The sequence below is a fragment of the Ziziphus jujuba genome, chromosome 3 (assembly GCF_031755915.1).
Source record: "Ziziphus jujuba cultivar Dongzao chromosome 3, ASM3175591v1".
NCBI classification, from domain to species: domain Eukaryota; kingdom Viridiplantae; phylum Streptophyta; class Magnoliopsida; order Rosales; family Rhamnaceae; genus Ziziphus; species Ziziphus jujuba.
Window position 1 is genome coordinate 9,299,223 of NC_083381.1, and position 72,089 is coordinate 9,371,311.

General features: G+C 33.6%; 1 protein-coding gene and 1 long non-coding RNA gene across 2 annotated transcripts; both read left to right on the plus strand.

Moving 5' to 3' along the window:
- Nucleotides 1–34,589: 34,589 nt before the first annotated feature.
- Nucleotides 34,590–36,240, plus strand: LOC107433484 (uncharacterized). The gene is made up of 2 exons (XR_001582803.4): nt 34,590–35,018; nt 35,758–36,240. It is a non-coding gene; the product is annotated as an uncharacterized LOC107433484 (long non-coding RNA).
- A 5,559-nt stretch (nt 36,241–41,799) lies between these two features.
- Nucleotides 41,800–44,338, plus strand: LOC132803083 (leucine-rich repeat protein 1-like). The gene is made up of 2 exons (XM_060815321.1): nt 41,800–42,001; nt 44,166–44,338. The coding sequence occupies exons 1-2, from the start codon at nt 41,800–41,802 to the stop codon at nt 44,336–44,338; spliced, it is 375 nt and encodes a 124-aa protein (XP_060671304.1).
- The last annotated feature ends 27,751 nt before the right edge of the window (nt 44,339–72,089 follow it).

Here is a 72,089-nt window from a genome sequence, read left to right on the forward strand (position 1 = left end):
TTTGCAATCAAATCTCATTGCTATCCTTCTGTTCATAATCATACTATTTATTTTTCAGCAGATAGTGAATTGAAAATTGCTTTCTTGGAAGTTAAAATGGTGGGGCATCGGAATTTTCTTTGGTACTTAATATTTATAAAAGGAACACTTTCAAATAAAGTTAGAGGGTTGATAAGAATTTGAAAGTTGCTATGAAAAAGAAAATCGGCCAAGCCAACTAGTTTATTGCACATGGTATGACTAAGTGAAGCAATAATGCAATTTTAAGAAGATGCTTCGAAACTGATCAAGCCTAGTAATTCTTTATAACAGAGAAAAAAGTTAGTCTAGCCAATTAATCTTTCTTTAAAAAAAAAAAAAATGGACATATACCTTAGTAATCTTTCTTGCCTATATTTTTTTTATAGTATGGGTATTACTGGTTATAATCTCAGCTTTTTATTTTTTTAATTTTTTTAATATTTATTAATATCAGTTATAGCAATTTCCCTATCTTGGTGTCTCGCTTGAATCCATGATCTAGATGTGAGGATGAAAAATAATAAATAAAATTGATATCATTGGCTATTTAAATTGATAAACTTGCGACAAAATTTTTATGAGAAGCTTGTTCTGTCTATTATGACAAATGAGTTCTACCAAAAGGTCAGTTTACTTGTAGCTAATCATTAACTCAACCAAAAACATAAAAATTAAAAATTAAAATCTTATAAATAACTGTTAAGTTATGTGTGTTCTTTTACAAGTCAAATTACATGATTATTTTTTTCAATCAAATCTCATTTGCTATCCTTCCGCTCATGATCAACTACTTATTTTTTTAACAGATAGTGAATTGAAAATTGTTTCCTTGGAAGTTGAAATGATGGGGCATGTAATTCTCTTCGGTACTTAATGTTTATAAAAGGATAACACTTCCAATTAAAGTTAGAGGGTTAATTAGAATTTGAAAGCTGCTATCAAAAGGAAAAAAGGACAAGCCCACGAGTTCTTTGCACATGGTATGACTAAGTGAGCCAATAATGCAATTTTGGGAAGATGCTTCTAAACTGATACCTCAAGCCTGTAATTCTTTCCGACAGAGAAAAAAGTTAGTCTAGCCAATTCATCTAGGATTTTCTTAGTTAACTATGATTAAATTTGTACATTCAAAAGGGAGCTGCTCTTATAATTTTAATTACATCTAAAAAAAGAACATTTTTATCTGTCTTTCCTTATTGTGGCAAGTTTCTAAATTTTATAAAACCAATTGATCTCTCCTTGGCGACATAATTCGTGATTTTTTTTTTTTTTCTTTTGGCTATTGATTAAAGTTAGGTGTATATTATTTTACCCCAAATTACGTATTTTCTATATTGCACACGAAAACATTATTGTTGTATCAATTTACTCCGATTATGCAAATTTCTCAAACGAATCTGCGCAAATAAAGTTGGTAGCAGATTGGTTGTGTGATTTTATCAAATTTATCCATCCTAAATATTTGACTAGGAAAAAAAAAAATATATATATATATATATATCAAAATAAATATATATACATATTTATATATATAAAAGATATTAGGACCCATCCAGGATTTTTTATCGGAATCCTAGTTAAGTCTGATCCTAGGGGAAACTCTATTAGACCATTTTACAGAAAATCCGACAGTATCTCCCTTAAAGGTTGAGCATGCTTCAAAAATTCCCTACACTAAAACATACTCCTATCATACTACCTTATTCCTCCCACCTTACTACAAAATTTTCCACAAAAGACAGCACTTCAACAACAAAATATAAGAGTATATACCAGAAATAATTTAATAAACAAAGAACACCTTTAGATATTCATATTTGCCCACACCACCCACATAGTACAGTACTACATTTCTATATCGCATTTTGAACATACCAAATACATAAATGTAGATAAAAAGAGAATAAAACAACAATAATAATTGACAGGACCTACCCCGAGAACCCTCTTAGGATCTCCCGGGTGATCTTGCCTAATGAAGTCCCACTGGACAATCCTTAAAGGATATCCAATGGAACCTCAGTTAAAATGTGGACAAACGAATATAAGCATTATCAATAATACCTCAATATACAAATATAAAACCATAATAGCATAAAAGTCCACAGCTATGGTCCACAACTAGCCTATCGTACTACAGGCCATAACTACACATATATATAATATAAACTCTACTACGTTCAATATTTAGATCAGAGTATTCTAAAAGTATTTGTAAAGTTTAGCAGAACAAATAAATGATAAATAAGTCTGAAAACATAAGGATAAATAAAGAAAGATAGATACTACTGCTGTTGTGGAAAGAACGAAGTGACAAACAGTGTGCGAGATAGACTACCACTAACTGTCTAGACCTAGGGAAACAAATTTAAAACAAATAAAACCTATTTGTCTCAAGACCTCTCGTTCAAGATATGCCCCAATTCAATATCATAAAATCGATGCCCAAAAAGGTATAAAGTGAATGATCATTATAGTATTATAAAATGTCTTAATCAAGATATAAATATTGAGTATAAAATATTATAAACACAATTTCACAAAATAATTATGAAAGTGTAGTAACAACCACAATGTTAGAAAACTAACAATATACTCTGAACATATACAATGTACCATACGATATATCAAACCGTAAATTGTGGAATACACCCATCTCACGACCCTTAATGTACGAAAGGTATCGTGGAAATAATAAACTGTTGGAATGAACCCAACCTCAGCTCGTGGGCAATAACAAACCATTAGGATGAACCCAACCTCACGGCCCGTGGCAATAATAAACCTGTGTGATGAACCCAACCTCATGGCATCATGGCAAACCCGTGCGCTACAATATAATGCTGATCCAAAACATAGGTACTATATGGTATATCAATTAAAAATGAACAATACAGTATCTGTAAAACAATCTTATGAGATCATATTTTTCCAAATGATACTGTATCATAAATCATAATGTAATATCAAACTCAACCGCTTGTTTAAATATTTTAAAATTTTCAAATCATCCTTTCATGCTAAAACAAGACGTACCATTGTGAAATATATATTACCATAAACCAATTTTGAGCATATAAAATTGTAAACTACTTGAACATGCTTAAAATCATATATTTTCCAATTTGCATTCTCAAATCAATTAATTTCCAAAATGATTTAAAACCTCGATTCAAATACCAATATATTTAAATAACATGATCCACAAGTTCATTATGAACTCATCAGAGTTAGAAACCATTTAAAATCTTATCAAAATTCACATAAAATAATAACACATATATGTAAATGTTGATATTCATATATGCATAAAATAATCATTTAAATCAAATGATGTATATAAAAAATAACCGAACCATAAATATTATACTACATACCCAAAACATTTTAAAATGATATAACCACTCAATGTACTACAGATGCTCACTCCTACACCCTTGTAAGATCACCACCTAGCTCCCCTCGAGTGCCTGTAATATAATAAAGTAATTCTCAGGCTCCAATAACTAAACCAAAGACATTTGTGAACACCAAATGTCTTAAATTAATTTGTACAACTATAAAATTAAACAAATTTAACTTTGACAGGTCCAATTATACTGTGTACCCTTAGGATCCGATATCCAAAATTAGAGCTTTTCACCCAAAGGCTAATCTTTTAAATTGAACCTTTAAATGAGTACTAATAATATATAATTTCACTAATCTAACTTCAATTTTGTTCAATTTGACCAAATTTTGTCCAAACATAGTCCGACTTTATCTGGTATTAAACTAATTGACCAAAAAATGGAAAAATTATCAAACGACCTCCAAAATTCACAAACTTTAATCAAGGGAAAGCCCAAGAGATGAGGAATGCAATGGTTTACTCACCTCGGTCCAAAAGTGTCATCGGTGGCTGGCAAACTTGTTGCAATACTCAGCCAAACTCCACGTCGATGTATCTCTCAAACGGTGAGGAATCTTGGCAAACGGAGCACGGAATTGAGGACAAAGGGTCCCAAAATGGGTGGAAGGGTGTATGAGTTGGTCTGGAACAGTCGAAAAATGGCTAAACGGCCACGTACAGGCTTCAAACGACCGATTTTGGCATGTTGGGCGACAGTTTGGCCTAAAATTTGGCCCGCATGGTCATCTCGAGGTGGGCAACAAAGGTGGTTGGTGCTTGCATCAGGATGGTCGTCTCTGGTTTGGAGGATAAAATAGGTATTTTAGGACTTGTTTCCTGCTGGGCATGCTTCTCAACATTTATAAAGAGCTTTGGATCACTAATAGACAAAAGCTTGGGATTGGTTTGGACACTAATATAAAATAGATATTTGAAACTTTACAGAACCATACCTTTTTATCCATAACTTAGAATTTGGTGTGCTCCCTGTCTATGAACTCGTGTTTATGAACTCTACAAAATGGTACATCAGTCAAAACAAAATTTTAACCATAAAAAAGTTAACTTGGGACCCACATACAGTCTATTTGGTCAAGCCTAGTCAAACTTGTTCGACAGGGTTATTTTGGTACGGGTTGTTACAACATATGCCCCTTAAAGAAATTTCATCCACGAAATTCATACCTTTATTTTGGAAGAGGTGAGGATACTGACTCTGCATTTGATCCTCTCGCTCCCAAGTCGCCTCCTCGACTAGGTGATGATTAGAATTCGTCCATACCTGCACAATCGACAACCCATTGCGGTGCAGATCCAATACAGATGAAGACTAGGCCAACCACGAAGGCTTAAGCCAAGAGGTTTAAGGAAAAACTGGCTGGTTTCATATGAGGAGTTATCAATTCTCAAAAGGGCTGGTCCATACCCGAAGATTCAAAGCTTGTTTTAAGCATCCAAATGGTGGAGGCCGATAGGGCTCGGGTAGCTGTTTTAGTGCATTTTTGGACTCCGGGCAACAAGGAATGGATCCAACACCTCATGAATTCAATGCATATCACTAAGAGGTCATGGAATCAAGAAAAAGCATAATCAAATGCATCTAAAATGATGGTTTGCACATTGAAGGAGTTTTTGGCTGAAAATTCTATTTTTGTTGCTGACTTTACTGTATTTTATTGATTTGGCATTTTCTCTTTGATCCAACCAAGGGAAACGTATGGGGATCATAAATAATCCTATTTGGTATCCTTCATGGCTTATGGGAGCTGATTTGGAGTCTTTACATTCTAGGAATTGGTCAAGGATACCTTAGTGGTCAAACTAGTAAATTGGTTTCCTAATTTAAGTTCAACTTGTTGTTTTAGGAAATTAGTCTTTCATTTTGTTTTTTTATTTATTTATTTATTTTCTGGACAAATTAATTTCAGAAAGTTAGAATTTTATTATTTTGATTGTAAATTAATTAATTCCTTTTTCAAAATTAAGGAATTAATTAATACAAATTTGATTAGGAAAGGGAGTGAAATTAGGCAATTTCCTAATTTGATTCTATGTTGGCCGAAATTTCCTAATCCTTTTAGGGTTTCATTTTGTTCATTTGAAGCCTATTTAAAGGCTTATTTCCAATGAGAAATCACCTTTAATAATATTCAGAAATTATTTTGTGAGATAGAATTCTCTTTGTTCTCTTTGAACACCTAAAACACCATTAGAGAGTGTGTGTTTTAGTTTTAACTTATCAATAGGGCATCCATAACCTATTGTGGCATCTTCATTATACCAAGGTTTCTAATCACAAGTTGGTTAGGGGTTAAGGTTTTCTCATAAGAACTTGAACTTAATTGAGATCTGGACTAATATAATAGGGGTTTAGGCGTGAGTCGACCTAGGTTCATATCATTTGGTATCAGAGCCAAGATTTTGTTCAGGTTTGACCTATCTTATTTGTTTTACTTTGTTTTGTGTTAATATGCAATTTTACCATTAAGTTAAGGTTGCATCTGTTATACATGTTCTGCGTATTTAGAAAAAAAAAAATCACTCATAGCCGAAATTAGGTTCTTTGTTTTACCGTATTTTTGCTTCCTAGTTTATTGGTTGTCTTTCATTATTGTTCTTGATAATTTAGTTTATTGTTGATTTTTGTTTGCTGTTTTTGATCTTAATTATTTGCATTCACATATTCAAAAAAAAAAAAGAGGAGGATTTGCGGCAACAAATACAAATTCACAATAATTTACAAACTGTACTTTCCGGTCACGGGTTTGTTGGAATTGCAATTTTATTGTTGATTCTTACTACTAGAGTTGTCTTTAAAGTTCTACGAGTGAATTAAAAAAAGAAAAGCCAGATAAAAAGGAAAAAAATAAAAAAGAGGCCGGTTTGTTGAAGTTGGAGTTTGAAATTTGTTTGCTGGAAAAGTGTGATCTTTGGAGTTGCTGGAATTTTATATTGCTGCTGTGAATTTGTATTTTTGAGTGCTAAAATTATTTGGATTAAAATTAGTTAAATGATTTGATGCAAAAACTTGAATTACAAAAAACAACAACAAACAACTATCTTGTATTTTTGTTCAATTTGATTCTTATTTGTGTTTGAATTTCTTTCTTTATATTTTATCCTTGAATTATTGGTTTAATAATATTCTGGTCAGCTTTTTATTCATTCTAAAATTTTCTTGTTGATTTACCTTTTCGTTGCTTAGAAAAGACGAGAACTAGGTTTTATTAATTCACTCGGTATTGCTTGCTTTTTGCTACTACTTTGTTGATTAGTCTAATTAAAACATACTTGTGATCTAATTGCTGTTTTGTGGGTGTTTTAGTTAGAACTTTGAGATAATTCTTTGAGTGAAAAAGGGACAAGAGAGTGTTAACCTTAAAGACAGTAAAAGCCAAAACTAGTGTGCAAATACGAGTGTCGAGACATTATTTGAGTGAAACACATGAAGGAGTGAATTTTGTGAGGATTTATTTTATTTTTACAATATTTTTACTAATATGGCAAATTCAAGAATAAGAAAAGTGGATGGTTTATTAAGAATTAATGATGAGGAATTCGTAGGATTCAAAGCTGATTTATGAGCTACGGGGAGTGGAAGTGAACCTATAGACATGATGATGATTTTGGAGCAGTTACAGCGGATGAATGCTCGATTTGATCATATAGATCAAAGGATGGACAGGTTAGGGACTTCACAAGGTGGGCCAAATCCGAGGTTTGATGTACATGGAGGCCGCGGTTGAGGTCGAGGAGGCCGAGTGCGGCCTAGAGAAGAATTCGGGAAAGGTAACTTTTGAGATGATTTTGAATAGGAGGTTGATTATATTTTTGTACTCCAAGGAAGGACAACCAATGGGAGACCAGCATAGAATGAGGATGATGATTTTGGGAATATTAAGGTCTATATACCACCATTCATGGGAAAAAGTGATCCAGAGGTATACTTAGAGTGGAAGAAATGTATGGAGATGATCTTCGATTATCATAACTATTAGGAGGACAATAAGGTAAAATTGGCAGCTTTGGAGTTTAGTCATTATGAACTCCAATGGTGGACTAATGAGAAAAGTACCCAAAGGAGAGTTGGAGATGAACCTATCACTACTCGGCGACAAATGAAATGAGCCATGAGAAAGAGGTTTGTACCAAGTCATTACCATAGGTTGCTGCATCAAAGACTCCAATCATTATCACAAGGTATTAGGTCTATGGAGGATTATTACAAGGAGATGGAGATGCTCATGATGAGATTGAGCATGAATGAGGATGGAGAAGCAACCTTGGCATGGTTTCTAGGTGGGTTGAATCAAGAGATAGCCAATCAATTAGAATTGCAACAATGTGTGGAATTGGAAGAGATGTTACATGTGGCTATCAAACATGAGAATCAATTCAAGAGAATGGCTACAAGCTCACGGTTTGGAGGAGTATCAAATAGTGGGAGATCAAATCCAAGTGTTTGGAGAAGCAATCCCACATATGACAACAAGCTAAAACCGAAGCTAGGTGAGGAAAGCACCAATCGGCCAAAAAGGGAAGCCAAGGTCGAATATGTCCAAGCACCAAGAAATGAAGGTAAATTTGATCCTAAACCTTCTAAAACTCATGACATTGTTTGTTTTAGGTGCCAGGGTTGAGGACACGTTGCCAATCAATACCCGAATAGCAGTACCATGGTGCTGACAGGTAATGGTGAGTTAGAATCCAAAAGAGAAGGAAGTGAGGGTGAAACCGAGCAAGAGGAGGAAGAAATTGAAGATGAAGCTGAGACCTTAAATGCTTCAAATTCCAAATTAAGCTTGGTGACTAGGAGATTTTTGACCATGTACAAAGATGAGGACGAAATTCAAAGAGAGAACATCTTTCACACCCGATGTGAAATTCAAGTTAATATTTGTAGTATGATAATTGATAATGGAAATTGTACTAATGTAATTAGTAATTTGATAGTTGATAAATTAGGCTTAGCAACCATTAAACATCCAGAACCATATAGATTACAATGGCTTAATGATAGTGGAGAAATGAAAGGAAATAAACAAGCCAAAGTAAAATTCAGCATAGATAAATATGTGGATGTTGTTTTGTGTGATGTTATGCCTATGCATGCCAGACATATTTTATTACCAAGGAGGTATTTAGAGACCAACTTCAAATACAACAAAGGAGGGAGGCCGAAAAGCTCAAAGAAAGGGTAAATGTGGCACCTACAGCTTCAACACCCATGCAAGGGGGCAAGGCTAAACATGATCAACCAGGTAAGATTTCTAGAACTCAAATTAAGTGGAAAAACCAAGGCAAACCCGAGAGTGAGAAGAAACTTTTAAAAGCCGAGAGGACTAGTGAGAAACCCGAGAGTGAAGGAAAAAAAGCAATGGCCGTGAGAGATAAAGAAAAAGAGAGGAAAGAGAAGAAAAATAAAATTTTTTATCTTAGCTTTAAGGATGTTAACAAAGCCATTTTGAGTAGGAAACCATTGCTGGTCATGATTTATAAAGATGAATTTTTAAATGATCAAGCTAATCCCAAAGAACTTGAATTGCCAAGTTCTATCTCTTCTCTTTTACAGGAGTTTGAAGATGTCTTTCCGGAGGAGATTCCTAATGGTTTACCACCTATTCGAGGGATTGAACATAAAATTGATTTTGTGTTGGGAGCTGCAATTTCTAATAGGCCTGCATATAGGAGTAATCTTGAGGAGACAAAGGAGCTACAAAGATAGGTAAGTGAGTTGTTAGACAAATGTTATATTTGTAAGAGTATGAGTCAATGTGTTGTTCCTGTTTTCTTAGTACCTAAAAAAGATGGTTCATAGCGTATGTGTATGGATTGTAGGGCTATAAATAATATTACCATTAAATATAGACATCCAATTCTTATGTTAGATGATATGCTTGATGAATTATATGCTGCATGCAAGTTTTCTAAAATTGATAATGTATGACATTTTAGGTTAATTTTAGGAGTACTTAGGAAGGAAATATTGTTTGTTAATTTTAAAAAAGGTGATTTTTGCCAAGATGAGCTTGTATTTCTAAGATTTGTTGTGATAGTGTTTGACATAGGAGATTAGGTTTGGTTGCACCTAAAAAAAGAGAGATTTATGGAACAACTAAATTCAAAGATTATGCCTCAAGGGGATGGACATTTTCAAGTTTTGGAGAGGGATGATTTTGATTTGAGAGCAAATCCTTTTCAAAAGGAGGGGAATGATGAGAATCCGCCTATACCCGCACAATCGACAACCCACTAGGGTGCAGATCTAATACAAATGAAGACTGGGCCAATCACTAGGGCTCAAGTCAAGAGATTTAAGGATAACCTGGCTGGATTCATACAAGGAGTTATCAATTCTTAAAAGGGCTGGTCCATACCCAAAGATTTAAAGCCTTTTCTAAGCATCCAAGTGGTGGAGGCTAATATAGGTCTGGGTAGCTGTTTTAGTGCATTTTTGGACTTCGGGCAGAAAAGAATGGATCCAACACCTCATGAATTCAATGAATATTACTAAGAGATCATGGAATCAAGACAAGGCATAATCAAATGCATTTAAAATGGTGGTTTACACATAGAAGGAGTTTTTGGCTAAAAATGATGTTTTTGGTGCTGATTTTATTGTATTTTGTTGATTTAGCATTTTCTCTTTGATCCAATCAAGAAAAACGTATGGGGATCATAAATAATCCTATTTGGCATCCTACATGGTCTATGGGAGCCGATGTGGGGCCCATACAAGTTGAAAATTATTCAAACATACCTTAGTTGTCAGACTAGTTAACTAGTTTCCTAATTTGAGTTTTACTTTTTGTTTTAGGAAATTAGTATTTTATTTGGTTTTTTGGACAAATTACTTTGGGAAAGTTAGAATTTTATTATTTTGATTGTAAATAATTAATTCTTTTTTCAAAATTAAGGAATTAATTAATACAAATTAGATTAAGAAAGGGTGTGAAATTAGGCAATTTCCTAATTTGATTCTATGTTGGTCGAAATTTACTAATCCTTTTAGGGTTTTATTTTGTTCATTCAAAGCCTATTTAAATGCTTATTTTCAATGAGAAATCACTTATTAATATTCAAAAATTATTTTGTTAGATAGAATTTTTTTTGTTCTCTTTGAACACCTAAAACACCATTAGAGAGTGTGTGTTTTAGTTTTGACTTATCAATAGGGCATCCATAACCTATTGTGGCGGCTTCATTATACCAAGGTTTTCTAATCACAGGTTGGCTAAGGGTTAAGGTTTTCCCATAAGAATTTGAACTTAACTGAGATTCAGGCTAATATAATATGGGTTTAGGTGCGAGTCGACCTAGGTTCCTATAAGGTGATTTCTCCAATGAACCTTGACTAAGGGTATGGTCTTGTTAAGAAGCTTTTTCTCTTCCCTACTCGGAATCTATTCTAGCTGCTTCTCATAAGATAAGTCATCCCTTAACTCAATCTCTGGTGTCTCCAATACATGCGATAAGTCTGAGATATACTTGTGGAGCATGGAGATGTGGAACACATCATGGACTCGAGAAAGCTCCTCCAGCAAGTCTAACCTATAAACCACTAGACCTATTCTCTCAACTATCTTATATAGTCCAATGTAGCGAGGATTTAGCTTCCTTCACTTTCCAAAGTGTACTATGCTCTTTCAATGACGGTTTCAGGAATACCTGATCACTAACCTTGAACTCTAAATCCTTTTTATGCACGTTCGCGTAGCCTTTTTTTTATCGCTTAACTTATGCTATTTTCAACCTAGCGCGTATGATATTGACCTTGTCCACTGTAGCTTATATAATCTTGAGACCTAGAAGTTTCCTTTCACCCATCACATTCCAACATAATGGTTTCTGACATTGTTTCCCATACAATATCTCATAAAGTGACATTTGAATGCTCAAGTGACAGCTGTTGTTGTAGGTGAACTCTGACAAAGGTAGATACTCATTTCAATTTCCTTTAAACTGTAATACACATGAACTCAACATGTCCTCTAAGGTCTAAATAGTTCTCTTAGATTGTCCATCTATCTAAGGGAGAAAAGCGGTACTCAAAATTCAACTCGACACTTAGTTCATTCATGAACCTTTATCAAAACATCAAAGTGAACTGTGGATCTCTATCGGATACAATTGATAATGGCATCCCATGCAAGCTCACTATATGATTCATAAAGAGTTTCGCTAACTTTTGAAGAGAAAACCTATCCTAAATGGGTAGAAATGTGCAAACTTGGTGAGACAATCCGCTAACACCGAAATACCATTATGTCTCTGAATTGTGGGAGGAAGCTTGAATATAAAATCCAATGTAATGCACTCCCATTTCCATTATGGGATGTGTAAAAGCTGTAGAAGTTCAGAAGGCTTTTGTCTATCTACCTTCATTTGTTGGCAAATGAAACACTTGAATACATATTCAAAAATTTCTCTTTTCATCCCTGTCCACCGATAATACTTTTTCAGGGTATGGTACATCTTGGTACTACCAAGGTACATAGCATAGGCATAATTATGGGTTTCGTCCAGTATTTGCCTTTTTAGCTCTTCATTAGCTGGTAAAAAATGATCCTAAAGTATGCATCCACAAATTAACATCTAACTCTCTTAACTCAACCATCAAAGGAAGTTGCACTGTCTGCATATCAGCCAATGAGCCTGTAGACTTCCTACTTAATACATCAACCACCACTTTTACCTTGCCCATATGGTAGTAAATAGTGTAATCATAATCCTTAAACAACTACATCCATCTCCTTTGCCTTAAATTTGACTCCTTCTGAGTAAATAAATACTTAAAGCTCTTATAATCAGTAAAGATCTGACAAGCAACTCCATACAAGTAGTGCCTCCAGGCCTTCAATATAAAAATCGTTGCAGCAAGCCTTAAATCATGAGTCGGATAATTCAGCTCATGCTTCTTCAACTGCCCAGAAACATAAGTAACATCTCATAATTTTCTCAAAAATCTATCCATCAATTTAAAAAGAAAGTTCAAAACTTAAATCTAATTTCCTCAAACCAATACTAGTGTTCAAAATTTATAACTGAGGTTGTTCTTTTTGCCTCCGATTACATTCCTCGTACTTACAATTATAAGATCCATGTTGCACATTGATTACTCAATTTTCTTAACCTCTACAAACTTCTTTCTTTTAACCAATTTCATCAAAGTCATAAAACAAAAAAATTCTCATATTTATTCTAATTAAGGGCTTTAGATTGCTTATAAAGCCTAACAGAATCATCGAGATTGTCAACACCAAGGAATATGAAACCAAAAGATCAAATTTGAGTCCTCTCATCATCTTAAATATCATTCTCAAGGAAATCGCAAATTCTTCCAATTTCAAATAAACTCCAAGAATTTATACCTCAAGCAATAAAAAAATTTAAATCTTAACTTTAATATCACAACCAAATACTATAAACTAATTACTATATCCTTAAACCATAAGAAAACATTTATCACTTTCTTATGTTCTAGCTACGCCTAAAAAAATCATATTCCTTAGAATGTCAAGTTATCATCAAGATATCAACCTCCTTAGATCCATAAAACATCATCGACATAAAACCCTTAATCTTCAAGGAAACAAAATATCGAACCAAGATCTAAAATCATCACCAAAAGGCAGATGCCACAAAGCCAACTTATGAAATTTACAGCTTAGTCCTCAACAGGTTGTCCCACACAAGATTACCAAAATCCATCAACCAAACTTTGTCTGTACCAGATTCTAATATTAAGATCTTAATTTCCATGAAACAAAAATAACTACCCTTGAACATTTAACTAGGAAAAATGAACCCTCTTGTGGATATGGAAATTTCCTTGTGACATCTCAAAGGAACTGGAGTCATCCTAACTTGTGCAACATATTCATGTAAAACAAAAGAGCGGGTGGTCCTTGAGCAATTAAAATATGTTCATCACTACCAAGCATAGATAATGTATCTGTCACAACATCGAGGTGGCCTGTGCTTCCTAACTGATCATAGCATATACCTTGCCTTCGTAAGTGGTCATCTTTTCTGGCCTTCACCTCTGGCTGTGGATGTAGACCACTGTCTAGTGTTGGTAAAACCTTCTAATATCTAACCTGTATATGTATCTTGTACTTTATACCCACTAGTCTGTTGAAATTGTGCACCCGATCTTAAGGCTCTAGCCTGATCATGTCCTCGATAGAGGCAATCCTTTTTAAAATGTTTTGACTGCTTGTAATGAAAGCATGATCCATCCCATTGGCACTGCCCATCATGAAACTTGCCACAAAAACTACGTTGGACTACAGATCTCTAAAAATGATTGCTACCATTGCTTGCTGATCTAGATTCAAAACCTTGGGTACTTACCTGCCCTGACATTATGCTTACCCCCTCTGGATCCTCTACCACCCGAAGATCTTGAGCTGAAACTATCCCTCTTAGATGATCCCCAGCTGAGGCTCCTTGAAGATAATCCATCATATGATCGGTGCTTAGACTCAGAAACTCTCATGCTATCCTGAGTGAGCATCTTAAACTTTAGTCTCTTAGTCTTAACAAAGGCTAGAGAGCATAACTCAATATGAAAAATAGTATTGAGCTGTGCCCAAGTGTGACATTTGTTGGTCCTCTCACACATCTACCACTTTCTTGCATTACCCTCCAACATAAACCTAGCAATCCTAACTCTATTCTCATTTAGACATTGCATACCTTTATCTGATATATCTATATATATATTTTTCCATGTCAGCCAGACAAGATAAAGCTGCAATAGGGTCCATGGAGTTATCAAAACCCATTATTGCATGTTTTCAAGCCTGATTAACAGAATACCTAGTAAACCCACTCCTTTCGAGTGATTGAGCCAGACGTTCAACAAGATGCTCCAAATAAGTAGACATATCTACACTTTCACCTAACCTTGCTGGAAACTACGTCTACCTCCTTACAACATTAGGAAAATGAACTATTTCCAACAACAAAATAAATGAAATCAATTTCAAGAAATAGGCTAGGAAAGTATACAAAATACAGGATGAGCAATATAGGATGAGCAGCACAGCAGTGCACAACCCCGATGAATTTAGAACCTAAAGCTTTAATACCAAGCTGACAGGACTCATCACGGAAACCTTCCTAGGATTTCCTAGATGGTCTCGCTTAGTGAAGTCCCACTGGACAATCGTTAAACGATATGCAATGAAAGCTCACTTAAAACGTGGACAAACAAACATGAGCATTATCAATAATACCTTAATATATAAATATAAACCACAACAGCATAAAAGTCCACAACTATGGTCTACAACCAGCCTTTCGTACTACAGGCTATAACTACACATATATATAGTATGTACCCTATTGTGTTCAATATTTAGATCAGAGCATTCTAAGAAAATTTCAAAGTTTAGAAGAATAAATAAATAATAAATAAGTCCAGAAAGATAAGGATAAATAAAGAAAGATAAATATTGTTGTTGCTATGGAAAGAACGAAGTGACAAATGGTGCATGAGGTAGACTGCCACTAACTACCTAGACTTAGGGGAACGAATTTAAAACAAATAAAATATAAGATAAAGAAATCTCAGTGAGTGGCATAGTATAAATAGGAAAGTAAAAATTTATTTCCATAAAACTTCCTCTTAAGACCTCTCGCTCCACTCTTTTGAAAGGTTCCCCTTTTTAAAAATATATCACAAAACCTTAATTTATGCCCCAATTCAATATCATAAAACCGATACTCAAAAAGGTATAAAGTGAATGATCATTATAATATTGTAAAATGTCTCAATCAAGATATAAATATTGAGCGTAAAATATTTTAAACACAATTTTGCTAAATAATTTTGAAAGTGTAGTGATAACCATAGTATTGGAAAACTAACAATATACTCTGAACATATACAATTATAAAAGTGCAGTAATAACCACAATATTGGGAAACTAATAATATACTATGAACATATACAATGTAACATACGATATACCAAACCGTAAACTGTGGGATACACCCATCTCGCGACCCTTAATGTACGAAAGGTATTTTGGAAATAATAAACCATTGGGATATACCCAACCTCACGGCCCATGGCAATAATAAACCATTGGAATAAACCTAACCTCATGACTCATTGCAAAAATAAACTGTTGGGATGAACCCAACCTCATGGCCCGTGGCAATAATAAATCTGTGGGATGAACCCAACCTGACGGCACCATGGCAAACCCGCCCACTATAATATAATACTGATCCAAAACACTGGTACAATATGGTACATCAATTAAAAATAAACAATACAGTATCTGTAAAACAATCTTATGAGATCATACTTTTCCAAATGATAGCGTTTCATAAATCATAATTTAATATTCAAACTCAACTGCTTGTTTAAATATTTCAAATTTTCAAATCATCATTTCAGGCGAAAACCAAAAATACCATAGTGAAGCATATATCACCATAAATCAATTTTGAGCACATAAAATTGTAAAATACTCGAACATGCTTAAAATCATATAATTTTCAATCTGCTTTCAGGAATTAATTAATTTCCAAAATGATTTATAACCTCAATTCAAATACTAGCATATTTAAATAATGTAAATCATAAGTTCACTATGAACTCATCAGAGTTAGAAACCATTTAAAATCTTATCAAAATCCACATAAAATAATACACATATGTGAAAATGTTGATTGCATATATGCATAAAATAATCATTTAAATCAAATGATGTATACGTAAAATAACGGAACCATATATATTATACTACATGCCTAAAATATTTTAAAATGATATAACCACTCACTATACTGCAGATGCTCACTCCTGCTCCCTTGCAGGATCGCCTCTAGATTCAACTTGAGTGCCTGTTATATAATTAAATATTTCTCAGGCTCCAATGGCTAAACCAAAGACATTTGTGAACATCAAATGTCTTAAATTAATTTCTACAACTATAAAATTAAGCAAGTTGGACATTGACTGGTCCAATTACACTACATATCCTTAGGATCCGATATCCAAAATTCGAGCTTTTCATCCAAAAGCTAATTTTCCAAAATTAAACCTTCTAATGGGTCCTAATAATATCTAATTTCACTAATCCAACTTCAACGTTGTCTAATTTAACCAAATTTAATCTAAACACAGCCCAAATTTATCTGCTATTTAACTAATTGATCCGAAAATGGAAAAATTATCAAACGATCTCCAAAGTTGGTAAACTTTATATCAATGGAAAGCCCAAGAGATAAGGAATGCAATGGTGTACTCACCTCGGTCCAAAGGTGTGATTGGTGGCTAGAAAACTTGTCCCATGTTGATGTATCTCTTAAGCGATGAGGAATCTTGGCAAATGGAGCACTGAAATGAGTTCAAAGGGTCCAAATATGGGGGAAGGGTGTATGGGTCGGCCTGGAACGGTTGAAAAATGGCCAACCGATTGGAAAAGTCCAAATAGCCGTGCACCGGCTTCAAACAACCGATCATAGCCCATCGACCAGCAGTTTAGCCTGAAATTTGGCTGACGTGGTCGTTTCGAGGTGGGTAATAAGGGTGGCTGGCACGTGCATCAAGATGGTGGCATGATTTGGACAAAACAGAGATGACCCAATTGGGCTTAAAACGGGTTCGAGACGACCCAATTTGGATTCGTGGGTCTCGAGAGAAATTTTTTAGGTTTGGGGGATAAAATGGGTATTTTAGGACTGTTTCCTATAGGGCATGCTTCCCAACATTTATATAGAGCCTTGGGTCAGTAACAGACAAAAACATGGGATTGGTTTGGACACTGATATAAAATTGGTATTTGTAAGTTTATAGACCATAACGTTTTATTCGTAACTTAGAATTTGGCATGCTGTAAGTCTATGAACTTGTATTGACGAGCTCTACACAATGGTACATCAGGTAAACCAAAATTTTAACCATAGAAAAAGTCAACTTGGGACCCACATACAGTCCACTTGGTCAAACATTGTCAAAATTATTCAACAGGAGTATTTTGGTACAGGTTGTTATAATAATAGTAATATTAATAATAATAGTAATACAACTTTCATGAGGGCTACCATATTTTTTCAAAATGGTTATATTTGCTCAAAGGCCATCATATTTGTCTGAAGGCTGCGATACTTGCCTGAAGACTACGTATAATAATAATCGGAGATATCGGCAGCTATGCACCCCGAACTTTATTGGAGTTGACCTATTGCACCTTAAACTTTTTTTCCTGGCATTATGCATCCCAAACTTCCTTTTCCCTTGCACCATTGATTATTTTGTCCAAAATGCTTAACAGAATGATCACATGCTGCGCACGTGATCATCAAGCAAGGGTAGATCTGTCAAAAATGGTTTGAAAAAAAAAATCCACTTTCGAATGCTGTAAACAGACAGAGGATTTAATTCTTTTTCTGGGTTTTCGCTTACCAAGTTGAAGATCATATGGGTCTCTAGAATCCAAACCAATTGGGGTACCACAGGGTGAAAAATGTCCTCTTTCAACTTGTTGTTGTTGCTGTTTCATGGAAAATCAGAAGAGAAATAACAAAAAAAAAAGAAAAAGAAAAAGAAAAAAGAAATTAGCTTTTACAACAAAAAAGTTTACTATTTTACTAACAACATAAAAGCGAAAAATAGATCAAAAGCTTTCAAAATTTGCTTGTACTTGTCCTGGACTTTGCCTTTCTCTTTGTAAGGCTTAACGAGAACTCTAGCATCATAGTTTATGGGTAGACAAAAGTCACAAATCCAAACATTCTCTTTTATTGGTATGGGATTCTCACATCTTGAACTGGTCCATAAATGCTTCAATTGAAAAAAAAAATCAGCATATTGAATAATAATCCATTGAAGCAAAAAAGAAAAAAGAACCCACAATCCATTTTAAGATAATAGAACTTGAAATCATTTGAAACATCTTCCTCTCTGAAAGTGCTGTCAACTAGGAATGTCAAATAAATTTTCTTGGAAGCTAGATTCACCATTCTAGCACTACCATTCATCCAAAAATCCTAGTTTCCTCAGACTGGTTTCTGATCCCTAATCACACACACGAGTGGCATGTGATGAGGACAGTAAAATGACTTGATCTACCCTCGCCTGATGATTACGTGCGCAGCACGTGGTCATTCCGTTAAGCATTTTTAACAGAAGAACCAACGGTGCAAGGGAAAAGGAAGTTTAGGGTGCATAATACCAGAAAAAAAAATTTAGGATGTAATGTATCAACCCCGATAAAGTTCAGGGTGCATAGCTGTCAATACCCCTAATAATAGTAATAATACATGATTACAACAATAAAAATGATCATAATAAAATAATAATAATAATAATAATAAATACAATAATAATTTACAATAATGATAATAATAATAATATCAATAAGAATAATGAAAAGTAATAATGATAATAATAATAAATAAATAAATAATAATGATGACGATAATAATAATAATCACAGTAATCAATAATAACAACTATGATAATAATTAATAACAATATCAATGATAAGTAATAATAATACTAAAAATAGTAACAACAACAACAACAATAATAATAATAATAACAGTAACGATAAGAACAACAATAATAATGAGAAATAGTAATAATAATTAAAATAATAATAATAGTAAGTCATTAACGAAAAATAATAATAATCCCATAACAATTAATAATTTTAATAATAAAAATAACCAATAAGGATGATAATAGATAATTATAATCATGAATAGATAATAATAAACTAAAATAAAGTAAAATAAAATTTTAAAATTAATAATTATACTATAAAATATGCACACTTTGTAATGGAGATACATATAATACAATATAACATTTTAATATGCGATCTGATGTTATCAACTATTGCAGGTACACTGCTACTAATACGATATGTGGTGATTGCCTATAATGGCCGTCCAACCCCCTGGACTCGTAGGTAGCAGAGTTATGAGGCTAAATTATTCATGGGCCTAATCGAATCGTTGCCCTCGTTTGGTATAGTACATATAAACATAACATAATATATATATGTACTTATATATGAAAAAGATAATTGATGCACCATACGATATACCTACTCAGCGTCCTGAGCACTATCTGACAGGGAGGTTATAGAGAGAAACTTGCTATTGGTCACCTTGGCATCCCATGAAACCGATTGCCAATAACTTACTATGGCTAAAACAATCGTCTTTCGACCGAGGGGAGGGTGGTTGATACTCACTGTGCATTATACTTGTTGTGCTTTACACCCATGGCTCCCATAGGATGGCCATACATATATGCATACTAATCCGTAATGACAGTTATCCTATGGCCAATGGGGGAGACGATTGGTGGTCACTTTATATTACACTTGCCTACCTCTCTCAATACAACTCACAAGGATGACGATGAATACAACTTGCCTATTGATCAACAACTATAATAGACAACCGTCCTGTAGTCGAGGAGGGAGGTAGTTGATACTCACTGTGTAAAATACTTACCAACCCTCATATCCATGGCTCTCACTGGATAACCATAATATGATAATTAACCATCCAGTGGCCAAGAAAGGAGGTGACTGATGCTCACTATGTGAAAATGCTTGCCAAACCTCAGGTCAATGGCTCCTATAGGACAACCATATATGATTGTGCGCTAAACAACAAATACTGTACAAAACATTAATATTATATGGTGCATCTAAGAACCATCAAAATTTTACAATATTATAAATACTAAAATTTAATAAAATGCAATCTAGTTTCTACACTTTTATTAAATTTATCAAAATTTCCTTTTCCTTTTAAACTATCACATAAATCCAACGATTTAAATAAAACCAATTACTACACAAATAATTTCACTTTCATAAATATTCAAATACACAATAAATTTTATACACTAAAAATTATTATTCTTCTTAAATCCTTAAAATTTATTTATGCAAAACTATATATACAATTTACATACAACTTAATTCCACATAATATATTTTATTATCCAAGATAATTATAGCCGTAAAATTTAACAATAATTCTAACAATAAATAATCACACAAATAATTTATCCAAAACCATATAATAAATTTTATATAACAAATATGATTAAATCACATAAAAATAACACAATAAAATGAAATAACAATTTTCTTAAAATTTAAAACGTACATAACATTTTTCAAAATTTTGAATAACACAAAATATATATGTATGAAAACATTCATATACACAAGTATATATATTCACACACATATATATACAACCTTTTAGCAAGTATGTGCACATTCACATATGTATATATATATATAAGTATATTCACCTATGGATAGCCATACATATATTCACATATATACATTCATACATTTAAAATATTTACACACAAATCTTTAACAAACATATTTTTAACAATTATAAATGTTTACATATAGATATTTTCATATTTATATACAAAAGTTTTCAACAAAAATATATTTAAACAAATATATATACATGTATACATTCATACACCCAAAATATATATATATATATATATATTTTTTCACATACATATATATTTTCACATACATATATATATATATATATACACAAAACATATGTATTTGCAAACATACACACATATATACATGCGCATATACATCTAAACACATATGTGTATATTTAATTTCACACTAAATACAAAAATTCACTAAAAAATGGCAACCTTTCCAATAGAAGACCAAAATTCATAAATAGGGTATCGATAGGGCCTAATGCCATTGGCTTTGGCCAAAAAATGAAGGGAAAACTTTGGCCAAATTCCCCTTTAATGTTTCTCACAAACTATTTTGAAATTGGATGAATGTAGGCCATTTTTAAGATCAGAAGAACCAAAATAGGGGCATAGGGTGTGAAACTAGACTGGATCCACCACAGAATAACGGAATCATCAGAGAAAGAGAAACGGCCGCCACTGGCTTCCACAACCTAATTTGGCAGCTAGGCTTTTCGTCGACTGGGCTATGTCAATGGCTGGTGCATGTCACTAATGGGTGGCTAGAAATTCATCAATTTCGGCCAACCCGAGGGGGAGAGAGAGAGAGAGAGAAGGGAGAAAGAAAAAGAAATAATCTTTTATTAAGGATGACACATGTCCCTTTCTCATTGTGACATGTGGCATCTTTATAAACGTGATACGTGGCAATTTTCACTATCAGATAAAGTGATACGTGGCACTTTTCACTATTAGATAAAGTGATACGAACCTAGGACGATCTGCGCCTAAACCCGTATTATATTAGCACGGATCTAATTATGTTCAAGTTCTAATGGTCACCTTGACCCGTAACTAACATGATACGAACCTAGGACGACCTGCTCCTAAACCCATATTATATTAGCCCGGATCTTAATTAAGTTCAAGTTCTAATGGAATTGACCTCAACCCCTAACCAACCTATAGTTAGAAACCTTGGTATAATGTAGACGCCACAATAGGGGATGGAAAACCTATTGATAAGTCAAGCTAAAACAACCAATTCTCTAATGGTGTTTGAGGTGTTCTCAAAGAACAAAGAGATAATTAATCTCACAAGTATTTTCTCAATCAAATCAAAGTTGTATTCTTATTGAAAAATAAGCCTTTAAATAGGCATTGAAAGAAACAAAATAAACCCTAAAAACCCTAAGAAAAACCGACCACACAATGAAGAGTTCTATGGTAGCCAAAATTCTCACTCCTTTCCTAATCTAATTTGGATTAATTAATTCCTTTATTTTGGATTAGGAATTAATTAATTTACAATGAAAATAATAAAATAATAACTTTCCTAAAATTATTTTTCCAGAAAATAAATAAATAAAAACTAAAAAGTAATGGTAATTTCCTAAAACAAAAAGTAGAATCAAATTAGGAAACTATAATACTAGCTTTTTGACTAAGTTGACTTTGACAAATCTTAGACAATATTGACCTCCAAATTAGCTTCAATATGCTTTGTAGGAATATGAAGTCCCACACGTTTTCTATGCTTGGAAGAGGAAAAAAAAGCCAACTCAGCAAAATATAGTAAAGCCAGCACAAAATACAGTAAAAAAACAGGCCAAATTTAAAGCTGTCTGTACAACCCCTTTTTGAATGCCTTTGAAGCTGGTTTGACTTGATTCCATATCCTCTTAGACATATTTATTGAATCCATAAAGAGTTGAACCATTTCATGCTGCCTGTGGTCCATATTTGCACAAAAACTGCTACCTGGGTCCGTATCGGCTTCCACCACTTGGACGCTTAGAATAGACTTTGTATCTTCAAGTATGGACAAGCTCTGTTGAGAATTGATTACCCCCTGTATAAATGCTCCCAGGTTGTCCTTAAATATCTTAATTTAAGCTCTTGTGATTGGCCTGGTCTTCATCCGTGTCGGTTCAGCACCCAACGGGTTATCGGTTGAGCGAGCTCGGGCGGAATCACATCATAACCTGTGATTAGAAACCTTGTTATATAATGAAGACACCACAATAGGTGATGGAAGGCCTATTGATAAGTCAAACTAAAACACTCATTCACTAATGGTGTTTTAGGTGTTCAAAAGAACAAAGAGAATTCAATCTTACAAATAATTCTCTGTATAAAATTCAAGCTTGATTTCTCATTGAAAATAAGCCTTTAAATAGGCTTTGAATGAACAAAATAAAACCCTAAATGGATTAGGAAATTTCAGCCAACATAGAATCAAATTAGGAAATTGCATAATTTCACACATTTTTCTAATCTAATTTGGATTAATTAATTCCCTTATTTTGAATTAAGAATTATTTAAATTACAATGAAAATAATAAAATAATAAATTTTCTAAACTTATTTGTCCAGAAAATAAATAAATAAAACCCAAAAGTAAAGGTAATTTCCTAAAATAAAAAGTAGAAATCAAATGAGGAAACTAGAATACTAGCTTTTTGACTAAGTTGACTTTGATCAATCTTTGACCACTTTGAGCTCCAAATCAGCTTCTATATGCTTTGTAGGATGCCAAATAAGTAAAGCCAGCAAGTAATATAGCAATATTCGGCCAAATTTTGAAGTTGTCCGTACAAGTTGGTTTTACTTTTACCTTGACTTTTTTCCATGACCTCTTAGTGATATTTATTGAATCCATAAATAGTTGGAATTTTGGCTGCCCGAACTTTATAAATGCACCAAAACTGTTACCAAGGTCAGTATCGGCTTCCACCATTTGTATGCCCAAAATAGGTCTTGGATCTTCTGGTATGGACAAGTACTCTTGAGAATGAATTACCCCCTGGATAAAGGCAGAAAATTTATCCCTAAACCTCTTAGCTTGAGCCCTAGTAATTGGCCTGGTCTTCATCCGTATTGGGTTAGCAACCTAGCTTTTCAACAGTAGATCCATGTTAAGCTTGCCGATCAGTTTTAATTACATCTTGCTTTGACCATAACTTTCTATTATTAACTCCAATTTTGGCATACTATTAGTATATAAACTCGTGTCGATGAGTACTTTCCCATGATATCTCGGTTAACATAAAATTCCTCTCATAGTAAAAAGTTAATGGTGGAACCTATTTGGTCAAACCGGGTCAAAATTTCAAATTGGGGGTGTTTTCTTGGGTTGGGGTATTACATAAGCTGGGAGATAAAATGATATTAAGCCTCAATTTCCTACCTTCTTTCATATCTTTATCTTAGGTCTAGAAATGCATTCTCCTCAGTGATTCACTACTAGAAGGACTATGTGCTTTATCTTAAGACCTTGCCATTCAAAAAATTATTGTGAACAAATATGCAAATGAAGGAGCTATATAAAACCTAAGGATCAAATGTGAGTTCAACATCCATTGCTTTCTTGTTTCCATAAATATGAAATTGTGAGTACAATCTAGAGGTGGTCTTCTTGTTTTTTCTAATTATTGTGGTAGGTATCCTTTCGGGATTGTCTAAGGTTGGAGGATTATTTTTATTATGGATAATTGGGCCACTTGCAACTACATTGTCATCATTCGATGTATAGTGGTATTGGAGTTTTTAGAACTAGGAGTGGATTATTGATGTTGAAAGACATGTAGTATAGGCAGGCGAGATTGTAGGAAGTTCCACTAGCATTGGGCAGTATTCTATAGCTACTGCTAGAGGCGAACATCAAGAAAGACAATACATATGTATAGGTAGAGTGTTTGTGATGACCTAGCATCACACCCATAGAAGACTCCTTTTGGTTTAGATTGATGGTTAAGAGTAGTCCTTTATAAAGACTGAGGACAGGCATACTTAGATTTGATTTATGTTTTTACTGTGAAGCAAATGTCTCACATTAGAAACTGGGGGCAACCATTCTTATGGTTGCTATTGGTCGATAGTTTTCCATCTTTTAAGGTATTGTTCATATTGAGGATATAGAAAAACTGTAAAAGGTAAGATGTATACTAGTTGATGATCGAAGCTCAATGGTAAATTCTTGGAAAATTAGCCAAAAAACTTAATTGTTTTGAATCCTTCAAATGCATGGATTGCTTAAGTAATTAAGTGGAGTATCGCTCGATGAGGATTGGTTTGCCAAAGTATGATTTCCATCGTAGCTAAATACTAGATATATTCACTAGTTAATTTTATCTTGGAAGTTGAAAATCAAAACCAACTTAAAATAAAATTTAAACTAAATTGACAATTAAAATTCAAAATAAAAACAAGCAATACATAATTGTGTTTGAATTATATGAATAAAAGTTCTAGGACCTGGACTTCATTTGGACGAAACACACGAATACTTAATTAATTTGGATATTAATGACTAATTCCCTATCCAATTATCAATAAAAGGTTTTTAATTTAATTTACTTTCTTTTTAAGGTAAGGGAAATATATGGAAAATTAACTTAAATTAGAATCTCTTCGCAATGCTACCAATTAACTATTTAATTAATTCACCTTTCAATGACCCAAAACAAGTTGGTTCTCTCAAACTCAATTAAAGTCAATATTAAGGTTGCTTAAAACCTAAAAAGGCTCTCTCAAGCTTAGCTCTTAGATTGGGTTTACCTAGTTCTCAATTTACAAAATTAGGTTTACTCAAGCTCTAATTGTTCAATCTTGATAACACCTAACCAAATTATCATTTTAATTAGATTTATTCTTCAATTAATCAAAGGAAACACAAATAATTGGAGATAATTTATGCGATAAACAAACTAAATTAATTCATCATAATAAAGATCCAAGCCACATCAAAGCCCAAGATTAAAGATCTAGCTTTTTATAGAAACAAAACAATAAAAGTATAAATATAATTTTAATGATCGAAACATTGTCTTTACTAGTGATGAAAATATCGGTATCAACGGAAATATCGAAGGTATGATTTTATAAAAATATCGATGGAAATGTCGATAAAATTACGGAAACTATAAATATTTAATTTAGAATATAGATTTTTGTATATGAAATAATTAATATAATAAAATAATATAAAAAATACAATAATTAGACTACAATGATAATAAAATAGTTCATAAATATTAAAATTATTATAATTAAAGAAAACACAATGTTTGTTAGCATCAAAATATAGAAAATTTAACAAATAATACCAAGATACATGAAATTCTCAAATACAATTTATGATACATTATCAATACTAAAAAGAACTTCTTAGTGCTTCAAATTGATGATCATATCCAGATGTTTCGTGAGTATAACAATAGGCATTCTAACTCATCATATTAGAAAAAATTTCCATATAATTATGGATATGCCAAACATATCTATCTCTATCAATTCCAATCAATTGTCCAAAACGAGGATAATGTGGATAAGATATTATTTTTAAGCTTGTAGAGTAGATAGAGCAATAAATATGCAAACATTATTTTACAAAATATGTGGGAAAAAAAGTTAAAAAATTACATGTGAATGAAAGACAATGTAGAAAATAAAATCTTTTGACTGGAAAGAGAATCAAATTGAATCTCCTTTCAAATAGTCCCAAAAAAGAAAAAAAAACAAAAACAAAAAATCTTCCAAGGACAAACAAAATGATGGTTGGTATGTTTGAAACGATGGCAATGGGGAAGAAACTAGAGGATAAGTTTAAGAACCAAGAAAAAAATAAGAAGCTTTTATTGTAATAAATAAAATAATTAGAAAGACAAAAATAGGGAAAAAAAATGAAGTTGTGTTTGGTGAATGGGATGTGGGCCATGTGGCAAAACAAAATAACTTAAATGATAAAGAATTTTGTTAAAAAAATAATTAAACAAAATGAGGTACAGAAGGGGTTTCAACTGGGTCTGGTGTTTCACGTCCAACTGGGTGAAGAGGTTTTCAAGTATTGACTGGGTGAGGGTTCTATGTGGCTAGTCTTCATCGTCCACTGCTCTACAACGACAACCACATGGGAAAAAGATGGGTATGGGAAAGAGAAAGACTGAAAGAACTGAGAACAAGAGAGCTGAGATTGCCACCCAAGGACAACCGAAATTTCCATAAATATCCATCGAAAATCCGACATTTCCACCGATTTCAGTCGACAATGGTGATATTTTATGACAACAGTGAAATCTCGGTGACACTACAGACATATATTTCTTCCCCCCTTTGTTGGTACCGATGCTCACCGATACCCGATATTCGCGCCAAAATGTCGAGGATATTGCCAAGTTTTCTTCCATGGTCTTTACGAAATACCAATAATTCAATTACAATAACTAAAAAATTTAGAGAAGAGCTAAAGATGAAGAAAATTCTCTATAGGTGATGACTTTTGCAAGCAAACGCAAAAAAACATTTAGATAAAGAAGTCGCCAATATGAGTTCGTAAATTGGTAGCACACATAATTTTGAGTATGCTGAAAAAGTTATGAGTCTGAAGAATTTTAAGCATTTGCATCTTTATTTATGTTGAAACCAATATTTCTTTTGTTTGTTAGTGAACCAAAAATCTATATATAAATTGGGAAGTGTGCCCTAGCTTGAGCAAATCACAAAGTACCCAAAAAGTCCAAAAACCCAAGCAGACTTGCAAAACCAAATTAGACCTCCCCGACATGTTTGAACACCAAACTAAATTAGCTGGATTTGACCTATTTTCAATTTACCAATTATGTCATGCCTCCTCAAAGCCCACTGGATTCTTACCTAAACCCCCTAAAATCTTGGCTAATTAATTTAATACCAAGCAAAATTTGGATTGTATTTGGCCAACATAGGACAAAATTGAACTTGAGATTTTCTTATAGATGGCATTAGGACTCAATAAAAGGTTCAATTTTATAAAATTGTCCTTAGGATGAAAAGCTCTAATTTTGGGTACTAGGTGTAATGGCTTCAGAGTATAATAGGACCCTTTGATGTCCAATTTTTGTAGTCTTAAAGTTGTAAAAGTTATTCTGGAATATTTGATATGTACCAACACTTTTGGTTTAACTTGTAGAGCTTGAGAAATATTTTATTATATTTTAAGTATCAGGATTGCGACAGGAGGTGATCCATCAATGAATTAGGCTTGAGCTATGATTAGTGAATTAATTTTTACTTTTGAAAATGATTTGGAATTGTAAATATGACTTGATATCATTATATTTATATTCTGCAAACATGAATCTATATACATATATGTTTTTATAACTTCTGATTAATATTTTATATGATTTTATATTATATGATAAATGATTGTATGATTGTATATGGATACTCTAATATGTTGCATTTTCTAAAGAATCAAGGATATTCGATTATGTTGGTTTAAGAATTTGCGAAACGACTACATATACGTTTTCAATATACTTTTAAGTGTGAGAAAATAAATATGGATATTGATTTTGAGTTATGGATTATGGATTTGTATGTGTACCATTACTTTACTATGGACATTGATTTGGTGGATATTGATATGTGCACTATATTTCCATCCCCCATTGATCACGTGTTTCGTTGAGGCTGGATACTTTACGATGCCTTAGGACGCTAATGGCTGATAGATAGTTTTCCCTTTCCTCTGACTCTATGATATACTATGACACTAAATGTGGTCATATGATAGGTTTGATAATCGATATATTACATGAGTATATTATTTGGATTATGGCTATTGAAATATATTTTTTTTGCCTATGAGTTACCTATTGGAAAGATAAATCTTTTATCAAATTGTATATGTTATGATAGTTATTTTTATTATTTATATATTACATGAAATATGGGTTTTGTCATATTTAGGGAAATTCATGGGTTTTGGTTAAAATTCATTTTCTGAATTAAGGGACCTTATAACGAGTTAATGTAAGATCTTGAATGAAACATTTTTAGTTAAATGAAATTATTTTTCCAAGTTATATTATTATTCACTCACTAAGCTTGTCTTATAGATTTATATTTTTAAATTGTTCTCCTAGCCCTTAGTTGACAAGTTGCACACTATGTCTAGGCATTTTTCATCATCATCTTCGTGACTTCACCCTCTCTTATTTTTGTTATCGACATACTTCCTTTACTGATGTAACACCCCGACCCAATAAAATGCCCCAAGTTTGAATTTTTGATCAAGTTTGACGAAGATTGACCTAGTTAACCAACTGGGTCCCATGGTTGACTTTTCACTATGGGTGGAATTTAATGTTGAACGAGGTACCATGCTAAAGTATTCGTCGATATGAGTTCGTAGACTAGTAGTATGACAAAAATGGAACTACGGTTTAAACGTTATGAGCGAAACAAGATATGATCCGGATTAGTCAACAAGTTTGATGTTGACTTTTTATTTTCATAGGTTTTGGTGTTGATCCATGTATTATATGAAAGTGTTCGTCGATACGAGACTGTAGTGAGGTGGCATGCCTAATTTGGATATACAATTGAAGAGTTATAGATCTGTAAAGTTATATTTATTTTTCTCGAGACTGATTTTACTAGGTCATAAAATGTTTAAAAAAACCCTTGATTCATGCCACGTGCCACCAGTTAGGATGCACCATGTGTCACATTTATAAAGTGCCACATGCCATCCCTAATGAAATATTATTTTATCATTTTATTATATTATTATTTTATCATTTTATTTTATTTTTATTTTTAATTTTCATTTTTCTTTTCTTTCTTCTTCTTCCTCTCTCTCTCTCCCCTTCCTTCTCTCCTCCTCCCTCTCGGCCCCACCTCGACTACACCTTTTCTGGCCATCAGATGGCCACACGCACCAGATGATGTGATAGCCCATGGCTAGGCGAGCCCAGCCGTCAAATCTCTGGTAGGTTGGCTGATGGACTCACCAGATCTGTGCCCAATGCAGGTGGCTGGCGTCCTCCTTGTTGGTTGGTTTTCCGGCAGCTACCAGCTGTGTGACTAGTTGTTCCCCCCTATTTTGAGTCCCCTAATTTAAAAAATGGTCTCCATTTGTCGAAATTTCAAATGGATTGAAGGGAAGTTCGGTCGAGATTTCTTTATCATTTTCGATCACCGATGAGGAGATATGGAAGATTGAGTTAGCTATCCTTGATCATCATTCTTGAAGCTCTCATTTGACATATAGTTTGTAAATTTTGGATCGATATTTGAATTTTGCTATTTTGAGGAATTTTAAATATATATATATATATATAGATATGTGTATGTTTATATATTTTTAAATGCATAATTGCACAGATGTAAATATATGTATAGACATCCATGGGTAAATGTATGTATGTATGTATATATATATATATATATAGAATTGCACATGTATGCATATGCTTGTGTATGAAAATTCTATGGTGAGGACGGTCCACATGAGGACCGCAGTATTAGTGACGGTTTTTCATAGTATTAACGACGATTTTTTAGAAAATCGTCACCAATACTATAAAAAAACTGTCACCAATACTGTGGGCCGCATCATAGACGGACTGTGCTTGTGTATATATAAGAGTATATATATGTACACATGTGAAAGTGCACATAATTATTAGAAAGCTGTACATATACGTTTGGGTGAATACGTATATGTTAGTGTACATGAAGATGTTGTATATATATATATATACACATTGTGTGTTATTTTTATGTGATATAAATTATTGTGATATGAAAGTTATTCCGTGGTTTTAGTGAAATTTTTTGTATAAATTGATTTGAATGTTTGAGAAATTAATTATATTGATTATATTGAATTGTCGTGATCAAAAATATATTTATGTGTTTAATTATTTATTTATGCATGCATTTGGCATTATGGTGGTAGAAAGTGAAATATTCAATTTGATGCAATTGAGATGATGGATTACAAGATAATATGGAATTTTATGAAACTGGTAAAAGTGTACAATTTGTTTTTATTTTATTCAAATTTGATATTTTATGATATTATAAAATTTTATCAATTTTCGATGAACCATTCACATACTGGTGTTCTGTAGGTGTGGATGTGATTAGCACATGAGCGATGTGATGAGTGCACAAGTTGTAAGCTCTCCTGTGAGACGCTATGGACCTGAGGGTGGCAAGTTTCATATATTGGCCATAGCCGCCCCCTTCCATGGCTGGGATGGTAGCTATAAGGATCGATGCTGTTTGGATGCCATAGCTGCTGGATACAAGTTTCTCTTTTTAACCTCCCCGTCAGACTGTCCTTGGGACGCTAAGTACCATAGGACATCACTAGTATATTGTATAGTGCATCAAGTATCTTTTAATATATATATATATGGTATATTATATTATGTTTGTATGTATCACGCCGTACGGGGGTGACGATCCGATGTGGTCTATGAAGAGCTAGCCTCGTAACTATGCTGCTTACGAGTCCAGGGGATCGGACGGCCAATCTAGGCAACCATCCCTAACTGTATTGGTAGCAGGGAGTTGACGACAGCTGGAATCATGGATCACGTAGCATGTTGGAGGGTATCGTTTATACCTTCGATATGAGTGTACATTTCATAATATGTTTTGAATTTTAAAATATCATTTTACCTTTTATTATCTTATCTATTCATAATTTGATTTTCAAACATTATACTTAATTACTTATATTGTCATTACTATTATTAATATTATTCTTGTTATTGATTATTTATTATTATTTATCATGATTTCATTTACAATTATTTTCATTATTATTATTATTTATCATTGATATGGTCAATCATTATTATAGTCGCTATTAGTAATTGTCGTAATTACAATTATTGTTATTAATGTTGTTATTGTGAGTATTGATTTTTTTATTATCTATTCATTCATTATTATTATTATTATTATATGGTATCTTCAAACAAGTATCAGAACCTATGGGCAAGAAAGATAGCCATCGGGCAAGTATAATAGTCCTTAGACAAGTGGTAGCCTTTGGGCAAGTAAGATAGCCCTTGGGTAGGTGTGGTCATGTGATATCCCTTGAACAAGTGATCGCCTTCGGATAAGTATGATAGCTCTTGGGCATGTATGGTAATATGGTAGCCCTTGGACAAGTTATATTAATACTATTATTATCGTTAAAATGGTTGTTATTATTATTATTGTTAATGTGGTGGTTGTTTTACATTTTTATATTACGCATTGGTATGTTTGTAAAACAATATTTGAAATGTATTTGAGATGTATGACACTAAGTGGGTGGTGTGGGTGGACGTTAATGTTTAAAGGTATATTTTTATTCTTTACTTACTAGTTCATTTCTGTTGTGTATATGTTTTTATATAGTTTGATATTTAAGTGCTGCAAATTGTGGAAATTATTATAGTAAGGTGGGAGAGATAAGGTGGTACCATACATGAGTACATTTTCGTGCAGGTAAATTTTAAGGCATGTTCTATCCTTAGAGAAGATGTTGCCGAATTTTCCATAGGACGGTCCGGTAGGGTTTCCCTTGGATAGGGGATCGTCTAGGATTCCGGGAAGGGATCTTGGATGGGTTCTGACAACTGATGTATTATTCCTATATGCATACTTTTGCTCCACTTATTGTTTATTTGTTTTATTTGATCTTAAACTCCTACATTTCTTTGAGATTGCTCTAGTGGATTAATTTAATATGTATGACTATTATGTTATTTCTCTTTCTTTTGGCTTAGGACTGAAACCCTTGATGTTGATGTCGTTGATATGTGAAAATCTTTTAGAAGTGTTTATGATATTTTACTTATACTATCAATTGATATCTAATTTATAAGGAGGTTTTCCTAGATTTTCCTTAGAGAGTCCAATGGGGTCCTCCCTAGATGGGACTCCTTCAAATGTTTAGGAAGGACTCGAAAGCAATTTTGTCAACTCGGATGATTTACACTCTTAATCCTGAATGATAGCTACAATGCTCCTACATTTATTTTTCAAAATTTTAAGCATGTTTAAATGTTTTGAGTTTTAAGTGCTTAAAAATAATTTATAAGTTATACATTTCGCTTGTTGGTATTTATGCTATATACTCTTATACATGATTTTGATATGAAATAACAATTTGGAACTATTGAGATGTTTATACAGGAATTATCATTTATAAATTTGCAAGCTGAAATAATTAAATAACATGATTCGGTTCCTTGATGTTAATTTTTGGTTCATGGCATAATATTTGTTTTGAAAATGGAAAAGTATGGTTATGGATATCCTGGTTGTGAATATTGTACTATTGGGTTTTAATAGATGTACCATATAATACAAGTGTCTTTGTTATATTATTATTAAAATTATTAGCATGTAAGTTTCAATCATCCTATGAATAGTTACATGACATAAAAAAGAGATCATTGGGTACTGTGTCACTCTCTAATGACCATAGGATGGCAGATTTGCCACGATTCCTTTAGGACATTAAAGCATTGTGAGGTGGTTTCTTTCTTCTTCCTTATTGTTTCGTGGTGTTTAGGGACATTGCGCACCATGTGCTTGACAGCACTAGGTGTATAGTATCTTACATTATATGTTTTTGTGATCTATTTGTGATTTTACTGCCTTTTCATAATTAGTTTTTTAATATAATTATACTACTTATGCCTAGTACTAACCTTGTGTTTACTTTTGATTCATGATGCTTTAAATTGTTTATTATGAAGTATTTATTTAATAATATTCATTGTAGACACAAGTTGGGTTTTGTAAAATTGTTTTAAAAGGAGACCTTTCTAAAAGATTTGTAATGCAAGATCTTGAGAAAATGAATTTTCGAAAATAAGTTATTATTTTCTTATGGCACTAAACCGCTTATTGAAATATTTTTATTTTACTTTTATTGCTTTTAATGTATGTTTCTACGTTCAAGCAATTAACAAACAACTTACCTCGTGCATTGTCCCTTAAGCTCTTTCCCCACAACTGTAGTAATTCACTTTCCTTTCTCTCTATAATTTTTTTGTTTAGAAACATTCATATCGTCTGTATAACTTAAATTTATAAATTACTCTTAAAATGCTCTGATTTAAATTATGGACACTGTAATGGGCGTAGTTATGTATCTATGGTAACATAACCTTATATGACTATGTGGTGGTCGTTGTTATGAAACTGTAATAAAGGTATTTGTATGCTATTACGAAATATATATGTTACGAAATTTTTTATGTATCTGGAGTGTCATTTCATTTGCATATGTTTGAGATTATTGTTGGTTTTAAGTGAGAATTCATTGGAATTTTTTATTTTATTTATTTATTATTATTATTTTTTGTTTTGTTTTGTAAAGATGATTCGGTAGGACTCTTATAAAGATGGTTCAGTGGGACTTTAATAGACACGGCTATTTAGAATTATGGACAAAATCCTATAGCGAATCCTGTCTATGAGAAATGGAATTCTAAAGTACATGGTAAAAAGTAATCACTTTGTCACTAGATATTGAAATCATAATGAACGAACTCTTCTCCTCATCCATTAAAGAGAAATAAAAGTGATCAATACATGAAAAAATTTTAACAAAATCATTATATTTTTATAATATATAATTTTAATACACTCACATACTTTTCTCTTTTAATCCTTTTACCTTTTAATTAAAATGAAAAATTCATTATCAACAAAGGTAAACCACAAGCAAAACAAACAAATCAAATGATACCAGGTTGGGGTCCATTCGAAGACTGTCTCACCACCACATACCATTTTTTCTTTTTTTAATTTCTTTAAAATAAAGACCACATATACTTTCTAAAAGGATTGTCACATTCGTAATAATTCTCATATTATATGTTTACAAAATAAAAAGAATAAAAAAATCCATATTTGGCTAAAAGTGAAATAATAATACATTGTCATTTGTAAGGAGGGAAAAAAACAAAAAAACAAAAACAAAAATAAAAAAAAGACATTATCGATCAAATTTATTTTATTTTAGTTTTAGTCAAGCACTCTTGAGGTGTATAGTTTTGATTGGGCTAACCAAATTTGATTGAATCCAAGTTTGCTCTATAAATAATATCACATGGACTTTATTCCCTTCATTCATCCATGCCTTGTTTTTTTTTTTTTTATTTCCTTTTGGTGCTGAATCCTTCATTGATCTAAGTCGGGGGCTATAGGAAATAATTGCGATACTTTGTTTTATCTTCCTCCTTTGCATCAAAATGGCTTTCCCCAAGCTCTTTATTATCACAACGGCTATCATCTTGCTGATATTCTCCGCAGTTGCTACTGCCATGCTTCAAGATGCAAAACTCAATCTGAACCTCGGTTAGTACCATACCATTGTTTGGTAACAATTTTCTCTTCCTTTTTTTTTTTTTTTTTTTAATTCAATTCTTTCTGTTTGGAATATCGTTCAAAAATTTCTTTGTCTTCGTCAAGTAACTGGAGGAATTCACAATTTAATTATACAAACATTCTCAAATGCAAGCAGCATACTAGTTAAAATTAATACATCCATATCCATTTAAAAATATGCAGTTTAAGTAGGTTTGAACAAGATAAAGCATTTCATGCAGGGTATAATAGAAAATATAGTTTATTTGGTTAATTACGCCTGCAGTTTATCACCTTTGGTCCTTAAATTCAAAATGTTTTAGTTTCGGCTCTCAAGTTTTAATTTGTTGTATTTTGGTTAAATTGAAATTTTAGCAAACAGTGATTAACTCTTATGTCATTTTCAATAAATATTAAACACAATTTGCTGCAATATAAGTCCTTTGGTTTTTTTTATATAAAGAAAAAAAAGAGAAAATATCTTTTAATACACTCAAATCATTAACTGTTGTTTTTCAGGAATTTAATCAGACCAAAATGAATTGGAAGCCTAATTTTAAAGGTTTTAAATTTGAGAACCAAAAGTACACTTTTTCCTAATTGCAGATATGAAAGAGCAATTCATCTTAGTTAGCCGCTGAATTATTTATTTATCTGTTTATTAATTTTTTTTTTTTTTTTTTTTTTTTTTTTGTGTGTGAATATGAATGCTTGATATATGGTGGGGCAGGAAGAAGAGTTCTTAGTGTAGCTAACCAGCGTCCCCACCACCAACATGACTCTGACTTATACAGAGCACCACCCTATGATGGCACACCGGATCCACCATCCCCTGGCGGCTTCGTCCCACCAGCTGGGTAAGATACGCTTCCATCCCACGGCAAGTCCACCAGAAAAGAGTACTTGCTTAGCTAGCCACCGGAGAAGCAATATGGATGTTAGAGAAGGATCGATATGTTACCCTATTTAATGTGATTTATAATTGAAGATGAGTCTACGCTATAGATTTAACTGTGTTTGCATAAGTGCTAAGAGTATGTGTTTGATGCTACAACCCAGTATAATTTTAAGGATGGTGTGTTAATTACCATTGTATGCGGTATGTGCTCCAGTTTATTATTATAGCAGCTAGGTTTCAAAATTATAATATATTATAAACAGCTTGTTAATTAGGTAAAATTTTATAACGTCTCAGTTTTTTATTTTATTTCTACTTCCCTGTGCGTAGTTGCTTAATTTCAATGTTACTGTTAGTTGAACATTTCAAATTAACTGCAATTTATTTGAAAATTACAAATAACTTGAAATGGTTTTTAATTTAATATTTATGCTTTTTTTCTCTCTAAAATTATAGTTAATAGAAATATCTAACAAACTTTATGTACCATAAATGGACACTAATAAACATTTGAACTGCTCTCCTTTTATGACATCGAAATCCCTATAATGTGACTCCTCTTCCTATCCATGCAATAGATAAATAACACATTAATGGATGCATTAAAAATTAATAAGATCGTGATATTTAATGTCTTAATAATTTTGCTACCTACCTTCGTATACTTTTCCTTTTTTTTTTTTTTTTTAATTGATAATGAAAAATTCATTATCAATAAAAGGAAACCACAACAAAAAACAAACAAGTAGCTGGCCCACTTCCCAGAACAGGATAAAAGATTGGGGTCCGTTCCAGCCCTTGCTGCCATATATCTATGTATACTAAAAAAGCGACCACATACTGTTTTTTTTCCCTTTTTTTTTAATTTTTTTTTTTTTTAGGGGGATATCTAACGACCACATACTTGCTACAAGGATTATGACACCCTAATTAACAATTCTCTTGTCATTATCTCTTTACAAAAAGAAAAAAAATATATATATATGTGTGCCATGGTTAATGACGTAACTCCCAAATTCTAATCCTAACATGGGTTATTACCATGCTATCGTTTGTTCTCACATTCAGACAGTTTTGATAGCAATTTTCTTTCTTTCTGCTACCATCAATACTGTAGAAGTTTTTAACAATGTTCTGAAATTTTATTCCAGCAATCATAGTACTAAGAATATTAATGCAGCCATATATACCGGTCTCAAATCATACAGTTAAGCGAAGTTTCATCCATATAATTAATATAAGGATGTCACAGGGTGCAAGTGAATATATATATATATATACTCTATCTCCTGTAAAGTAATCCCTGATTTAATTAAATTCAAGATGCTCATATGGCTAATACTTACTAGCTAGTTGTATTATTAGTTGTTATTTAAATTCAAATTTTAAAATTTAAAGTGGGATGTGATAATACTTAGCACTTGCCAAGTTAAGGATTTTGTTGGTAATGTGTTTCCAACATAAAATGGGAATATGTTGATATATCAAATGCTAAGGGTGTCAACTTAATCAGTGATTTAACAATAAAATCCTAGTTAAGCTAGTAACAATACTTAGTATCGCTACATTTATAGGCGGCCATCATATAAATTTGTAGTAGAAAAATTTGATCTAAAAAGCAAAATTAAACTTTGTATATAATTTATAAAATTGTGATTAATTAAATCAATGAAATAATAAGAGAAATATTTTAATTAATCAAAAACCTCAATTTGAATAGGCAATAAAATACAATAAAATTCATGTTAAAATCTCAAATTGAAATAAATAATAAAAACATGAATAAATGCATTTTAAAACACCAAATTAAAATAAATAATAGAGAAGATAAAATTATGTTAAAATACATTTTAAATATTTGGTTTGAAAATCATATGGAGAAAACCACTTGATACACCACACTATATACCAGTGGTGTCAGGCGATACCCACTATCCTAAGTACCACTTTGATGGGGCGATTAAAGAGAGAACCTACAAACAGTTGCCTTGGTATCCCAATAGCATCGATGCTTGATCCTCGCAATGCCTTATATTTGCCAAACCTCAGGTTTGTAGCATCCCACTAGACGAACATACATACTTGCACGCTAACAAACAGATATAGTACAGAACACGAGTACTATATGGTGCATCTAAAACCACTGAATCATAATCTCATAAAATATAACGTGTTTAGAACATCATTTTTAAACCCATAAAATCTCACATTTCCTTTTAAAACCCCCGTTATAAATCTATCACTTTAAATTCCTCAAATTTTACCATCGTAAATCCAAATTCATAAATAATTAAATGCATAAACATATTCTCAACACAATAATTTGATACAAATATTTACCTCAAACTCTTAAAATTAATTTATACAAAATTACGTTAAGCCACATAAAATCCACAAATAATTTAAGTTGGCAAAAATACATTTTAAGATGCATAATAATTTTGTCAATAAATTTAACAATAACTTAGCGATAAGTTTAAAACGTAATTTCTTTAAAACCCAAATTATTAATTGATACAACATGTATATTTAAACCATCACAATTTGGCATCAGAAATTTAAATGACAAATTTTCTTAATTATTAAACATGCAACATTTTTTTTAGAAATTCAATTAAGGCTATACCATATTTAACAAACCCAAAATAACTTTGGAAAAGGATCACTCACCTTAAATGCGTGGATCACTTAAGATCCTTTAGGGGATCGGCCTCACGATTCACACGTGTACTTAAAATATCAACCACACATAATATTGATTAAAATAATATTTTAACTGTATTTAATATACACGGGTTACGTCGGGAAACTATTACAAACATTGTCCAAAATATACAAATTATATACCAAAACCAAGCTTGTAACACAAGGATTACAGATTGGTTCTTACCTCTCGGAGGTCGAACCGGTGGTGGTCGAGATCTAATGGGGAATGTTGGAACCAACTGTCACCGAATCTCCAAATTTGTTGAGATTTGGAGGAATTGGACCTCAGATTTAGGACTAGGGAGATCAAATTAGGATTAATATGTGGGTGGTGTCATTGAAAACTCATCGAAACTAAGAATTTCAGCCGTCGTGGTCACTGAAAAAGCCATCAGCAGCAGCACATCCAATGGCCACTAGTCGTTAAATTTAGTGGAGAGGTAGATCGGAGGGTGGGTAACATGGTGGTCTGGATAGTATCTAAAATGGATGGCTAGATTGAGAAAAATCAAACCGTCAAAATCAATGATGCCATCGCCGAAAATCTCCTTGATCCCCGCACATCGTCTGTGTTCTGGCCATGAAATTTAGTTGGCCAACCATTTTGAGGTGGCCAACCTGGTGGTTCGGCGCATGCACAACAATAGTGGCTATTGCACAATGGATCACAGTAGGCCAATTTTCTCTCTCCTCTCTTTTTTTTCTCTCTCCTCTTTCTCTTTCTCTATCTTCTTTCCTCATCCATGACTCACACATTTCCAGCAATAAAACACCATTGTGGGTGCCACTGTGCACTAACGGGATTGGTTGACAAGCGATACATGGTACAGTGTCAATGGACACTGTGCAGATGTTTTCCACACCCACACAATTGTGTACATGACAATACAATCTCATAAAAACTTCGTAGGTCCATAACTTTTTAACCAAATGTCCAAATTAAGTGTGTCGCTAGTATATGAATTCATATCAATGAGTACTTTACAACCATAGAAAAGTCAAAATCAAAATTCACAAGAATAATAAGTCAAACACTGCACTACTTGGTCAGTCCGGACTACAACTTGTTTCACTTATAACTTTCAAACCACAACTCTGTTTTTGACGTGTTGCTAGTCCATGAACTTTGGTTGACAGGTACTTCACAATGGTACCTTGGACAACATAAAACTCTATCTGAAACAAAAAGTCAACATAAACCCATTCAGTCAATGTGGATCAATGTGAGAAAAATTCCGGTGTACTTCGAGACAGGGTGTTACAACCAGCAATCCTTGTACTTCTATTGTGTCTAATCCTGCTATTCAAACTTTTGGAATGCTAAACCACCTATACTCAACAAAGCCTGGCAAGAACAACTTTCTCCAATGGAGGCAATAAGCGTTTACCGCTATCGAGGGAAATAAGATGCTACAATACATTCGCGATTGAGATGCCATGCTTACTAAATATCTAACCTAGGATGATAGGAAAAAAGGAGTCATCAACAATGAATATGTTACTTGGAATCAATATGATTAAATACTCATGCATTGCTAATTGGAATTAATGACACACAACATTCAAACACAAATGGTAGGGCTTCATACATCTTTACAGATTAGAGAAGCAATTGAACATCTTTTCTATTCACAGCCATAGGCATAGAAGATCCAATATTATACAAGCTTCAATTACTTTTACATGGCTAAGCTTAAAATACATTAGTAGTTCCCTTAGTCCATCTTTACCCTTTTTTTGGGTACAAAAAAGGGGTAAAAAGAACCCAAGAGAACAACAAAACTAAGCAGCAATTAACATTGAGGGAAAAAATTCCCATTGAGTTAGTAAACAACAAATCTTTAGCCTCCTTAATTGAGTGACCCAAAAAAAAGAAAAAAAAGAATTCTTAAAAAGCAAGAATGACTCAATTGGCCTCCCTGTAGATGTGAATAATGTAAACATGCAAGTCTACTAATCATATATTTGCAGCTTATAACCAAGCAATAACAATTATTATAAAATTGATGAAGCCTGTTAACTTACTAGAAAATTAACATAATTATTTACAGCTATTCACAAAAATCAAAATAATAAAATAAAACCAAAAAAAAAGTTTACTGGGTCATAGGCTCATGGCCCAACTTTTTATTACGGGTTGCAAATTTTTGAAAAAGAACGGTGTCAGTGCTACTGCAGTCGGACCCACAAAAAGAAAAATGAAAAAGAATCGTAAATTTGTAATGAAGAGTAATATTGTACAAATTTTGGTAAAAAAATTTAATAAATGGAAAATTACTACATAATTAAATGTATTTTCAAAATTAAAGCATGTCTTTTTGTCCTTGGCGCATAGAGAGACTCATAAATTCATCAATAAAACATTTTCCCGTTTTACTAGGATGTTTACTTTTGTATATCTTCACAAGTTCTCTTTTATTTATTCTTTATATATATATATATACACAACTAATTATTTATTTATTTCTTAACGAATACTGCTGACAATTTCATTCCAGCAAAAATAACCATTTATGCAAGGCACCAAAAAAAAATGTAAATAAATTTTTGTATAGTAAAGTTTGAAAACGGTATCACCACAAAGCCCTCTTATATAACTAAAAAAAAGGCAAGGCTATACTAGACAATCAAACTGTAAACTCCTACTGAAGTCCATGGCACCCTTACTTGATACACCAATCTCCAACAACGTTGTTGTATGGCAACTTCAATGTTTCATCATTATTCTAGTATTTGTTTGTTCCTATAATTCTTCAACAATTCTGTCTACTTCTTCAACAACAATTAGAGAAGTTGATGCCCTTCTGAAATGGAAGGACACCTTTGATATTCATCCCACTTATTCTTCTCTAGCCTATTGGCAATTCCACCTCGTCAGCTTTTACTAATTCTTCTCATCGCTATCAAGATAACAGCTCCTGCTATTGGTTCACTATCATTTACAACAAGCTTGCAAGTGTCATTGAGATTAATTTTACAAGTAGTGATCTGAGAGGTACGCTTCAATATTTCAACTTCTCCTATTTTCCTAGCTTACTCACCCTTGACTTGTGTAACAATTCCCTTAATGGAAGTATCCCTGGCAATATTAGCAACCTTTCTACATTCACCCTCCTTTATTTAGGGAGCAATCATCTTTCTGGAAACATACCATCCCAAATATACCTCATGACAAGGTTGCGTTTCCTTGTTGTGGCTGAAAACTATTTAGATGGCTCTATACCACCTGAAATAGGTATGTTGGAGTCTCTTGAGGTGTTTTATGCCTATAACAACAATATTTCAGGTTCAATTCCCGTGTCCGTTGGAAACCTGAGTAGGTTAATAACCTTGGCTCTTCCTGGTAACAACATAAATGGATCCACTTGTGGTGAGATTGGACAGCATAAGTCTCTTGTCAAGCTATTTTTGTATGAAAACCATCCTACTGGCTCAATTCCTATATCCATTAGATAGTTTAAATCTCTCTCTCTCTCTTCTTCATCTAGGTCAAAACCATCTTACTGGCTCAATTCCTACAACCATTGCATACCTTTGCTCCCTAACCAAAATTTTCTTATGCGATAACCATCTTACGGATCCGTTCCTTCAGAAATCAACAACCATACGAATTTTGAAGAATTCCAACTGTACAACAACAATTTGTCTGGCTATCTTCCAGAGAATATTTTTACGGGTGGGAGGCTTGTACGATATGTAATGAGTGATAACTACTTTGTCGGTTCTAGTCTAAAAAGCATGAAAAAGTGTAATTCATTAGTCCATGTTATACTTCAAGGGAACAAACTAAGAGGAAATATATCAGAAGACTTCGAAATATACCCAAACTTGGATTACAAGGATTTAAGCAACAATAATTTTTTTTGAGAGCTTACTAGAAAGTGGGGACAATGTCCAAAGCTCTCTATGCTAAACATCTCTAATAAGAAAATTTTTGGCAAGCTACCTCATGAACTTGGGGATGCTACTCAATTGCAAAAGTTGGCCTTATAACAATTTTGTATTAATAATGGAATAAATGGTTTGTTTTAATGGATTTTTATTGTGTATTAATGGTGGCCGTTTGTTTCCTAACATGTTGGGTTTTGGTAAAAGGGTTTTTTGACTAAACCGATTTATTAGCAAAAGGAGAGAAGACTTTTTTATGGTTTTTGAATATTGAGAGAAAAATATTGTGAAAATTTGTTGGATTACATAGTGTGATAAAGCTTAGGTACTGGAAGTTTGTAGAGGACAATCTTAATGGTGCCGTGTCCAAGATTTTAACAATCGGTTGTATCCTAAAAGATGAACACCATAGAAACATCCGCACTGGTAGGGCGAAAATTGTTTTAAGGACAGTATGGTATTATATAGGCCTCGGATAGATTAACAAATTGTACACAAATAGGTTCTGAATGCTGTTAAATTTTTTTTCCTTATTTTCCTATTTTAATTTTCTAACATTCTTAAGACGATCTTTTGAACATTTAGGTGTTTGAAAATTTATATTTGTTTATTTATATACTTGTTTGTGACTTCTATGATATACCTATGTAACTATGTGGTGATATATTTATATGGTTGTATGTTTAATTTGTTTAGGTATTTGATTTTCCTTTGTTTCTTCAATAATTATCACTATTATTTGATTGCCCATGTTTTTGTAAGAATTTTAGTGGTTTTTTGATCACTTTCCTTAGCTGGAACACTAGAAAAAAGTGAAAAAATCAGAATCAGGTTGGTCGACCAGTTTAATAGTGAAATAGGCCAAAATCAACCCGGCTGAAGGTTGAAGATAGGTCAAAAAATGGGTTAACTAGTTGAATTTTGCATTCGTGGATTGGAATTTTAATTCTATGAGATTCAACCCATATGAGCCAAGCCTGTGTATAGAACAGGTTAATGTTTAGCCCAATACGCAAGGCCTAATATTAAATCTGGCCCAATTATTTTGGGGCTACCACGTGTCATGGAAAGAATGGTGCCACATGGTGCACAGTGGTAAGGCCACTTGTCACACAGTGGTAGTGCTATATGTCAAACAGTGAGAGGATATGTATCGAATAGTGGCGAGGCCACGTGTTGCACTGTGGCAAGACTGTTCCGAACAGTGCAAAAGCCATGTGTTAGCCACTAATGAGGACATATGTTGCACAGTGACAAGGGCCACGTGTCATGAGGAACATGGGCCAGGCGTCGGCCAGTAGAATAGTACATGTGTCTCACCAAGGTATGGACACATGTTGTGACACGTGTCTACCAATTACAATGGCATGTGTCCTGTTGAGGTTGGTCCACATGGCCAATGCTTGTGATGTCAGTGGTGCCACATCACCAAGGTGCCATGTCAATGATGATGTCAGCTGATGGGTGTATAAAGTAATTTTGTAAGTGTATACAGCAATTTTGGATGGATACAGAAATTTCATAGGTGTATAAGGTGAAACCCATAAAATCACATTGTTGTAATTTCTTATTTTGAAATTGGTTTTAATTTGTTTGTTGGGATTTAAAATAGCAACTAATTGATTTTTGTTTTTGTGATTTTACAGAAATGGCAAGTGGATTAGATAATGAGACTTTTGATGCGAGGTCAACTGGGTTTACTGCACATATGCCAACTCCAACACCTGGAGTCCAAATGCCTCCTCTTGCACCGGTTACTATACCCAGGAATCAAGCTGAGCAACCAAAGAAATTTAATGGAGCAAACTTTAAGAGATAGCAATAGAAAAATGTTGTTTTACTTGACTATCCAAAACCTTGCAAGGTTCTTGACTAAAGATGCTCCTCCAAGTAATAATGAGAGTGATATAGAAACAATCATGACGGTGGATGCATTGAATCATTCTGATTATTTATGTTGGAATTATGTCTTAAAAGGCCTATCAGATGCTTTTTATGAAGTGTACGGTAGCACAAAAACAGCAAAAGAGTTGTGAAAAACTTTAGACCGCAAGTACAAAATTGAGAATGCTAGTTTTGGAAAGTTTGTTATAGGCCGATTCTTGAAATTCATGATGCTGGATTGAATGCCTTTGATGACTCAAGTACATGAATTACAAGTGCTCATTTAAGAACTTCTTACTGAAGGGATGATAATTAATGAAGCCCTTCAAGTGGCATCTATGATTAAGAATGATACAAACCTAGGTTGACTCGCGCCTAAACCCATATTATATTAGCCTAGATGTCAATTAAGTTTAAATTCTTATGGAAACTCAACCCCTAATCAACTTGTGACTTAATACCTTAGTATAGATTATAAACACCACAATAGGTGATGAATGTCCTATTGATAAATCAAAACTAAAACACTCACTCTCTAATGGTGTTTTAGTTGTTCAAAGAGAACTAAGAGAATTTTATCTCACAAATAATTTTATAAATAATATTAAAGGTGTGTTGTTCTTGAAAAATAAGCCCTTAAATAGGCTAAAGTCACAAAACAATAAACCTTAAAAAACTAAGACAAAACCAGCTATACATTGACAAATTCCTAATGTGACCGAAATTCCATTCCTTTCCTAATCTAATTTTGATTAATTAATTTCTTTATTTTGAATTAGGAATTAAATAATTTACAATTGAAATAATAAAAATAATAACTTTCCTAAGTTGATTTTTCTAGTAAATAAATAAATAAAAACCAAATAAAAGACTAATTACCTAAAACAAAAAGTTAATTTCAAATTAGGAAACTAATTGACTAGTTTGACCACTAAGGTATTTTTGACCAATTTCTAGCTTCTAAAGGCTCTAAATCAACTCCTATATGCCATGTAAGATGCCAAATTGGATTAATAATGATTCCCATACGTTGCCCTTGATTGGAACAAGGACAAAATGCCAAATCAGCAAAATACAACCAGGGGCAAAAACAGCAAAATCAGCCAAGAATTTCTTCTATGTGTAAATCACCATTTTGGATGCTTTTGATTCTACCTTGGCTTGATTCCATGACCTCTTAGTGATATTAACTAAATTCAAGAAGTGCTAAACCCATTCCATGCTTTCGGAGTCCATAAATGTACTAAAACAGCTACCCGAGCCCGTATCAGCCTCCATGACTTGGATGCATAAAACAGGTCTTGTATCTTTGGGTATGGATAAACCATTTGTGAATTGATAACTCCCTATATGAATTCATCCAGGTTGTCTTTAAATCTCTTGGCTTGTACTCTAGTGATTGGCTCGGTCTTCACCTGTATTGGATCAGCACCTTAGTGGATTGTTGGTTGTGCGGACAAGGGCGGATTCTCATCAAAGAAGCTACCTCCTAGTCGGAGAGACTTCAAAAATTATCTTAAACATAAAAGGAAAAAAATGGATATGGAGGCTTTTATTGGTAAACTTCACATCGAAGATGACAATAGAAGATCTGATAAAAGAATTTTGAAGGCCAAGGTCAAGGCCAATGTTATGGAGCATGGTTAGAGCTCAAAGAATAAGAAAAAGACTAGAAGAGATTCCAAGTTGGGGCCTAAAGGAGGGATCTCCAAGAAGGCCAAATTTCAAGGAAAATGCTTTAATTATGGTAAGATGGATCACAGAGCGGTGGAACGTAGGTTGCCAAAAATGAAGAAGAACAAAAAGGCAATGATGATGGAACAAATCACTTAAGAGGTCGATGATATTGATCTAGGTGCTGTTGTCTCTAAAGTGAACTTGGTGGGATCAAATCCTAAAGAGTGGTGGATTGATACTAGTGTGACTCACCACATTTGTTTAAACAAAAACTTGTTCACTTCCTTCGAACCAAGTAAAATTTATGAGAAGTTGTTCATAGGGAATTCTACCACATCCGAAATCTAAAGGGTAGGGTAAGGTAATCATAAAGATAACCTCTAGAAAGGATATGACTCTGAACAATGTGCTGTACGTTCAAGATATTTGCACGAATTTGGTGTCTAGATTGCTTTTGAGCAAGCATGGTTTGCAAATGATGTTTGAGTTTGATAAGGTTATTTTGTCCAAATATGAAATGTTTATGGGAATAGGCTATATAGTCAATGGTTTGTTTAAATTGAATGTAATGACTGTAAAGCCAAATGAAATGAATAAAGCTGGTACTTCTTCTACTTACTTGCTTGAGTCTTCCAATTTATGGCATGGTCGGTTAGGTCATGTTAATTATAATTCTCTGCGAAGATTAATTAATTTGAATCATATTCCCAAATTTGAAATTGATTCCAAACATAAATGTGACACATGTGTAAAAGTAAAAATAATGAGGTTGTCATATGAAATGAATGAAAGGAATATCCAGCCTCTAGATTTAATCCATAGCGATGTATGTCATTTGAAATTCACACCAACTAGAGGTGGTAATAAGTATTTTATCACCTTTATTGATGATAGCATGAAATATTGCTATGTATACTTGCTTAAGAGTAAGGATGAGGCAATAAAGAAGTTTATTTTTTATAATTCTGAAGTTGAGAATCAACTCAATATAAGATTAAAGCAATAAGAAGTGATCATGGTGGCAAGAATGTAACTCCATTTTGGTAAGTATTGTGCTTAACATGGTATTAGATATGAAGTTACACCATCATATTCACCACAGTGGCTGAATGGAAAAATTGTACTTGGAAAGATATGAAAAATTAACTTAGAAAAGTTGATATTTTATTATTTCAGTTGTAAATTAATTAATTCCCAATTCCATAATTAATAAATTAGTTAACCAAAATAGGATTAGGAAATTAAGTGAAATTCAGCCACCATTGTTTTCTTTTCTTTGTCATTGGCCGAATTTTACCCTAATAATTTAGTGTTTTTGTTTTGTTTTTCAAACATATTTAAAAGCTTATTTTCTCAATAAAATTTAGTACATCATTCATACTGAAAAATATTTGTGATAAAGAATTCTCTTTGTTCTCTTTGAACACCTAAAACACTTAATAAAAATTAAATGTTTTAGTTTGACTTATCAATAGGACATCCATCAACTATTGTGGCATCTTCATCTATACTAAGGTTTCTAATCATAAGGTGATTAGGGCTCAAGGTGATGATAAGAATCTAAACTTAATTTTCGATCCGGACTAATTTAATACGGGTTTAGGAGCGAGTCGACCTAGGTTCATATGATTTAGTATTAGAACCGAATTTTGTTCAGGCTCGATTGATCTTATGTGCTTTATTTTGTTTTATGTTATTTTGCCATTTTAGCATTAGGTTAAGGTTGTTTCTATCTTCTACACATTTTGCATTACAAAAAAAAAAAAAAAAAAAAGATTTTTCTTTATAGCTGAATTTGTTCCTTGTTTTATTCAAATTTTTGCTTCCTAGTTTGTTGGTTGTTTTGCATATTAGTTCTTAGTAATTTGGTTTATTGTTGATTTTTCTTTGCTATTTTAATCTTAAATTAGTTGCATTCATATATTGAAAATAAAAAGAGTTTGAGAACATATTGCATAAAATCTACAAATTTTTGCAATTTGTATTTGTTGAAAGTTGATATCGGTTTTGATGGAATTTTGGGTGTTGGAATTGTAATTTTTGGGGTTGATTTTTGTGAGTAATTAAAAAAAAAAAAAAAAAAGAAGAAAAGCCAAATAAAAAAAATTTACTACACAAAAGGCCGGTTTTGAAGTTTGAAAGGTTTGAATATTGTTTTCTTGAGAATTGTTGGAGTTGCTACTGTTTCATTCAATATTGGCTGCTGGAAATTTGAATTTTGAGTGCTAAAATTGTTTGGATTTAAATTGGTAAAGAATTTGAAACAAAAAACTTAAAATTATGGGAATTACAACCAACAACTTTTTCCATATTTTGATCAAAATGGTTCTTGTACATTGTTTGAATCTCTTTTCTAAATTTAATCCTTGAATTTTTGATTTCTTAATATTCTAGTATGCTCCTTATTAATTCTGAAAATTACTTGTTGATTTACCTTACTTTTGGTTAGTTAGGCCGAGACTAGTTTTTGTTAATTCACTCGGTATTTGTTTTGTTTTAGTTGCTGTTTTGTTGATAAGTTTAATTAAGGCATACTTGTGATCTAGCTGCTGTTTTGAGTGTGTTTTAATAAAAATTTGAGATATTGTTATGAGTGGAAAAAGGAAAGAGAGTGTGAGCCTAAAAGAAGGTTAAAAGCCAGAACTAGTGTACAAACACGAGTGTCGAGACCTTATTTGAGTGAAACACATAAGGGAGTGATTTTGTGAGAATTTTTATGTTATTTATACTAACATGGCAGATTCAAGAATGAGAGGAGGAGATGGCTAATTCAGAATTAATGAAGAGGAATCCGTTGGGCTGAAGGTGATTCTCGAGCAACGCGAAGTGGAGGTGAACCTACTGACATGATGATGACCTTGGAAACATTAAGGTCAGCAAACCACCATTTTTGGGTAAGAGTGATCCAGAAGCGTACTTAGAGTGGGAGGAGCATATGGAGATGATATTTGATTGCCATAATTATTCCAAGGCAAAGAAGGTAAAGTTGGCCACTTTAGAATTTGGACATTATGCATTCCAGTGGTGGACCCGAAGGAGATTTGGTGATGAATTAATTACTATTTGGTGACAAATGAGGGGACCATGAGGAGGAGATTTGTGCCAACTCACTATCATAGGTTGCTGCATCAAAGACTCTAGTCATTAACTTAAGGAAGTTGGACCGTGGAGGATTGCTATAAAGAGATGGAGATGCTCATAATGAGATTGTGCATAAATGAGCATCATGAGGCAACCATGGCACGGTTTTTATGATGGAATTTGGTGTAGGTTTATGTTGTTGTACACTACAGCACAATCATTCAAGGTGTTAGTCAAGAATGATTGTTGTTGGTTCTTGGTTCTTGATTTTGTTTTTTTGGGTTTGTTAAGGTTTTGTTTCTGGTTTTAATGGAGGTTTGGGGTTCTTGAGAAGGTTGTTAGCTTTTGGGAAGAAGAAGAAAACAAATGTAGTAGTTGAGAGAGGGAGAGAGAGAGCCAAAAATGTTGTTTTTCAAAATCTGTTTTTTGAATATTTTCTTTCTCAACGTTTTCATTACAATTTTCATACTTTTAAATACATCAAAAAGAAAATAAGCCATGCTGCCATATTGAGCAATAAATACAAAAGCATTAAAAGTAACCAACCAAGCCAAACTACCTTAACTAACACTAATCAATGTGCTGGGCATGCAAGAAACCTTCTTTAATGGGCAGTTCAGGCAGTTTTGTCCAGATTTCTGGGCAACAAAACTGCACCAGGGTCAGATTGTTTAAGGCTTAACTCAGCCTTCCCAGCTCCAAATTGGGCCATTCTTTTTGTTGCTGCTTCCTCTGCGTTTCTAGTTTATTATATCCAAAATTCAGATCCAAATCCCAAACCTTCTTCAAACGGCATCCAAGGAAGTGGACTTATGTTGCTGGAAATACAATTCCAGTAACTAGACAAAAAGGCCCTAAGCTTTAGTTAATTGAGCTTAGGGCATTACAAAAAGGATATTGTTCTTAAACATTACAAGATAAAATAAAATGTATAAACATAAATAATGTTTGGTCTTTGATGTTACAAAATAAAGAGTGCAAGTGTAACCGAACTACCTTGCACATTGTGGCAAGATCACCACATTTCAACATTTTAGGTGGTTTGAATTATGAGATAGCCAACCAAGTGGAGTTACAACAATATGTAGAATTGAAGGAGATGCTTCATGTAGCCATTAAGATTGAAAACCAATTCAAGAGGATGGGTACAAGGTCATGGTTTGGAGGTGTTTCTAAAAACAGGAGACCTAATTCAAGTGTTTGGAAAAGTAAAGGACAAAACTGAAGCAAGGAGATGAGAGCACCAATCGGCCAAGGAGGGACGATAGGGCCGAACCTATCAAGCACACATATTTGAAGGTAAATCTGATCCTAAACCTTCAAGAACTCAAATTCTTGTGTGTTTAAAATGTCAAGACCGAGGACATATTGCCAATCAACATCCAAACTAAAGAATCATGTTGTTGAAGGACAATGGCAAGTTGGAGTTTGATAGTGATAAAGCTAAAATTGAGTTTGAGCATGAAGAGGAAGAAATTGAAGATGAAACCAAGACTCTCAAAGCTTCAAATGCCAAATTGAGCTTGGTGGTAAGGAAGGTGTTGACTGTATACAAGGATGAGGACTAAGCTCAAAGAGAAAACATCTTTCAGACCCGATGTGAAATTCAAGGTAACATTTGTAGTATGATAATTGATAGTCAAAGTTCTTAGATGTAATTAGTAATGTGGTAGTTGAGAAATTAGGGTTAACAACCATTAAACATCCCAAACCATATAGATTACAATGGCCTAATGATAGTGGTGAGATGTAAGTGAACAAACAAGCCAAGGTAAAATTCAGCATTAATAAATATATGGATGTTGTTTTATGGGACGTTGTTCCCATGCATGCTGGCCATATTTTATTAGGTAGACCATGGCAATTTGATAAAGATACCCTACAGCATGGTAGATAGAAACAAAGGAGGCCAAATTTGATTAAGTAGACAATGGCAATTTAAGGGAAAGAAGATTAAGCTGGAGTTATTAATTCCAAAGGAAGTATAGAGACTAACTTCAAATGCAACAAAGGAAGGAGGTCGAAAAGCTTAAAAAAAGGGCTAGTGTGGCACCCATGGCCTCATCACCTATCCAAGAGGGCAAGGTTGAACATTCCCATCTAGGTAAGTTTTCTAAACTCAATGGTGAGGGGAAAGAGAATGAAAAAGTTGAGAGGTAGCAAATTAAAGGAAAAGCCGAGAGCATCAGAGAGAGTGAGGTGGCCGTTAGTCACAAAGAAAAAGAGAGAAAATAAAAGAAAAAGAAGAATGTTTATCTTAGCTTGAGTGAGATTAAAAATGCATTTGTGAGTGACAAAACATTGCTGGTCATGATTTATAAAGATGTTTATCTAAATAATCAAGCTAACCTTGAAGAGCTTGAATTGCCAAGTTTTATTTCTTCTCTCTTACAGGATTTTGAAGATATTGCCTTCTTTAATTTACAAGCCAAACCATTTCTGGATTCTTGTGGATGACCCGAAGGAATACTCATGTAGACTTCTTCTGTAAGATCATCTTGAAGAAATGCATTTTTAACATCCATTTGAAATAACTTCCAACCTTGATTTGCAGCTATGGAGAGAAGAATTTGAATTGTATTCATTTTTGCAATTGGAGCAAAAGTTTCTGTGTAATCCTCTCCATATGTCTGAGTACAACCTTTTGCAACAAGTCTGGTCTTGTGTCGTTCAATGGATCCATCACTTTTAAATTTAATTTTGTATATCCAACGACAACCAACTACTTTCTCCTTAAGGAAGTTTAACATGATCCCATGTTTGGTTGTCCTCTAGTGCCTGTAATTATTCTTTCATTGCTTATTTCAAAATAGGACTATAATTAGCCTCTTCGAAAGTTTTTGGTTCATGATTCCTGGAGTCATCCTTTAAAAAAGAGACATTAGACTTAACGATATTATCATATATCAAATGAGTCTCAATAAGATAAGAAACACAATAATATGTAAAGAAATCTTTCATTCTTTCAGTTGTGGTGTTCCAACACAACTAGTGTGATGTACGATGCCATGGCCTTTGGTATATTCTATTCAATTACTAGTTCTAAACAATTTAATTTTGGCATCAAATTGAGTAGTCACCTTGTTATGAAATTCTTGAAAGATTGAACCTACTTCAGTTTTAGATTTTAATAAATAGATCTCGGTGGCTCTAGATCGGTCATCAATGAACAGGATAAAATATTTGTATCCATCATAAGAATCAATAGATGCAGGGCCCCATAAATCAAAATGAATTAGTTCAAAACATTGATTTGAAATTGAAGAAGACTTAAGGTAAATAAAATTGTTTAGAGAACTGACAAACATCACAAACATTTTACTTAACAACAATGGATGGAAAAGAACTTGACAAAACATGAGTTGATGGATGGTCAAGTCTTTTATGTAAAATTTTACTCTCCTTAACATTCTTTGTATAATAAACTCCTTTAGGAAGGTTTGAATTCAACAAAGATACTCCATTAGAATAAGTTCCCTCACCAATCTTCCTCTTCGTTTTTCGATCCTGAAAAATGATAGTAGCAGTAGAGAAAATAACATCACAGTTCAAGGAATTAGTTATCTCTCCAATAGATAAAAGTTGAATATGGAATGATGGAACAACCAAAACATTTGAGTTGGGATAATGAGGAAAGAAATTGATTTTTCCACTTTCTATGACAGGAGTAGTAGAACCATTGGCTACAGATTCTTCATGGTTATTACATTTTGGAATAAAACTATATACAGAAGAAAAATTATTGGTCATGTGATCTGTAGCTACAGAATCAATAATCCATGAAGAGACATTAGGAGTAGAAGAAGAAAGAGTTGACTCAGTAATGGTCTCACAAAATTGTTGAAAGAGCTGACTGAACTGATTCATTTGACTTTTAGAGATGGATGCATCAGCCATTGCAGCATAATCCTTTTTATTTTTCTAAAAATTTAATTTAAGATGTGGATATAGCTCTCAACATCGGTTCTTTGTGTGTCTAGGTTTACCACAATGTTCATAGTAGAAGAGTTCCTTCTTTCCCTTATATCTCAAATGATCTTTCTTTTCTAAAACTGAAAATTTTTTCTTATTAAATTTTCCAATTATCAAAGCATGAGATTCATGTGTTTCTGCATCTGGGATTGGTTCAGCCACTTTCATGGCTCGCATGTGAATTTCTTCTTGTCGAATGCTTGCACACATAATAGATAATGGAGGGAGTGTAGCATCCATAAGGATGTTGCTTATCAATGTTTCATACTTAGTTTCAAACTACTAAGTAGAGCAAATATTTTATCTTCCTCAGCTCTCTGTAGCAATGTTTTTACATCTATTGATGAGAATCCACCATACCTGCACAACCGATCTTGTAGCGGATGACATAAGGAAAATATGGTTGCCGATGCATTATCCCAAAAGTATGTATTGTTTTCTACCTTAGATGCTAGATTGCTTGGATTTAAACAATTAAAAGAACTTTACGAGCATGATAGTGACTGAAGAATTATTTAGGACTTGTACAAAACATGGTTTTAATAAATTTTACATCTTTGAGGCGTATTGTTTAGGGAAAACAAACTTTGTGTGCCTAATCGTAGCATTAGGGAATTGCTAGTGAGGGAAGGTCATGGTGGTGGTTTAATGGGTCATTTTGGTGTTTTAAAGACTTTATCCTTACTGCAAGAACAAATTTATTGGCCTAACATGAGAAGAGATGTGGAGAAAATATGTGAAAGGTGTTTGAAATGCAGAAAAGCCAAATCAAAATTGAAGCTGCATGGTTTGTATCATTCTTTGCCAATTTTAACTTTTGCTTGGGTGGATTTGTCTATGGATTGGTTTAGCCACTTTCATGGTTTGCATACAAATTTCTTCTTGTTGAATGCTTGTACTCACAGTAGATAATCGAGGGAGTGTAGCATCTATAAGGATGTTTCTCATCAATGTTTCATACTTAGGTTTCAAACTACTAAGTAGAGCAAAGATTTTATCTTCCTCAGCTCTCTATAGCAATGTTTTTACATATGTTGATGAGAATCTGCCTGTAGTTGCACAATCGATCTTGTAGCGGATGACATAAGGTAAATGTGGTTGCCGATGTATTATTCCGAAGGTATGTGTTGTTTTCTACCTTAGATACTAGATTGCTTGGATTTGAACAATTAAAAGAACTTTATGAGTATGATAATGACTTTGGAGAAATATTTAGGAACTATACAAGACGTGGTTTTAATAAATTTTACATATTGGAGGAGTATTTGTTTAGGGAAAACAAACTTTGTATGCCTAGTTGTAGCATTAAGGAATTATTAGCGAGGGAAGGTCATGGTGGTGATTTAATGGGTCATTTTGGTGTTTTAAAGACTTTATCCTTACTGCAAGAACATTTTTATTAGCCTAACATGAGAAGAGATGTAAAGAAAATATGTGAAAGATGCTTGAAATGCCGAAAAGTCAAGTCCAAGTTGAAACCGCACAGTTTGTACCTTCCATTGCCGATCCTTTCTTTTCCATGGACAGATTTGTTTATGGATTTTATTCTTGGTTTACCTACGTCAAGGACAGGTAAGGATTCAATTTTTGTTGTTGTGGATCAATTTTATAAGACGGCACATTTTATTGCATGTAACAAAACTGATGATGCATCCACTATTGCTAACTTGTTCTTTAAGGAAATTTTAAGATTGCATGGAATGCTTAGAACAATTGTTTCGGATAGAGATGCTAAGTTCTTCAGTTATTTTTGGAAAACTTTGTGGGCTAAGTTAGGAACAAAACTTTTATTTTCAACTACTTGTCATCCACAAACTAATGGACAAACTGAAGTACTAAATTAGTAAATATGACTTTGTCTGCATTGTTACGGACTTTAATTAGTAGAAATTCAAGAACAGGAGAGGAATGTTTGCCACATGTTGAATTTGCTTATACTACATCTTTACATTTAGCTACTAAATATTCATCATTTGAAATTGTTTATGGTTTTAATCCTTTGGCTCCATTAGATTTAACACCTTTACCTTTAAATGAATGTGCTAATCTAAATGTAAAATAAAAAAGTTGATTTTATGAAGCAGATCCATGATAAGACAAAGGCAGACATTTAGAGGAGGACAGAACAATATGAAATGAATACTAATCAAGGCCGAAAACAGGCTGTTTTTGAACCTGGAGATTAGGTTTGGTTGCACATAAGGAAGGAGATGTTTCCCGTGCAAGGAATGTCCAAGCTTATGCTGCGTGGAGATGGACCTTTTCAAGTTTTGGAGTGGATTAATGAAAATGCTTACAGACTTGATTTACAGGGAGAGTATAATGGTAGTTCTACATTTAATGTTACTAATTTATCTCCTTTTTCAAGGTGATGATTTCGATTAAGGGCAAATCCTTTTCATGAGGAGGGGAATGATGAGAATCCGCGCGTACCTGCACAACCGACAACCCACTAGGGTGCAAATCCGATACAGTTGAAGACCGGGCCAATCACTAGGGCTGAAGCCAAGAGATTTAAGGAAAACTTAGCTGTCTTCATTCAAGGTGCAATCAGTTCTCAAAAGGGCTTGTTCATACCCTGAAGATTCAAAGCCTGTTTAAGCACTGATAAAAACCCGGGTAGTTGTTTTCGTGTAAATACGGACTCCAGGCAGTATGGAACGGATCCAACACTTCATGGATTTAATGATTATCATTAAGAGGTCATGAAATCAAGGCAAGGCATAAGCAAAAGCAATCAAAATGGGCTTGTGCACATAGAGGGAAGAGTTGGTCGATTTTGGATTTGTTGCTGGCTTTACTGTATTTTGCTGAGTTGGCATTTTCTCTTTGTTCGAATAAAGGGCAACATGTGGGATTCAATAATAATCTAATTTGGAATCCTACATGGCATAAAGGAGTTGATTTGGTGCTCAAACTGATAAAAGAATGGTTAACGACAGCTTAGTTTGAAAGATAGTTAATTAGTTTCCTAATTTGATTTTGACTTTTTGTTTTGGGAAATTAGTCATTTATTTGGTTTCTATTTATTTATTTGCTGAAAAAATCAACTTAGAAAGTTATTATTTTATAATTTTCATTGTAAATTAATTAATTCATAATTCAAAATTAAGGAATTAATTAATCAAAATTAGTATTAGGAAAGGAATGAAAATTCGGCCTCATTAGGAAATTGACATTGTATGGCCGGTTTTCTCTTAGATTTTTAGAGTTTATTGGTTTGTGACTTTAACCTATTTAAGAGTTATTTTTTAATGAGAATGCACCTTCAATATTATTCAGAAAATTAATTGTGAGATAGAATTCTCTTAGTTCTCTTTGAACACCTAAAACACCATTAGAGAGTGAGTGTTTTAGTTTTGACTTCTTAATAAGGTTTCCACTCTTTGAACACCTAAAACACCATTAGAGAGTGAGTGTTTTAGTTTTGACTTATCAATAGGGCTTCCATAACCTATTGTGGCTTCTTCATTATACCAACGTTTCTAATCACAGGTTGGTTAGGGGTTAAGGTTTTTCCATAAGAACTTGAACTTAATTGAGACCCAAGCTAATTTACGGGTTTAGGCACAAGTCGACCTAGGTTATCAAGTGGATGATACAGATTCAATTTGTCCCATAATTTTTTGAGATGGCCAAGATGTTCACTAAATGTTTTATCACCTTGTTTTGCTCTTGTAATCTCAAGCTTTAATTCATAAACGTGAAATGCATTGTTTTTGTTACCATATAATTATGTGACAGCTTCCCATAACTCTCTTGTAGATTCTAAATAGGTGAATATTTCACTAATTTGTGGATCCATAGAATTTAAGATACATGATCTAACAAGTTGATCGGTAGCTATCCAATCTTCAAATTTGACCTCACTCTTTCTGGACAATTAAAGTTGCCATCTATATAACCCCATTTTCGCTTGCCACTAAGCAACAAAGTAACAGCCCTTGACCAAGATATGAAATCAAATCCATTCAAAGGAACAAATGAAAGCTTTAGACTATGATATGAATCAACCATAGTCAAACACGCAGGAAGAGAAAGAGGAAAAAAATGTAGAAGAAACAAGAAAAAAATATAAGACCTGCTCTGATACCATGAAGAAATTAAAAAAGAGTTTTGACAAGGTTTGTAATACTTGTATATGTTTATAAAAGAATATTGTGGTATTTATATAGAAGAAATAGACTACTCAATAAGGCTAGATACAAAATGCCTTTAAAGAGTGTCTTAATAAAGTTTCTCTATACAAATAAAAATTCAAATTAAATCCTTGTGTAGAAGTCAACCACTCCTAACGGGTATAAGTTTCCTTCCACGGCAAGTCAACCAACATACCCATTCACACAGAACCTTTCCTTATTTATTAATTATTTTCTCTCTATCAATAGGCTGTTTCTTTTATCAGAGCTTGCTTACACGATTGAAGTAAATGACAAGTATGATGTGTACAGCTTTGGAGTTGTAATATTATAAGTGATAATGGGAAAGTTGTCTCTTTTAGCATCATCATCGTTTGATGAGCATCTACCTGTACCAACACAATCGACTATCCGCTGGGATGCTGATCCTTTATAGATGAAGTAGGGATCAATCACTAGGGCACAGGCTAGGAAATTCAAAGGTTAGCTTCATCCAAGGAGCGATTCAATCTCAAGAGGGTATGACATTATCCAAAGAATCGAACCAAAGCTCGTCTTGTGTATTCAAGTCACAAAGGCGGAAATGGATGTGGTAAGTTGTTTTGGTACATTTTTTGACCCCGGACAGCAAGGAATAGATTCAATACTTTATGAAATCAACTGATATTACCAAGAGGCCATAGAATCATGTCAAGGTAGAAGCAAAAGCAATTAAAGAGCTCATTTGCGCATAGCCTTTCTTTTTGGCCGAAATTGTCACTTTAGGTGCTGTCTTTGACTTCTTTTCTTGTGCAAGCAAGTTTGACTTATTCCAATCAAGGGGCAACGTATGAGAACCATTATTAATCCTATTTGGAATCTTACATGGCATATAGGAGCTGATTTGGAGCTTAAACTAGCTGGAGATTGGATAAAGATAGCTTAGTTGCTAACTAGTCAACTAGTTTCCTAATTTGAGTTTCACTTTTGTTTTAGGAAACTATCTTTTATTTTGGTTTTTATTTGTTTATTTTCTGCAAAAATTAACTTAGGAAAGGTGATATTTTATTATTTGAATTTTAAATTAATTAATTCCTAATTCAAAATAAAGGAATTAATTAATCAAAATTAGATTAGGAAAGGATTGAAATTTGGCCAACACATTTAGTTTCCTTTCGCTGCCTAGTTTTTACCTAGTTTCTTAGGTTTTTATTTTGTTCTTTCAAAGCCTATTTAAAGGCTTATTTTCAATGAGAAATTAGGTTAGATATTATACAGAAAAATAATTGTGAGAAAGAATTCTCTTTCTTCTCTATGAATACCTAAATCACTGAATAGAAATCAAGTGTTTTAGTTTGACTTAATAATAGGACATCCATCACCTATTGTGGAGTCTTCATCATATACCAAGGTTTTTAATCACAAGTTGATTAGGGTTAAGGTTTCCATTAAAATCTGAACATAATTAAGATCCAGCCTAATATAATTACGGGTTTAGGAGCAAGTCGACCTAGGTTCGTATCATTTGGTATCAGAGCCGAATTTTGTTCAGGATTGATCTATCTTATTTGCTTTAATTTGTTTTATGTTATTCAGCAATTTTAGTATTAGGTTAAGGTTTCTACTATCTTCTACGTGTTCTGCATTAAAAAAAAAAAAAACAGATTTGTTTCTTCATAGCTGAATTGTTCCTTATTTTATCTAAATTTTTGCTTCCTGGTTTGTTGGGTGTTCTGCATATTAGTTCTTAGTAATTTTGGTTATTGTTGATTTTTCTTTGCTTTTTTTAATCTTAAATTAGTTGCATTCATATAGTCAAAAAAGAAAAAGAAAATAAAAGGAGTTTGAGAACATATTGCATAAAATCTACAAATTTTTGCAATTTGTTTTTTTATTGAAAGTAGATATCGGGTTTGGTAGAATTTTTGGTGCTGGAATTGCAATTTTTGGTTTTGATTCTTGCTACTGAAGTTGTGTTTATATTCTATGAGTGTTTTCTTTTTTTTAAATGAAGAAAAGAAAGAAAGGCTGAAGATTAAAAAAAAAAAAAAAAAAACCAAAAGGCCGGCTTTTGTTGAAAGTTAGGAATTTGAATTTATTTGAGTTGGAAACTTGAATTGAGATATTTGGAGTTACTGGAAATTCAATTTTATGGGTGCTGGATTTTGAATTTTGAGTGCTAAAATTATTTGAATTAAAATGGGTAAAGAATTTGAAAACAAAACTTAAAATTACAAGAACTACGACCAACAACTATTCCATGTTTGTTCAAAATTGTTCTTGTTCAATGTTTGAATCTCTTTCCTAAATTTTATCCTTGAACTTTTGATTTCTTAATATTTTGGTCTGCTCCTTATTAAATTCAAAAATTACTTGTTGATTTACCTTACTTTTTGGTTAGTTAGGCCGAGACTAGGTTTTATCTATTCACTTGGTATTTGCTTGTTTAGTTGCTATTTTGTTGATAAGTAAATTTAGATATACTTGTGATCTAGTTGCTATTTTGTGTGTGTTTTAATTAGAACTTAGAGATAATTCTTTGAGTGGAAAAAGGCAAGAGAGTATGAGCTTAAAATAGGGTTAAAAGTCAAAACTAATGTGCAAACATGAGTGCCAATACCATGTGATGAGAATCCTCCCGAGCCCGCACAACCGACAACCCACTAGGCTGCTGACCCTATATGGATGAAGACCGGACCGATAACTAGAGTCTAGGCTAAGAAATTTAAGGACAACCTTGCTACCTTTATAAAGAGAGTAATCCATTCTCAAAGGGGCTTGTCCATACCCGAAGATACAAGACCCATTTTAAGCATCCAAGTGGTGAAGGCCAATACGGACCCCGGTAGCTGTTTCCATACACATATGGACTCCGAGCAACAAGAAATGGTTCCAACACTTCATGGATTCAATACATATCTCTAAGAGGTCATGTAATCAAGTCAAGGAAGCTTCAAAGGCTAATAAAAAGGGTTTGTGCGCACAAGGGAGAAAGATGGCCTGTTTTGCTGTATTGCTTGCTGGCTTTACTATATTTTGCTGAGTTCACATTTTCTCTTTGATCCAATCTAGGGAAACGTATGGAACTCTATGATAATCCTATTTGGCATCCTACAAAGCATATGGAAGCTGATTTGGAGCTTAAATTGGTCAAAGATTGGTCAAAGTCAACTTAGTAAAAAAGATAGTATTTTAGTTTCCTAATTTGATTTCTACCTTTTTGTTTTAGGAAATTAGTCTTTTATTTAGTTTCTATTCATTTATTTGCTGGAAAAATCAACTTAGGAAAGTTATTATTTTATTATTTTCATTGTAAATTAATTAATTTCTAATTCAAAATAAGGAAATTCATTAATTAAAATTAGATTAGGAAAGGAGAGAGAAAATTCGGCCAATTTTGTTTCCTAATCCTATTGGTTGGTTTTGTCCTATCTTTTTAGGGTTTTTGTTTCATGTCTTGAACTTATTTAAGGATTATATTTCAATGAGAATGCCACTTGAATATTATACAGAAAATTAATTGTGAGATTGAATTTCTCTTTGTTCTCTTTGAACACCTAATAAACTATTAGAGAATGAGTGTTATAGTTTTGACTTATCAATAGGATATACACCACCTATTGTGGCGTCTTTATTATACAAAGGTTTCTAATCACAGGTTGGTTAGGGGTGAGGTCAATCCATTAAAATCTGAACTTAATTGAGATCCGGACTAATATAATACGGGTTTAAGCGTGTGTTGACCTAGGTTTGTATCAGCTTGTTTAAGTGAACATATGAGGGAGTGATTTTGGTAAGGATTTTTTTATTATTTATACTAACATGGCAGATTCATGAAAAAGAAGAGGAGATGGCTCATTTAAAATTAATGAAGAGGAATCCATTGGGTTCAAGGGTGATTCTCAAGCGACGAGAAGTGGAAGTGAACCTACCAACATAATGGCGATCTTCAAACAACTTCAAAGAATGAATTCTCATTTTGATCATCTAGATCAAAGATTGTACAGAGTGGAAAATTCTCAAGGTGGGCCAAATCCAAGGTTTGATGTACATGGAGGCCGAGGTCAAGGTCGGGGAGGCTGTGGAGGACTTAGAGAAGAATTTGGGGACAGTAATTTTGGAGATAATCTGAGGAGGAAATTGATGGTATTTTTGCACTCCAATGAAGGCCAACCCGTGGGAGACAAGCAAGAGAAGAAGATGATAACCTTGGAAACATTAAGGTTAACATACCATCATTCGTGGGAAAGAGTTATTCGGAGCCTTATTTTGAGTGGGGGGAGCAAATGAGATGATATTTGATTGTCATAACTATTCGGATGCTAAGAAGGATAAATTGCCTGCTTTGGAGTTTGGACATTATGCACTCCAATGGTGGACAAATAAGCAAAGTACTCTAAGGGGAGTTGGTGATGAATTGATTACTACTTGATGACAAATGAAAGGAGCCACGAGGAAGAGATTAATGCCGACTCACTATCATAGGTTGCTGCATCAAAAACTCCAATCATTAACTCAAGGAAGTAGGACCGTCGAGGATTACTATAAAGAGATGGAGATGCTTATGATGAGGTTAAGTATGAATGAAGACCATGAGGCAACCATGGCAAGATTTGTTGGTGATTTGAATCATGACATAGCCAACCAAGTGGAGTTACAACAATATGTAGAATTAGAGGAGATGCTTCAAGTGGCCATCAAGATTGAAAATCAATTTAATAAGAGGGGTACAAGCTCACAATTTGGAGGTGTTTCTAATAGCAGGAGGACTAATTCAAGTGTTTGGAGAAGCAATCCCACCTATGACACCAAGCCAAAACCGAAACATGGTGATGAGAGCACCAATCGGCCAAAAAAGGAAGTTAAAGCCAAGCACCAAGGTTTGAAGGTAACACCGGTCCGAAACCTTCCAGAACTTGTGACATTGTTTGTTTTAAGTGCTAGGGATGAGTACATATTGCCAATCAATGTATGAATTGAAGAATAATGGTGTTGAAAGGTAATGGAGAGTTAGAATCCGTAAGTGAAGAGGGTGAAGGAGAAGCCGAATTTGTTGATGAAGAAATTAGAGGTGAAGAACATGAAAAAGTTGGGACTATCAAAGCTTTAAAAGCTAACTATGTATAAAGATGAGGACCAAGTTCAAAGAGAAAACATCTTCCACACCAGATGTGAAATCTAAGGTAAAATTCGTAGTATGATAATTGTTAGTGGAAGTTGTGCAAATGTAATTAGTAATGTGGTAGTTGAGAAATTAGGGTTAACAACTATTAAACATCTCGAACCATATAGATTACAATGGCTTAATGATAGTGGTGATATGAAAGTGAACAAACAAAGCAAGGTAAAATTCAACATTGATAAATATGTGGATGTTGTTTTATGTGATGTTGTTCCCATGCATGCCGGACATGTTCTAGTAGGTAGACCATGGCAATTTGATAAAGATACTATCCATTATGATCGAGAAAATTCTATTATTTTTTAGATTCAAAGGTAAAAAGATCAAGCTGGAGCCATTATCTCCAAATGAGGTATTTAGAAACCAATTACAAATGCAACAAAGGAGAAAGGCTGAACGGCTCAAAGACTAAACAAGCTTGGCACCAACGGCATCACCAATTGTCAAAGAGGGCAAGACTGAACCACACACCAAAGGTAGGTATTCTAAAATAGAATTTTAGGAAAAAGAAATAAAGGAAGCCAAAAGAGAGAAAATGAGAGAAAAAATGGAGAGCATGAGGGTGAGAGAGAAAACAGAGAGTATGAAAAAAAGGAAAGAAAAGAAAAGAAAAAGAAGAATTTTTATTTTAGCTTGGGTGAGATTAAAAAGGCATTTATGAGTGATAAACCATTGCTTGTCACAATTTATAAAGACGTTTATCTAAATGATCAAGCTAACCTTGAGGAACTTGAATTGCTAAGATCTATTTCTTCTCTTTTACAAGATTTTAAAGGTGTCTTTCTGGAGGAGATTGGCAATGGTTTACCACCTATTTGAGGGATTGAACATCAAACTGATTTTGTTCCGGGAGCTACATTTCCTAATAGACCTGCATATAGAAGTAATCCCAAGGAGACAAAAGAGCTATAAAGGTAGGTAAGTGAGTTACTTGACAAAGGTTATATTCGTGAGAGCATGAATCCATGTGCTGTCCCTATTTTCTTAGTGCCTAAGAAAGATGGTTCATGGAACATGTGTGTTGATTGTAAGGCTATTAATAATATAACCATTAAATATAGGCATCAAATTCCTAAGTTAAATGATATGCTTGATGAATTGCATGGTGCATATATGTTTACTAAAATTAACCTTTAGGAGTGGGTATTATCAAATTAGGATGAAAGAGGGTGATGAATGGAAACTCGCATGTAAAACTAAAATATGAATTATATGAATGGTTAGTCATGCCTTTTGGTTTAACTAATGCACCTAGCGCTTTGATGAGGTTAATGAATAATGTTATGCGTTCATGCATTGGAAAATTTATGGTTGCATATTTTAATGATATTGTATAGCCGAAATCTTGATGAACATGTAGGACATCTAAGGAAAGTTTTAATTATTCATAGGAAGGAAAGTTTATTTGCTAACATGAAAAAGTGTGATTTTTGTAAAGATGAACTTGTTTTCCTAGGATTTGTTGTAAGTGGTGCAAGAATTAAAGTTGACCTATCCAAGGTCCAAGGAATTCAAGGATGGCCAAAACCTACCTTTGTTACCCAAGTGAGGAGCTTTCATGGTTTGGCTAGTTTCTACCGAAGATTTGTCAACAATTTTAGCACTATTGCAACACCTTTGATCGAAGTTGTAAAGTATAATGTTGGATTCAAATGGGGGGAAGCACAAGAAAAATATTTTAATTTGTTGAATGAAAAATTAACTAATGCTCCTTTACTAGTTTTGCCTAATTTTTCTAAAACTTTTAAAATTAAATGTGATGCTTCGGGTGTAGGTATTGGAGCTATTTTAATGCAAGAAGGAAGACCCATAGCATACTTTAGTAAGAAGTTAAATGGAGCGGCATTGAAGTACCCAACTTATGATAAAGAGATGTATGTGTTGGTGAGGGCTTCGGAGACATGGTAACATTACTTGATGCTGAAGGAATTTGTGATTCACACAGATCATGAATCATTGAAGCACATCAAAGGCCAAGGGAAGCTTAACCGACAGCATGCTAAGTGGATTAAGTTCATTGAGACTTTTCCTTATATCTTCCGCTACAACAAATGTAAGGAAAATGTGGTTGCCGATGCATTATCCCAAAGGTTTGTATTGTTTTCTACCTTAGATAAGAGATTGCTTGGGCTTGAACATTTAAAAGAACTTTATGAGCATGATAGTGACTTTGATGAAATATTTAAGAACCTTACTAAACATGGTCTTAATAAATTTTACATCTTTGAGGGATATTTGTTTAGGGAAAATCAACTTTACGTGCCTAATTGTAGCATTAGGGAGTTAGTAGTTCGGGAAGGTCATGGTGGAGGTTTATTGGGTCATTTTAGTGTTTTTAAAACTTTTTCCTTACTACAAGAACATTTTTATTGGCCTACCATGATGAGGGATGTGGAGTGAATTTGTGAGAGATGCCTTAAATGCCGAAAGTCGAAGTTCAAGTTGAAACCGCATGGTCTGTATCTTCCATTGCCGATTCCATCCTTTCTTTGGGTAGATTTATCGATGGATTTTGTTCTTGGTTCACCAAAGTATAGGGTAGCTAAGGATTCAATTTAGGTTGTTGTGGATAGGTTTTCTAAGATGGCACATTTTATTGCATGTAACAAAACTGATGATGCAACTAATGTAGCTAATCTATTCTTTTAGGAAGTAGTAAGACTTTATGGTATGCCTAAAACTATTGTTTTAGATAGGGATGCTAAGTTCTTAAGTTACTTTTGGAAAACTTTGTGGGCTAAGTTAGAGACTAAACTTTTATTTCAACTACTTGTCATCCACAATGATGCGAATCCACCCGAGACTGTTCGCCCGACAACCCGCTGGGGTGCTGACCCAATACAAATGAAGGTGGGACCGACCACTAGGGCCCAAGCCAAGAAGTTCAAGGAAAATCTTGCTGTCTTCATACAAGGAATAAGTCATAGTCAAGAGGGGTTGGCCACATCTAAAGAACCAAGGCCTGTTTTACTTATACAAGCAATAGAAGCCGAAACAAGGCTGGGTGACGTTTTTGGTGATAATAAAGAGGCCGGGTTGTATGAATTTGAACCCCATCCTTATGGGTTCAATTCATATGGAGGATGAGTCATAGAAACCAGCCAAAGCAGCTTCCAAGCTGACCAACAAGGTGGTTTGCGCACAAGGAGAAGGAAAGGCCAGATTTGCTGTATTCCTTGCTGGCTTTACTGTATTTTACTGTATTAGCCTTTTCTCATACTTACAAGCAAGGGCAACGTGAGGCACTTCACAACAAGCTTATTTGGCATCCTAAAAATCATATTGAAGCTGATTTGGAGCTCAATTTGGTCATAGATTGGTCAAAGTCAAATTAGTCAAAAAGCTAGTATTATAGTTTCCTAATTTTATTCTACTTTTTGTTTTAGGAAACTACCATTACTTTTTAGTTTTTATTTATTTATTTTCTGGACAAATAAGTTTAGGAAAGTTATTATCTTATTATTTTCATTGTAAATTAATTAATTCCTAATTCAAAATAAAGGAATTAATTAATCCAAATTAGATTAGGAAAGGAGTGAGAATTTCGGCCATCATAGAATTCTTCATTGTGTGGCCGGTTTTACCTTTGTTTTTAGGGTTATGTTTCATGGCTTTGTAGCCTATTTAAAGGCTTGTTTTTCAATAAGAATACAACTTTGATTTGATTGAGAAAATACTTGTGAGATTAATTATCTCTTTGTTCTTTGAGAACACCTAAAACACCATTAGAGAATTGGTTGTTTTAGTTTGACTTATCAATAGGTTTTCCATCCCCTATTGTGGTGTCTACATTATACCAAGGTTTCTAACCACAGGTTGGTTAGGGGTTGAGGTCCATTCCATTAGAACTTGAACTTAATTGAGATCCGGGCTAATATAATACGGGTTTAGGAGCAGGTCGTCCTAGGTTTGTATCATTTGGTATCATAGCTAAATTTTGTTCAGGTTTGAACTATCTTTATTTGCTTTATTTGTTTTTGTGTTATTCTGCAATTTTAGCATTAGGTTAAGGTTGCATCCATCCCATACACGTTCTGCATCTTTAAAAAAAAAAATAAATAAAAATTCATTCCTAGTTGAATTAGGTTTCCTAGTTTTATCGTATTTTTGTTTCCTAATTTGTTGGTTGTCTTTTATCATTGTTCTTGATAATTTTGGTTTTTGTTGATTTTCCTTTGTTGTTTTAGTCTTAAATATTTGCATTCATATATTCAAAAAAAAAAAAAAAAAAAAAAGAAGTTTGCGGCAACATTTAAAAAAAAAAACTGCACATTTTGTTTATTTGGAGGTCACGGGTTTGGTGCTTGTTTTCGAGTTGGAATTGCAATTTTGGTAATTATTCTTGCTACTGCAGTCGTTTATGTTCTGTGATTAAAAAAAAAAAAAAAAAAAAGAAAGTAAAGCCGAAAAAAAAAAAAAAAAAAAAAAGAAGGTAAAGCCGAAAAAAAAAAAATATTTCGGTTTGTTGAAGTTTGATTTGTTTGCTGGAATTTTGTTGGAGCTGCTGGTTTTTTTATTATTTATTCAATATTTGAGTTGCTGGAGAATTATTTTTGCTGCTGGATATTTGGATTTTGGGTGCTTAAATTATTTGGATTAAAATTAGATAAAGGAATTGATACAAAACTTGAATTACAAGAACAACAACCAACACTTTTCTATAATTTTGTTCTCTTTGATTCTTGTTTGTATTTGAATTTCTTTTTCTAGAATTTTGTTCTTGAACTCATAATCTATTACCATCTGGTCCAGTTCTTCAAAATTCCAAAATTTTCTCATTAATTTGCTTTATTTTGTCTAGAAAAACCGAAAATAGGTATTTTCATTCCATTCAGTATTTGTTTATTTTTGCTTGCTGTTTTGTTGATAAGTTTAATTAAAACATACTAGTGATCTAATTGCTGTTTTGTGGGTGTTTTAATTATAACTTTGAGATAATTCATTGAGTGGAAAAAGGCAAGAGTGTGTGAGCTTAAAAGAGGGTAAAAGCCGAAACTAGTGTGCAAACACGAGTGTCGAGACCTTGTTTGAGTGAAACACGTGAGGGATTGAATATTGTGAGGATTTATTTTATTTTTGCAGCATTTTACTAACATGGCAGATTCTAGAATAAGAAGAGGAGATCCACCCTTGAGGATCAATGAGGAAGAGTCCGTAGCATTCCATGGTGATGCTCGAGCTACCGGGAGTGGAGACCAAGTGGACATGAGGGCTGTTTTGGAGTCAATACAGATGGTTAGTGCTCAAGTTGAGCATGTGAATCAAAGAGTGGGAAGACTAGAAGCCTCACAAGGAAGGCCGAATACAAGAAATAGGCAAGAATTCCATGGAGGACGAGGCCGAGGACGAGGAGGTCGCGAGAGACCGAGAGAGGAATTTGATGAGGAGCCATTCGGTGGAGACTTTGGGAAAGGCATGGACGAAACCTTTGCTGTCCAAGAGAGAGCTGGCCATGGAAGGTATAGGAGGGAAGGAACAGATGACAATCTTAGCAATATCAAGATCAAGAGGAGGAGGACTTGGAGGATGAACCCAAAACCTTGCAAGCATCCAATGCTGAATTAAACTTGCTTTCTAGGAGAGTACTTGCTGCATACAAAGATGAGGATGAAATTCAAAGAGAGAACATCTTCCACACCCGATGTGAAATTCAAGGTAAGATTTGTAGTATCATTATTGATAGTGGAAGTTGTACAAATGTAATTAGTAACACTGTAGTTGATAAATTAGGCTTGAAAACAATTAAACATCCAGAACCTTATAGATTACAATGGCTTAATGATAGTGGTGAGATGAAAGTAAACAAACAAGCCAAGGTAAAATTTAACATAGGTAGATATGAGGATGTAGTTTTATGTGATATTGTACCCATGATTGCTGGACATATACTATTAGGTAGACCATGGCAATTTGATAAAGATGCTACTCATTTTGGTCGAGAAAATAGTATTGTTTTCAGGTTTAAAGGGAAGAAGGTCAAGCTAGAACCATTATCTCCTAAAGAGGTTTACAAAGACCAATTACAAATGCAACAAAGGAGAGAAGCCGAAAAGCTCAAGGAAAAGCAAGTATGGCACCAACGGCTTCACCGTCCTTTCAAGAAGGTAAGATTGAGGTTGCTGACCAAGGTAAGGTTTCTAAGGTTCATATTGAGTGGAAAAATCAAGGGAAAACCGAAAGAGAGGGAAAAGGAAGTGGCAAACCCGCGAGCTTGGAGAAGGAAGAGGAATCTAAAGGTTTGCGCCAATCCAAGGGAAAAAAAGAAAAAGAAAGAAAGGAAAGGTTAAGTAGCAATTTTTATTTGAGTTTAGGGGATATTAATAAGATTATTGAGTGTAAGAAACCTTTGCTGGTCATGCTTTACAAAGAAAATTATTTTGATGATCAAACTAACTTTGAAGAACTTGAATTGCCAAGTTCAATGATTTCTCTTTTGAAGGAATTTGGAGATGTCTTCCCAAATGAGATTCCAAGTGGACTACCACCTATTCAAGGGACAAAACATCAAATTGACTTTGTTCCAGGGGCTGCCATACCAAATAGACCAACTTATAGGAGCAATCCCGAAGAAACAAAGGAGCTGCAAAAACAGGTAAGTGATTTGCTTGATAAAGGATACATTCGTGAGAGTTTAAGTCCATGTGCTGTTCCTGTTTTGTTGGTACTTAAAAAGGATGGTTCTTGGAGAATGTGTGTTGATTGTAGGGCTATAAATAACATTACCATCAAATATAGACATCCCATTCCTAGATTAGATGATATGCTTGATGAGTTGCATGGTGCTTGCATGCTTACAAAAATTGAACTTAGGAGTGGTTATCACCAAATTAGGATGAAAGAAGGTGATGAATGGAAAACCGCATTCAAAACTAAATATGGACTGTATGAATGGCTAGTTATGTCTTTTGGATTATCCAATGCACCTAGTACTTTCATGAGGCTTATGAATCATGTAATGCGTCCATTTATTGGAAAATTTGTGGTTGTTTATTTTGATGATATTCTAATATATAGCCGAAATTTGGATGACCATGTGGACCAACTTAGGCAAGTTTTGCAAGTTCTTAGAAAGGAAAGATTGTTTGCTAACATTAAAAAATGTGAATTTTGCAAAGAAGAGCTTGTGTTTCTAGGTTTTGTAGTAAGTGCTGCAGGAATCAAAGTTGACCAAGCTAAGGTGAAAGCAATTCAAGAGTGGCCGGTTCCTACTTCTATCACCCAAGTGAGGAGCTTTCATGGCTTGGCAAGCTTTTACCGAAGATTTGTCAAGGATTTTAGCACCATAGCAGCACCATTGAATGAAGTTGTCAAGAAGAATGTTGGCTTCAAATGGGGGGAAGTACAAGAAAAATCTTTTAATTTGTTGAAAGAAAAATTGTGTAATGCACCTTTGTTAGTTTTGCCAAATTTTTCTAAGACTTTTGAAATTGAGTGTGATGCTTCGGGTGTAGGTACTGGAGCTGTCTTAATGCAAGAAGGAAGACCCATAGCCTACTTTAGTGAAAAATTAAATGGAGCTGCCCTAAACTACCTGATTTATGACAAGGAGATGTATGCTTTGGTGAGGGCTTTAGAGACGTGGCAGCATTATCTCATGCCAAAGGAGTTTCTGATTCATACGGATCATGAGTCTTTGAAGCATATCAAGGGTCAAGGAAATCTCAACCGAAGGCATGCTAAGTGGATTGAATTTATTGAAACATTTCCATATGTGATCCACTACAAAAAAGGTAAGGAAAATGTGGTTGTCGATGCATTATCCCGAAGGTATGTGCTCTTTTCTGCCTTAGATGCTAGATTGCTTGGATTTGAACAATTGAAAGAACTTTATGAGCATGATAGTGACTTTGGAGAAATTTTTAGAACCGGTTTGAAACATGGATTTAATAACTTTTACATATTTGAGGGATATTTGTTTAAGGAAAACAAACTTTGTGTGCCTAATTGTAGTATTAGGGAATTATTGGTTCGGGAAGGACATGGGGGTGGTTTAATGGGTCATTTTGGTGTTTTAACAACTTTATCCTTGCTGCAAGAACATTTTTATTGGCCTAACATGAGGATAGATGTTGAGAGAATTTGTGAAAGATGTTTGAAGTGCCGAAAAACAAAATCAACATTGAAGCCGCATGGATTGTATAAGCCTTTGCCGATTCCTACCTATCCTTGGGTAGATTTGTCTATGGATTTTATTATTGGGTTGCCTAGGTCAAGGACAGGTAAGGATTCAATATTTGTTGTAGTAGATTGGTTTTCTAAGATGGCACATTTTATTGCATGTAACAAAACTGATGATGCATCCAATATTGCTAATTTATTTTTCAAGGAAATTGTGAGATTGCATGGAATGCCAAGAACTATTGTTTCGGATAGGGATGCTAAGTTCTTAAGCTATTTTTGGAAAACATTGTGGGCTAAATTAGGTACTAAGCTTTAATTTTCAACTACTTGTCATCCACAAACTGATGGACAAACCGAAGTAGTAAATACAACCTTGTCTGCATTGTTGAGAGCATTAATTAGTAGAAATTTAAGGTCTTGGGAGGAATGTTTGCCACATGTTGAATTTGCATATAATAGGTCTTTACATTCAGCAACTAAATTTACTCCATTTGAAATTGTTTATGGTTTTAATCCTTTGACTCCATTAGATTTAACACCTTTGCCTTTAAGTGAGCGTGCTAATCTAGATGGAAAACAAAAAACTGATTTTGTAAAGCAGATTCACGAGAAGACACGAGCAAACATTGAGAGGAGGACCGAGCAATATGCGAGGGTGTCTAATCAAGGCCGAAAATCAATGGTGTTTGAACCTGGAGATTGGGTGTGGCTGCATTTAAGGAAAGAAAGATTTCCCAAACAAAGGAAATCAAAACTCATGCCGAGGGGTGATGGACCTTTTCAAGTTTTGGAGAGGATAAACGACAATGCCTACAAACTTGATCTACCGGGTGAGTATAGTGTTAGTGCCACCTTTAATGTTGCTGATTTATCTTCTTTTGCTGCAGGTGATGACTTCGATTTTAGGACAAATCCTTTTCAAGGGGAGGGGAATGATGCGAATCCACCCGAGATTGTTCGCCCGACAACCCGCTGGGGTGCTGACCCAATACAAATGAAGGTGGGACCGATCACTAGGGTCCAAGCCAAGAAGTTGAAGGACAATCTCACTGTATTCATACAAGGAATAAGTCATAATCAAGAGGGGTTGGCCACATCTAAAGAACCAAGGCCTGTTTTACTCATACAAGCAATAGAAGCCGAAACAGGGCCGGGTGATGTTTTTGGTGATAATAAAGAGGCCGGGTTGTATGAATTGGAACCCCATCCTTATGGGTTCAATTCATATGGACGATGAGTCATAGAAACCAGCCAAAGTAGCTTCCAAGCCGACCAACAAGGTGGTTTGCGCACAAGGAGAAGGAAAGGCCAGATTTGCTGTATTCCTTGCTGGCTTTACTGTATTTTACTGTATTAGCCTTTTCTCATACTTACAAGCAAGGGCAACGTGAGGCACTTCACAACAAGCTTATTTGGCATCCTAAAACGCATATTGAAGCTGATTTGGAGCTCAATTTGGTCAAAGATTGGTCAAAGTTAAATTAGTCAAAAAGCTAGTATTATAGTTTCCTAATTTTATTCTACTTTTTGTTTTA

Coding starts and splice junctions, on each gene's coding strand:
- LOC132803083 (XM_060815321.1), top strand. CDS start 41,800: ATGACAAGGTTGCGTTTCCTTGTTGTGGCTGAAAACTATTTAGATGGC. Junction 42,002..44,165: donor CATAAATGGATCCACTTGTG/GTGAGATTGGAC, acceptor GTGATTTTACAG/AAATGGCAAGTGGATTAGAT.